Raw genomic sequence first — 56,265 nt, 5'->3', positions numbered from 1 at the left:
TACAACCCCTCCCAACTCCATCCAATCACCCAACACAGGCTTAGCACCAGAGTCTGTGCAGTACTGTATGTCCTCCCAAGCGGAAGAGGGAAGCTCCTAAGTCCCCGAACACAGCGGAAACTTACAAAGCTCAGAAAGCTACACATCTCACAAGACTTCACCCCACCATTGCACAGGCTCTGGAAGGAAGGAGACTTCTGCATGGAGCTGCCTGCAAGATGTGCGGACAACTCGAGTTACAAAGAGGAAGGGAGCCAGGCGTGGTGGTGCACGCCTTTAATCCCAGCACTCGGGAGGCAGAGGCAGGCGGATCGCTGTGAGTTCAAGGCCAGCCTGGTCTACAAAGTGAGTCCAGGATGGTCAAGGCTACACAGAGAAACCCTGTCTCGAAGAAAAACAAAAAACAAAAAAACAAAGAGGGAGGGGAAGCCAGCGTGGGATTATGTAAGGTGCCAGAAGTGGGCAGCTCGGTGACAGGTAGCAGAAACCAGGTCAAGGGCCCTATGTCATAAGACAGAGTTCAGGCTTGACTATCTCCAAGCACTGGCACTGTGACAATGACATGCAAGTCCCAGCTAGGCATCTATGACAGCTCCTTTCCTTCAAGTTCATCCTGTCTCCGTTTCACCTTCCCATAACTGCCTAAGGTCCACATTCTCATATGCATGCAGGCACAGACGCACACACAGACACACCACCCCAGGTGCAATTGGGGAACACAAGGTGCCACTATATGGAATTTATGATGGCAGAGTACCAGTACCAGTCAAATGGCCCCTGAAGCACAAAGATATCATTACCAACAAAGTGGGTTCACTTGCCCTTTGACGGTATCTTCTCAAGGCAGGTTCTGCTGAGCTGGGTGGAAATGGGGAGGTGCCCCACCTCTCTGAGTGTGGCTGCAAGCTACTCAAGGTCAGTCCGCTGTGTGTCCCCCACATCCCTGTCACCCTTTTCTTCACTGATCCTTCCTTCACTATTTCGCATAGGCTCCTTTTAAGCCTGTGCCTGTAACCCCACAGGGCCTGGTACTCAGCCTGCATGTGAGATAGATGCGTGGCGAACAGGAATCAACACGCTGGGTAGAGATGCTCAGGAGACGGAACTAGCTCTTCAGAGAGTAGAAGTGCTCCCCTTGCCAATCTAAGGCCCATTTCTCATGTTGTAACAGCCAGCCACCACACCTTAGCCTGAGATTCAGATTCACAGTTAAGGTCAGGCCTGAAGAGATGGTTCAATACTTAAGAGCACTTGCTGCTCTTCTAGAGGACCTGAGTTTGAATCCCAGCACCTAGGTCAGAGGTCTCTCGAGCACCTGTACCTCCAGCTCCAGAGAATTCAATGCCGTATTCTGTCCCGTATGAGCGCTCACACACGTGGCAGACAGCACACATATGCATAAATAAATAAAGTTAAATTAAAAATGAAGCTTAAATAAATTATAAAGCTTAAATAAAATAAAGCTTAAAGGGTCTTTTGTGAGCATTTTCCCCCATTTACAGAGCACTTCTGCATCCAAGGGTTTATTTGGTTCTCAGTGAGTACAGAGGACTCTGAGCCCATTTCACAGACAAGGAAATGGAGTCATAGAAAAGCAAAGCAATTTGCCTAGGTTGTCAGAGCAACCAGGTGAATGCACTGGGGTCTGGGCTTATGACTGCTAATATTTTCCTTCTCTATCTTCCTGTGAAAGAAAGATCACATTACGCACACAGAGGGGCGGGAGGGAGAGACAGAGAGAGACAGAGAGACACACACACAGAGAGAGACAGAGGGAGAGAGACAGAGAGAGAGACACACACAGAGAGAGACAGAGAGAGAGAGCAAGTGCCACCCAGAGCAGAGCAGCTGCCACGGATTGAAGAGAAGGTGTTGATGCCACCTCTGGATGCCATTGGCCACCACTGAGCCAAGGGCAGGTCCACCAGTGTTCCCACTGACCCACGCTACGGTTCAGAAAGAGCACTACTCTCTCTGTTGCTGTGAAAGGAGAGGCTCAGGAGGGACAGACAAAAGGCAAAACCAATATGCAAACTCACATGAGAATTAGCTTGTTTGCTGGCAACCTCAGGATAGCACAACCCCAGGTCACCACGGCAACGCCTTCACTCACCCTCTGTGATTCAAGGACCAAAACTGGGAAGAGAGCTAGGCACATCCAGTAAATGCAGATATTGCAGAGGCTGAGCTACCAAGTCGCTTGAGCTGGATTTACATGAGCATCACAGTGAGACCTCGGTTTAATGCACCAGAAAGAAGAAGACAGCAAGTAATGCTAACAGTGCACCATCCACTTGCCTGGGGGCCAAGCCTCTTAGCCCAAGGCTCTAGGGTTGGGCCACCTGAGTTCAATCTAATCCAGAAGGGCTGCTTCCTCCGAAGTTAGTACATCTCTGTGACTTGTTTTCTTTGTGTGTAGCTGATGACAAGGCCCCCGTCCTCAGAGAGCATTTACATATTAAATGGGTATCTCTGAGAATCATGCCTTAACAGGTAGTAGACACGCCCATGCTTAGTTCTTGCTTTCAGCATTCAGAAAGTTTGAGCGTTTGTTGCTTTTGTAAACGCACAAGGCATGACATTACAGGCCAGGCTGACTCTTTAAGGAGTCTGATGGATAATTAAAAAGAAATAAGTAGGCTGGCGTGGTGGCACATGCTTGTAATCTCAGCCCTTGGGAAACAGAGGTAGGTGGATCTCTGTGAGTTCGAGGCCAGCTTGGTCTACAAAGTAAGTCCAGAACAGCCAGGGCTGTTTCACAGAGAAACCCTGTCTTGAAAGACCAAGAGAGAAAGAGAGAGAGACACAGAGAGAGAGACACAAAGAGTGACAGATAGAGACAGAGCGAGGCAGAGAGAGAGAGAGAGAGAAACAAGTAGCTGGGCCTGAAGGTTCATGCTTGTAAGTATAATATTTGTAAGACCAAGGCAGGGGGATGACTGTGGGCTCTGGACTAGCCTGGGCTACATGCTAAGATCCAGGTCAATGTGGACTAAAGAGTAAGATCTTCTTAAATTTTTCAATCAAGGGCTGGTTACGGTGGCACACCCCTTTAATCCCAGCACTTGGGAAGCAGAGGCAGGCATGAGCACTCCGTGAGTTTGAGGCCAGCCTGGTCTACATGGTGGGTTTCAGGCCAGCCAAGACTATGTACTGAGACCTTGTTTAACAAAATAGTTAGAGGGGCTGGAGAGATGGCTCAGAGGTTAAGAGCACTGGCTGCTCTTTCAGAGGTCCTGAGCTCAATTCCCAGCAACCACATGGTGGCTCATAACCATCTATAATGTGATCTGATGCCCTCTTATGGAGTGTGGGCATACATGCATAATAAATAAATAAATAAATAAATAAATAAATAGGATAAATAAGTAACAAATAAACAAAATAAATCACTCCAGGAGTATGCTGTGAGTGACAGGAGTGACCTTTGGTGGCTGAGGATGCTGGGATGGTAGGGGCTGAACTAGCCTCAGAGAGAGCTAAGCTGAAATGCAGAAGGACCAGGAACTGGGGCTGAGGAAGGAAGTGAGAACCCCAGACATGGGGGTACATGTAACATCCTGAAAGAGCAAAAGGAATTGTACAGTGATGCAGAAGGGGGAGCAAAGGGCCTCTCTGCCAAGCTCAGATGCAGGATATTAGGTTCTCGTACAATCAGTGTTTGATATACGGCTACTTGGTGTCCAGCCTGTTCAATGCAGAAGACACACCAAGAGTGGTCAAGCCTTTCCACATTTATGGAGTTTACCTGTTAGCTAGAATAGTGTGCTAATAATGCACACTGTAACACATTTCTCCATCTTATCAGAAGGCAGTTGTGTTCGAGAAAAATCACTCAGAGGTAGTCCTGGGTAAAGGGACTCGGAAGTCTTCCAATGGGAAAAATAAGGAAGAGGAGGAGGAGGAGGAAGAGGAGGAAGAGGAGGAGGAGGAAGAAGAAGAAGAAGAAACTTTGGGGCGTAGCGGATGGGCAGTATTAGACATTGGTTTCTTCCCAACACCATCACACACACACACACACACACACACACACACACACACACACACACCTTCTAAAGAGGACATCCTGAGAAATACAGTTTGTGTTGCTGGGCAAGAGGAAGGAGCAGAGAGGGATGCAAATTGGAATACCCAGCTAGAGCTAAATAGCTCTGTGTATGGCCAGGCATGGTGGCGCACGCCTTTAATCCCAGCACTCGGGAGGCAGAGGCAGGCGGATCTCCGTGAGTTCAAGGCCAGCCTGGACTACAGAACGAGTTCCAGGACAGCCAGAGCTGTTATACAGAGAAACTTTGTCTCAAAAACAAACAAACAAACAAACAACAACAACAAAAACCATTAAATTGCTCTGTGTAAATCTGTGCAGAGGACGTGCACAGGTAATGAGGGTCAGGAAGCTGACAGAGGCTGCGAATGGGAGCAGGAGACAAGGTTGTCTGCTGTGAAGTGGGACTGTGAAGAACGAGATACTCAAAAGGAACTTTTGAAGTAAGTGTGTGTGTGTGTGTGTGTGTGTTGTTTATATACCCATGTTTGGAGTGAATATAGAGTGAGTATAGAGTGTGAAGGAGTTTATGAACTGTGGAGGAGTGTTTGGAAGCCATTCTCCACTTGTTATATTGAGGGAGGGTTTCATATTTGAACCCAGAGCCCAGGAAATTAGCTAGTCTAATTAGCTAACCTTCCCTGGGAATCTCTTGTCTCTGCCTCCTATATATTTTTTGATTGGTTAGTTTTGGTTTTGATATTTTGGGAGGTTGGTTGGTTGATTGAGAAGAGGGTCTCTCTTTGTGTCCTTGACTACCCAGGAATTCACTTTGTAGACAAGGGTGGCCTTGAACTCACAGATGGTCCCCTACCTCTGCCTCCAAAATGCTAGGACTAAAGGGGTGCTCCACCACCGCTGTCCTCCACATATTAAAAGAAGCGCTGACCTGGCAGCTCAAACTCTGGTCCTCCACAGTTGTATGACTCGCACTTTTACCCACTGAGCCACCTCCCCAGCTGATCACTGTGCGCTGCCCATTGTGAAAGTTTCCCAATTTGCCTGCCGTTTTTGCACAGGGGCCATGATAATTTTCTCTGTACCGTTCCAGTCCTTTAGCATCTGTGCTGCTGTCAGTGAGGACCAAAGGGAATTTTTAGAGTGCTTGTGTCTGTAACCCCCACCCACCCACCCACCGTACCCACGAAATCTCCATCCACCCCACCCCATACATATGTGACTTTCCGGTTAAGTGTGTGTGTGTGTGTGTGTGTGTGTGTGTGCTCATAGAGATGGTGAAAGTGATGGGTCAGGACCGTGCACCCTCCTCAATGCAATCACAAATGAATCCAGTGAGGGTGTTTAGATCAGAAAGCTGAATAGCAGGAGGCAGGGCAGTGGGTGGGGAAGATGCTGAGTTTTGAGGGTGTGAGCCAGCTTTGGCTGTCCTGGAATTCGCTCTGTAGTCCAAGCCAGCCTCGAACTCAGAGATCTGCCTGTCTCTGTCTCTCAAGTGCTGGGATTAAAGGCATGTGCCACCAGCACATCCAGCCTTTTTTGTTTGTTTTTCAAGACAGGGTTTCTCTGTGTAACCTTGGCTGTCCTAGATTCGATTTGTAAACCAGGCTGGCCTTGAACTCACATCAATCTGCCTGGCTCTGCCTCGGGAGTGCTGGAATGGGATTAAAGGTGTGTGCCACCACGCCCGTCTTAAACCTGAGGTCTTATTTTCACCTCTAACACTTGACCCTGTCTGGGCTTGGTACCTGGGACCGGTTTATTCTTCTTCTCAGCTTGACTGGGTCTGAAATCTCTAAGAGACAAGCTGCTTCTTGATCAGATGGCAGCCCTGATAAAGGAAATCCAAGGACAAAGCTTTGCTGTTTGCCCTCTTGCCTTCCCATCTTATTGGCAAGTTCATCTACTTGGTTGCCGCCACCACTGCTGTTGCTGCAGCAATCCTCCACTGATACCAGAACCCACTTATGTCAGCCTTCCAATGTAGACTGAAGACCAGTCACCCTCCCAGAATCCCCCAGACCTTCAGCACACCAGTCTGGAGCTGGCAAAACCTCCAGCTTCATGGACTGAACAGCTACCGAGTTTTCAGACCCTCCAGGGTGAAGAAAACAACAGTTGGATGAACTATCCAAATCACATGGGGTAGGGCAGTCTAATTAATCCTCCTTTAATGTATATTCAATCTATAGCATCTGTTCCTCTCCGACTACTACAGTTCTTTACTGGGTAGTGTCTGAGATGCCCACGGCAACAGCACGAGAGATATCAAGAAAAGCAATCCCTATTCACCCAGCAGGTGAGAGACTATGGGAAAAGGAGGGAGTGTCCAGGCAAGGTGAGGCCTGAATGGTCAGTAGAAGGAAGATAGGGAGCCAAGAGTGGTGGCGCACGTCTTTAATCCCAGAACTCGGGTGGCAGAGGCAGGCGCATCGCTGTGAGTTCGAGGCCAGCCTGGTCTACAAAGTGACTCTAGGACAGCCAAGGCTAACACAGAGAAACCCTGTCTTGAAACTCCCCACCCCCACCCTGCCCCCCCCAAAAAGAAGGAAGATAGGACTAAAAAAGAGAAAATTCATTTTGCATGTAGGCTCCCACAGAGATTTTGCTATCTGGTCCCAATGTTTATTTTAATAACTGTGTTCACTCCCTTCTGCTACTGTAATAAATTATGACAAATGTAGTGGCTTAAAATAACACATTTAATTATTTTACAGTTCCAGAGGTCAGAGGTCTAAAGTTAGTAGGCAGTGGTGTGTTTGCTTCTCCTCACAGCTGGAGAGAACTCATTTCTTCACCGGGTCCACCTTCCAGAGGCACCTCATGTTCCTTGGCACGTGGTCACACATCATCCCTAACCTGGGTTCTGTCCTCACATCTCATTCTCTGGCAAAGCAACTCCTATCTCCCGTTCATAAGAAATCTCTGGAGGCCGAGTGTGGTGGCGCACGCCTTTAATCCCAGCACTCGGGAGGCAGAGGTAGGCAGATTGTTGTGAATTGGAGGCCAGCCTGGTCTGCAAAGTGAGTCCAGGACAGCCAAGGCTACACAGAGAAACAGTGTCTTGGAAAATCATAAACCGAAACAAAACAAAACTCTCTGAGGGAATGGAGAAACGGCTCAGCATGGTTCTTTGCTTGCTTGTTTTGTTTTTCGAGACAAAGTTTTTCTGTGTGTAGCCCTGGCTGGCCTGGAACTCGCTTCATAGACCAGGCTGGCCTCGAACTCACAGAGAGCCACCTGCCTCTGCCTCCCAAGTCCAGAGATTAAAGGTGTGCACCACCACTGCCTAGTTTAAGAGCACTGGCTCTTAACCACGTTCCAGAGGACCTAGTTCAATTCCCAGCACCCACACGACATCTTACCACTGTCTGTAACTCCAGTTCCAGGGAATCCGACACCCTTTTTGGTCCTCCACAGGCACCAGGCATGCAAGTGGTACATAGAACACACACACAACAAAACACTCATCACTCATACACATGAAATGAAATAAAATAAAATAAAACTTTTTAAAAGAGAACTCTTTGCAAACTCCGGGGTGGTGACACACTTAGGTCTCAGCACTCATGAGGCAGAGATAAAAGGATCTCTGTGAGTAGGAGGCCAGTCTGGGCTACATAAGGAGTTCTAGGGCAACCAGCACTACATAGAGAGACTTTGTCAGGAAGGACGATGAGGAGGAGGTGGAGGAGGAGGAAGAGAGAAACAAATTCCTGTACTCAAGCGGATGACGCAGGAGGATCTGGAATTCAAGAGCAGCCTGGATTACTTAGTGAGATCTGTCAAAAATAAAAGAAAACAACAAAAATCTCTTTTGGTTACAAAGTCCCACTAGGAAAAAGAAAAAAATCCGGACTGGAGAGATGGCTCAGAGGTTAAGAGCATTGCCTGTTCTTCCAAAGATTCTGAGTTCAACTCCAGCAACCACATGGTGGCTCACAACCATCGATAATGAGATCTAGTGCCCTCTTCTGGCCTGCTGGCTCACATGCAGGCAGAGTATTGTATAAATAATAAATAAATTTTTAAAAAGAAAAAGGAAAAAAAAAAATCCCCATTTCAAGATCCTTTAACTTAACCCAGCTGCAGAGCTCCTTTGTGCCAGGCATGGCAGCACACTCACAAGTCTCAGGGATAAGAGGGGACATGTCTGGACCGCTGCTGAACAAATATGAAGACTTGAATTGACAGAGGGGTGAACTAAACATAGGACATAGTGGGAATATGAATGACCCACATAAAAGCCAAGAGAAGAGCAGACACCTGAGGGCTGACGCCCGAGTGAGGCATGTCTCCCGAGCTCACGTCAGAGATGCTTACAGAGGCCCACCTGCACAGAAGGCCAGCAAATGTTCTTTTTTAATTTATCTTTTGCTTTTTTGTGTTTTTTTTTTTCAAGACAGGGTTTCTCTGTGTAGCCTTGACTGTCCTGGACTCACTTTGTAGTCCCAGCTGGCCTCGAACTCGCAGCGATCCACCTGCCTCTGCCTCCCGAGTGCTGGGATTGAAAGCGTGCGCCACGACGCCCAGCTTTTTAATTTATCTTAATGTGTTATTTTGTATATGTATGGGTTTTTGTTTGCATGTATGTCTGGGTACCATGTGCATGTCTGGTATGCACAGAGACCAGAAGAGGGTCTTGGATCCCCCGGGGCCTGGAGTTACAGATGGTTGTAAGCTGCCATGTGGGTGTTGGGGGTGGGGGTGGGGAACAGATTCTCTGGAAGAGCAGACAGTGTGCTCTTGACTGCTGAGCCATCTCTCCAGTCCCCTACCCCCAAATCAAGTGTTCTTTGAGGGCATTCACCACTAATATGTGTACCAACACAGGAACATGGTGACAGTCGAAGAGCCACATCAGGCAATCAATCCATGAGGATGAGACTAGAATGCTCGCAGAAGGCTCACACGCCTGGCTTTAGACCAGCGTTTCTCGACCTGTGGGTCACAGCCCCTTTGGGAGTCACGTATCAGATATCCTGTATATCAGATACTTATTACAGTTATGAAATAAGTTTATGGTTGGGGGTCACCACAACACGAAGAACTGTATTAAAGGGCTCCAGCATTAGGAAGGTTAAGAACCACTGCTGAACCTTCTAGTAGTGAAACCAACAACCCAAATAGTCACTGGTACAGCAGTCAGGAGGCTCCTGATGGGGCGTAGGAGCCTGCCTGTGGCTGTATAAGCTGGTGCCCACACCTAGGTTAGGAGGATGGGCAGTCTCCACAAATGACACCTATAGCCAGTTTGGCCTCCTGCATTTAAATCCTACCACCAGGGGGAGCACAAGGGCCGACCTGGACCCCTGAGTTGAGCAGGGGTTTCCCAGAAATAGGATCCCGCCTCCCCCTACCCTACTCCAACCCCAACCCCCCAAGGGAAGGAAGAAAGAGGTTTTCCCGGTCCCAACTCCCTAAAAGCCTGGAGGGCCTGGCTGCCACCATGTGATGATCTCTGACTCAAGGGCTTACCCACATTTTCCTCTCCCAGTTAAAGCAAACCACATTTTTTTCCATCCCTCCCTTTTCCTGGTTGCCTGCAGCACTGAGGATCCCGTAACAAACACTCTTTGGCCCAGAACATCACTGCGCCATAGAAGAGCAGGGTCCCAGGACAAGAGGAGGCCTGTCCAAATAAACCACAGAGTCGGGAAAAGATGAGGCCTGTCCAAATAAACCACAGACTCGGGAGAAGATCATACGCCAGATCCCTCCTTCCAGTGCTCTGGTCATGTAAGACTCTTGTCACTGTTGGGGGGCCTAGAATCTCTGCAGGAGGATTTCCAGTTCAATGCCAGACTGAGACTCTTAAAACAAACAAGCAGCCGGGCTGTGGTGGCGCATGCCTTTAATTCCAGCACTCGGGAGGCAGAGGCAGGCAGATCACTGTGAGTTTATGAGTTCGAGGCCAGCCTGGTCTACAAAGCGAGTCCAGGACAGTTAAGATAACAAAGAGAAACCCTGTCTCGAAAAAAACAAAAACAAAACAAACAACAAAAGACACACACACACACACACACTTTTAAAAAAGGAATCTCCGATTATATGAAATGGGATCTTAAGCTGTTCCTTTCCAAGGATGTAAATAATACAGTGATGGCAATGAGGGGTGGGATGGGGAGCTTCTTCAGCACTCACCAGTACGCAAAGCAGTTTCTGTTCCTTGTGGATGGAAATGCTTGCTGAACCCCTCTATCCCATGGCAGGAGGATGTACAGGACATAAAACCTTTTCTTTAGAACTGCTCTCCCAAGGTGGGTGGAGTCCCACCAGAACAGTACAAGGAGACATTATTTCCATACCCTACCCATCCTCTGATGCTGCCACGCATCCTGACTCCTGATGGAGCCATTCTCCACGAGGTACTGAAGCCAAACACTGCTGGCATCTATTCCTCCTGACAAGAGACTGGGGCGAGGCCCTTCCTCTCAGTCCTCCTCCTCTGTCCTCCTCCCAGCTCCCCCCATAGCAGGGAGCTTCCCCGGGCTTCCCCAGCACAGAGAGCTGTACACTTTTGTGTTTCTGTGCCTTCACACACACACACACACAACTCCTCCTGCATGGCATCCCCTGCTCTACCTAACTGCTGCTCCTCCTGGCTTCCAAAGCCAGCTCTGGCCACGCCTCCTGATTTAGGGGTTCTCAGATTGACCTAGGGACAACCGTAGACTTGCCTGTGGGGTCACTGCACCACCTATCCATGGACAAAGGTGGCTTCATGTCGCTGCACTCAGCAAGAATAACTCATCGTAAGACACAAGAAAACTTAGAAGGGAAAAGGAAGCCCTCAGCTCAGAATCTCCCTCTGGCTCCCACCTGCTCCCCTCAGCTGACTTTTAGATCCCGTTGCCCCTCCTACCTTCCCCTTTGTCCTAAACTATTGACACTTCCTAACAGGCCTCCATCTTTCGGCCTTCATCTTACCTAACTGCACCTTGTCAAATGTTCCCAGATTTTTCTGCCCAATGCCCAAAAAGTTTTAAACCAAGGATGGAGATACAAGCAATGGTCCTTAACCTCAAAGAGCTTGCATTCTGCCCTCTTGACCTCTTGCCACACAGTCAGGGCAGCACCTAAGACTCCTGGGATCCACTCACTCCACCCCATCCCCCCCACCCCCACCCCACCCTGCAACTCTCAGAGGACAAGGTCCTCACCAGTTCTCTCCCAAAGACCATGGGAGCTCCAGCCCCAGCTTTGTCAGGCTTCCCTGGTTGTAACTCTTACTTTGGGACACTTGCCTCTTCCTAAAAACATATCTCCTTAGAACTCTCAGAAACTCCTAAGTTGACCACCCCCTCCTCCTTTAAGTCTCCTGTCTGTCTCCCTCCCCCAGCAGCTAAGCTGCCTCAGGGAAGAAGAAATAGGGCAGAAACTGCCACTTCTTCTGACTCCTGCTCCAGGGACATACCTTTCTAAAGTATCTTTCTAAAGTAGACTGTTAAAAAAAAAAAAGTTTTAAGTGGATCCATTAATAAAGCCAGTCCACTGATGAGCAAAATAAGAACTGTGCTATGCTAACAGAGGCTGGGTTTTTGCTATGTGAAAAATCTGCCTTCTTTTAGGGTTTTGTTTTGGAGACAGGGTCTCCTGTAGGCCAGATTGGTCTCCAACACAGTGTAACCCAGGTGAAATTCTTAACTGACATTCTTTTCTCTTCTCGGTATCTTCTGATGTTTCTGTAATGAGTATGGTTTACTTTTACAATAAAGAACTCTAAGGAAACATCCTGCAGGGGTGAGGAAGAGAAAACTGCAAAGGACCTCAGCCAGTTGAAAGAATCAAGAAGAATGTAAAGAACCACAGATCAGGATGTGGTGGTGGTCCATGTATGAACCGCTAGCACTAGCAAGCCTAAAGCCGGAGGGTCTGGAGTAGAGGGTAGCCTGAGCTACATAAGCAAATTCCAGGTCAGCAGAGCTACAGGGCTAGACCCTGCCTCAAAAATAATGAAATTGACGGGCATAATGGCACATGCCTATAACCCTAGTAGAGGCAGGCAGATCTCCATGACTTAGAGGCCAGCCTGGTTTATATAAAGCCAGACACGACTACATAGTAAGATTCTGTCTCAAAAATAATAATACATTTAAATAAAAAATAAAGCACAAGCCAGGCATGGTGGTGCACACCTTTAATCCACGCCTCTCGAGAGGCAGGCAGATTGCTGTCAGTTCAAGGCCAGCCTGGTCTACAAAGCGAGTCCAGGACAGCCAAGGCTACACAGAGAGACCCTGTCTCAAAAAACAGAAACCAAATCACAGACAAATAAAAATAAAATGCACAGTAGAATTTTCACAGGTAAAGGGGGCAGGGCAGGGCAGGGCAGTCAGCCACAGGTCACCTGCAGATTGAGAGACGCAGAAGGGTCGGGGTGTGGCACCAGGTGGGGCAGGGAATGCAATGTGTAAACACAGGTGAAGGATTTCAACTTAAGTCTCTGAATGTAGAAAAGTTTTGAGCAAAGGAGAAATGCTCAGATCGGCACCTGGAACATTCTAGCGGCCAACTGTTCCCAAGTATGTTCAGTCCAGATAGGTTTACAAAGAGGTGTCAGAGAGACCACAAGCCAGGCAAACAGAAGTCTGCAGACTTGCGGCTAGAATCTGAAAAGGTCCTGTAGATTACATGACCCGTGAGGGAGGGGTCTTCCAACATAAACTCTCATGTACAGCGTCTGCGTGAACCAGAAAGGCGAGGCCTACACTTAACTCCTGGTAAAAGTAGCCAGGTTTGGAGATCTGGAAAGACCCGGAGACGGTGGGAAGGAGGGAGATGGAGAGAAAGAGGATCTCAGGAACCCAGTTGGGAGAAGTAGGGTGCGGAGAGAGCTGCGCGCACAGCGGGTGGAGCCGCAGTCCTAGAACCTGAGCCTGGGAAGGGGAGAAGGCATGGGCGGGGCAGGTGGGCCGGGGGCGGGGTCGACATCCCTCAGCACATGCGCATCGCAGCTGGCCGAGCGCCGTAAGGAGTGGCACTTTTTAAAAGTGGAGCCTCAGGCCAGCCGCTAGCCGCAGCTAGTCTCAGTCGGTTGCCGAGTCCCTTCTGTCCCAGTCGTGCGTGTCTCTGGTCCCGCGCAAGTCCAGCTTGCACCATGCCGGTCAAAGGGGGTAGCAAGTGCATCAAATACCTGCTCTTCGGATTTAACTTCATCTTCTGGGTAAGTGAGAGGCGACTGTCGCGCGCTACTCTCCGAGGCCACCTGTTCTCGGGCTCCGGACGGCGTCCCGGACCTTTGGGTGTTCCGGCGGCCGGGAGCGCGGGGAGCTGCTGGTACTGTGGGCGCCAGGCGGACTCGGAGCGAGAAGAGAAAGGCGTAGCGGCTGCCAGCTGGCCCCGGGGGGACGGGCAGGTGGGCGGGAGAGGCAGATGGGCGGGAGATGCGGGCGTTCTGGTGGCCCGGACTGCGCACTCCGCTCCCGGGTCCCTCTGCCGCCAAGGATTTGAGAAGGGGTGTGAGACCGGAGGGAAGGTGGCAGGGAGGAGCGGAGCAGCCCTTTTCGAGTAACTCGAGGCCCTCCCTGGCCCCCGAGGCTCCTGGCAAGCTGGGCACTTGAGTGTTCCCATCTCGGTGGTCCCTAAAAGTGGCAAGGGGCGCCACAAGGGAGAGGAAGTGAGTGGGGCGGAGAGTCTTCCCTGCACCTGAAGGGCGGACCTTCGTGTTCACGTCTGAATTCTCAACTGAAAGCGTCCATGCCTCTGTCCAAGTTACCTGAAAGACTACATTGTCTTAATTCTTTTTCAAGAGCGATTACTATCTTGGCTGGAGAGAACTCTGAGAGAGTTAGGGAGGAGAAAGGAGGGGGGAAGATGTTTATCGGTGCCCTTAGAGGGGATAAGTCCGGTGTGTCTGCATTTCCCAGGTAGTTGGGTGCTGCGGGCTTGAAGCCTCGCCCTCCTGGAAATGTCCAGGAGGGGCCACAGCAATTATCCTTTCTCCTGGAGAGAATCCAGAAGCAGGCGCTAGTCCACTCCCTCTCTGCAGATCGACCTCTGGGAAGGGCAGCAGAGAGTGTCCACTCTCCAAGAACTGAGGGACAGAAACAAGGAAATTCAAGGAAGACTCTTTTGTCTTAGTTCTGAGAGGGCACACCCCCTACACACAAATGCGCAGCTTTGCTCCCAGGCAATCAGGGAAAGGGTTTAACTAGGCAACTCCTGGGCCACCCTCAAGAGAGATGACAGAAACAAGTTAGGTGCCGAGAGAGAATTTCAACAAACAAACAAACAAAAGTGCACTATTCCTTTGGAGCTGGCTGCCGCTGGGGAGCTTTCCACTCTCCGGTAAGGTTTAATGCTCTCTGTGCTTGGCTTGAAAGTGTTCCACACTCTACAGAGACTGGCCCTGGGTTTCTAAGAGTCGCCACACCCATACAACTTAAGAGGGTGTCAGAGGGGCATCCCTCCTCCTGTTTCCCCAGCTCAGCAGGCAGTCTGCTCCACAGCCCCACCCAACCCCTCACTGTCCTTTGGGGAGTTTTCCTCACCCTACTCCAGCCTACTTACCCCTGCCAGTCTGTTGGTTAGTCTCCAGCTGTCTGCATAGATGGTGTGAAAGTTTGGTGCTGGGGGCGGCCGAACCATATAGTACCCCAGCATGTCTGCATCCCATCTGCCTCCTCCCATCATGGCATATGCAAGGGGCTGAGGGGAGGTGCCCACGGCCACCCTATGTCTCCTCAGTCTGTTGCCTGCTGGCCTGCAATCTGTCTAGCTTGTCTTTCTGCCTGCCACTCCGCTCTTACCCAGAGCTCCCTGCCCCGGCTTAGACGCTGCTGGCTGACTACTGCCTGCTGATGCAGAACAGTCTCACTCTGGAAGGGTTTGGGCTTGGGCTTGGGAACAATGTTAAAGATGACACGCCAACTGTGGGCAGACGCCAGCCCTGCTGTCCACAGTGAGGAAACAGAAGGCCCAAGATGGCAAGCTGAGTTAATGCCATAACCCCTAGCCCCTTGCTTTCTCTCTTTCTGCTTCTATCTCTCCTACCATCAGGGAGGTGAGCAATTTCCTAAGTTAGTGACATAGCCAGGGTCAAATGACAGGATATTATCAAATGAGGTACCCAACTGGGCTTGGCTGTTGGGTGGGAGTAGAAGAAGGGTGGAACGAAACTCCCCAGAGCATCTTTTACGACAGGCGGTGACCTCAGGGGGCTGCTGGGATGATTATGTCACCTCTTCCGCACTCTGGAGACCAGTACATTTATGAACTTGACATCCGGGAACCTGATACGGGAAAAGCAGAGGCCATGTCTGTGTGCAGAGGATGCTGAGGGGAATGGGTGGCGGGAATCCAAAGAGAAACTAGCCAAGGTTGCAGTGGGACAGTGGAGGAAAAGGAGGACCCAAATGGGAGACTGTGTCTCTCTCCGAGGCTTCGGCGTGTCCCTCGTGGCTTGCCCAGCCTGCCTTTCTGACGTTGGAAGTTGTCTTGCCCACAACTGAGACAGAAATCACTGTCTTTCCGGCATCCTCAGAGCAGGACCTTCCAAGCCTATTTACTCTAATGTCTGAATGGCAGGTGACAGAAGCATTTCAGGCTGTAGTGTGGTGGGCAGCCTTGGGCCAAGCCAGGAGCGTGCCTTTTGCCATGGCTTTTTTGCTTTGAGCTTTGTTATAAAGCCGGGCCAGCCTTGATTCTATTGCCTTTATCTCATCACTCCCCACCCCACCCATCCCCCCAGGTCCTGCATAGTGAGTACTTTATTTCGTCCTTAGCCTAGGCAAAGGGCAAGAGACTGGTGTGCTCTATCAAGACAGCAGACCCTGAAGACATGGCTTTACAAAACTTCGTGGAAGCTGCTTAGAAACGTAGCTCAAGAACTGGCCCAAGGTTCAGAGTCTGGCTGTGTGCAGATCGCTTGGAGACTCACTTTTCTAAGCGGCGCTAAAGTCCCCTCATCTACCCCCACATCCATGAGTTGATGCAAATGATCTCAAAGGTCCATTCAGGTTCAGCCTGTAGAACAACCCCTCCCCCCCCCCCCCCCCACCACACACACTACATGCGGTGCCACCCCACCTCACCTCTGGTAGTTAAGACTCAGGCAGGCAACTGGAAGTCTATGATGGGCCATGAGAATTGTTCCTTTCACCTTCGCTTCCTCTGCATGGAGTCTCCTTGTCTGTTGTAAGGGCTCCATGGCCTTGGATTCAGCATCCTGGTCCCCTGGGTGTACGCAGTGTATTTTATCAGAGACCTGGCAGTAGATGCAGGTCAGCATCTTCCACCTGTAGCTATTGTACTTTGCTAGTAGAAAGTGGTTTGTGGCCACGGACGGGGAGGGAGCAGTTCCCAGGCGAGTGTGGCTGTTTAAGCCACAGGTTAGCCCACGCTCCCACGAGGTGAGACCTTAGTGTTTTCCATATCTCCCTGCTATCTGAGCCAGCCTCCTTCGCCAAAGCAAAACCCTGACTCCATTTTGTGTGTTACCACACGTCAGGGAGGAAGGGAAGCTCACTCCTGCAAGTGAGGCTGCTGCAGAGGCTAGAAGGTTCCGAGGCATCTGGGTTCGAGTCAGGACAGGCTACAGAGGAGTAGGTGGCCCGTGATGGGAGCCCTCTCCCCCCCCCCCCGCACCACCCCCACCCCACCCAACCCAGATGGCTGCTTCCCAGAAGCTGTTTGATTTGGATGTTGAGCTGAACTGTGGCATAAAATGGCTTCCCACAGAGCGCCTGGGCTGCAGTGACACTGCCCTCCTCCTACTGGAGCTGCAGGTTGTGGAGAGGGTGAGCCGAGGCCAAGTGTCTGCACAGCTTTGGAAAAACAGGGCCTGGCCCCTGCCTGGATCTTTGGTTTCCTCCCCCACCCCAGCCATAGTTACCAACAACCAAGATCAGAAGTCCCGATCTTTGGGGGTTGGTGAGAATCGAATCCATGTGCACGTGGGCGCGCGCGCACACACACACACACACACACACACACACACACACACACACACACACACTCCTCTCTCACAGACTCTGCTCCTGTTTACAAAGTGCTGGTGGCAACATTCCAGACCTTGCTATGGATCCAGAGAAGCCGTGGTTGCTGGCTGCGGGTTAGGGGTTCCTTCCCAAATTTGGACAGGCTTTATAGGAGTGGTTCTGTCTGGTTTTTAGTTCAATTCTGCTTTTTTATAAGGAGATGTGGCCTCTGAAATGGGTCACACAGTTTGGGACCTAAAAATACCTTGGACTTACAAGAAACATGTTTTCGTTGGTAGCACACCCGAGGTGTATGGCTTTTGCCTGGGTATTTCTGGCTTCAAGCCGGGAGGTTGGGATGGGGGTGGGTGGGGTCAGGGTTCTGGTGGTTTCTACAGCGCTGTTGCTGCAGCCTTGTGTGTTCTGGGTAAACCCATGTGGCCTTAAGAAAAGGGATCACCCTGTCGTTCCCGAGTTCCTTCCTGTCCTGGTTGGTTAAGAGGGCTTTAATAGGACCTGCCAAAACTTTCTTATTCTTTTGTTTTTCTGGTGCTGGGGATTGAACCCAAAGCCTCGTGCATGGGAGGCAGGCATTCTGTCCTTGGGCTGCATCCCCCAGCCATCAACGTTTTGGGGTTTGGTCTTTGCTTTCCAGCCAAAGCCTTGCAAAAATGTGTTTTACTTCTTACACACAGAAGAGCAGGTTGAAAATCTCGCCAGGCGATGGTAGCACACACCTTTAATCCCAGCACTTGGGAGGCAGAGGCAGGCAGATCACTGTGAGTTCAAGGCCAGCCTGGTCTAGGGAGTGCATCCAGGACAGCCAGAGCTGTTACACAGCAAAATCCTGTCACACCCAAAAAAAAAAAAAAAAAAAAAGAAAGGAAGAAAGAAAGAAAAGCTCCCTGACCCTGAACTATGAGAAGAAATGTATTTCAACTAAAAAAATATCTGGATTCAAAAAGAAAGGAAGAAAAAGAAAAGGCAGTCTTAGTATTTTTTTTTTTTTTTTTTTGTATGTTTTTGTGTTTTAGAGGTCTGACTACATGACACCTGGCTGCTCCTTTCTGTGGAAAAAGTCAGCCTGGTCCAGGGATAGTTTCATTTTTCCATCAAGTGGTGGCATGCAGCTGTGGAAAGCAACATCCTGTCCCCAGATGAGACAGTTTTATAAAAATTATATCCGTCCGGGTAATTTTCTACTTATCCCACCCAAGAAAAGACTTAGTCATGGATTAATGTGTGTGTAACGGTGGGGAGGGGGATATGTTTGTTTGGGGTTTTGTTGTTCTTTTATTTTGGGAGGGGATTATTTTGTTTTTTGAGGCAAGGTCTCTATTTACACCAGTCTGGCCTCAAACTTAGAGACGCATCCTTCTGCCTTGGCCTCTACCCCCCAAGTGCTGGGATTAAACGTGTGGGCCAACACCACTCTACGTTGAGGTGTGTGTGTATGCTGTTATGGTAGACTTCAAGGTCATGCCCTTTTTAGGGAATCCCATGAAATTAGTGGGATTTTCTTCCAGAGAGGAAAATGCTATGCATAGTTGTTTGTTTGTTTGATTTCCTTTTTGTCCTGGAGGCCCATGAGCCTCAGGTCATGGGTTCGTGGGTGGGCCCATATTGATCTGTTTCCCTTGGTTTCTAGGTAACCTCTGGTATGTGCTGAATCCCATGTTTCTGACATAGTGACTTCCTGAAATTGCTTGATGGAATAATAGCTTTTTAAAAAGTGCTATTAGAAGCCCCACATTTAGCTGGGTGTGGTGGTGCACGCCTTTAATCCCAGCACTAGGGAGGCAGAGGCAGATGGATCTCTGTGAGTTCAAGGGCGGCCTGGTCTACAAAGTGAGTTCCAAGGACAGACAAAGCCACTTAGTGAGACCCTGCCTCAGGAAGAAAGAGAGAAAGGAAGGAAGGAAAAAAAGAAAGAAAGAACAAAAATACTGCCACCTTTAGGCTTTGCTTAGACAGTTCTCGCCCTCTACCCCCCACCCTCACACCAGCCCCCCCCACAAACACACAGAATGGTCGCATCTGCCTTGGCAAAACATTTGAGTTTTCTCTGACCTGGACAATGGTCCAGAGGTATTAACCAAAATAACTGGCAAGTTGTGTCAGAAGTAGCCGCTGCGCCCTGCCACGAGTGAGTAGTATGTCAAGGTTGCTTTGGCCCCCGTCTAACTCTGACGTGTCTGTGCAGTTTTACCTTTAGAAATGCTGGGCCCCTGAGCCTGGGCACTAAGAGCTCAAGCCCGCTCCTGGTCTCTCCGTCAATAATAAAGACCTGGAACTTTCCATTGACTTAATCGACATAGTCGTCAACCACTGTCTCAGGTGTATCATTAGGAAAGCCAATCAGTGAAAGAGGAACCCTGAGTTGAAGATTGATGTTGTGCAGGCCAGAGACATGGCTCAGTGGTTAAGAGCGCTCACCGCTCTTGGCCGGGGACTCAAGTTTGGTTCGCAGCACCCACAAAGCGTCTCACAACCATCTATAACTCCAGTGCGCATACATTACCTGCAGGCCAGACAGTCTTACACATAAAATACATTTTTTGTTTGTTTGTTTAATCTTTTAAGGACTAGAGATATAATATGCAGGAGGCCCTGGCTTTAGTCGCTAATATCAGAAAGAGGAGAGGACCCCTGAATTCCCCACCCGTTCTGACTTTCTGCTTGATTGTTGCTGAGATAGAATGACTCGGACACTCGCTTAGTTTAACTGGTGCTCTGAATTTCTAGGCCACACAAGAAGTCCGGCTTCATAAGCTTCCAGGCAGGTCTTGCTCATTGGCGATTCCTTTTCCCACCCATTGTCCACGGGATGCCCAAGCCAGCCTTATCTCCTCTCTCCTTTAGGGGCTTTGAAAAGGGCAGAATGTCTGAGGTAGGGACTGGGTCTCCAGAGAGGAAACAGGCCACCTGGTTAAGTGACAGGAACAGCCAAAGCAGTCACACTTGGAAACGGCCCATGATAACTGGATTCCAAAGAAGGCTCCGTGGGTTTGGGAACTGTTCACTTGGAGAAGTGTCACCAGCCTGGGTGTTCAGGCCTTGATCAGTGAGCACAGAGGGCACTGTGCAGAGAGACAGAAGTGGCCTTTCACAGCAGACCCGATGCCCGTTGGGGGTCCTGTGAACACTGCTCACACCCAGCCAGGCCAGTGGCTGCCTCCCACTGATTTCCCACCTCCAAACCGCCTCTTAGCATCAGAAGGCAGCCCCTGTTCACTCACACACCCCACGGTTTGAGCTGCCAGTATGTCCAGATCAGAAACAACACAGCCCCTGTGTGGCTCACTGGAGCTGCCCTAGACTTAGGCTAAAAATACCCAAAAGTAAATTGAACCATTTTATTAAAGTCAAACAGATTTCTGCAGTATTCTAATTTTCATTTCTTTTCCACCGACAGTGAGGCTATATATTACGGGTGATGCGATGGAATTATTAAAAAACTGAATGAAAAGGTCGGCAAAGCTACAAAACGTTGAGCTCACCATTGCTTCCCCAGGGGGTAGATATTTAGGTATTGGGGTGAGCGTCACTTCTAGGTGAGCCTTAACAGAGTGCCAGTTTGCACATACACCAGGTGTTTACACCCCAACTCTGATGGGTGTTTTCAGGCTGGAGGACCTCCACTGCCTAATTAATCCTAAAGAGGAGTGTGAACCCCAGAAATGGGCCCTCCCCACTAAGGCAGCTTCCTCCTGCCCTTTTATGATGCCGCAGGTGTGTCTATTACTTTGTAGCCCAGGCTGGCCTCGAACTCACAACAATCCCACCAGCCGAGTGCTGGGATTACAGGCATCAGCCACCACCGCCCGGCCAGAAGCCAGTTTCTCAAGAGAGAAGGACACTGGGTAGAAGCAGAGAGCAGCTGCAGCTGTGGGAAAGTTAAGACGAAAAGTCGTTCAGGTCGGGTGTGGTGGCGCATGCCTTTAATCCCAGCACTCAGGGGGCAAAGGCAAGTGGAGTTCGAGGCCAATCTGGTATACAAAGTGAGTCCAGGACAGCCAAGGATAACACGGAGAGACAAAGAAAGAAAGAAAGGAAGGAAGGAAGATACGTCACTCAAGGCTCTGCTTGCATGGACAAGCTTGGAGGCCAGTAGCCAGGGGAAGGAAGCCCAGACCTTCTTGGGCTATCCACAGGCAGCTCACCTGGTTCAACAGCACCTCAAGCCGAACTTAATACTTTTGGGACCAAGAGTGTGTAGCTTCCGAGTGTCTGGAGTCAGTTCCCAGTATCCAGGTGGAAGAGATTACGGCTTGACAAAATGACTTCAAGTTTGCACTTTGCAATCAGAATCAAGTTCAATACTTTATTTTTGTGGTATTATCTCAGAGAAGCAATTTAACTTCTATGCCCCCGTTTTCTCATATAAAAAGATGGAAGTTAGAGTCTAGGGATATGGGTCATTTGCTAATGCCTAGCGTATATGAAACCCTAGCTTCGGTCCCCAAGCCCATAAAAGCGAATCAGTGGCACCAGCCTGTGATCTTAGGAGGTGAAGGCAGGAGGATCAGTAGTTCAGTCTTCCTCAGCTACAGAGCGAGGCTAGCTTGGGCGCTAGGAAACCCTGCTTCTTAGGCACACGTAAAAAGGAAGTTACTGTTGGTTATCTATCAGAAGGCCATTGTGAAGTTCAAGGGAATTGACTGCTTAGGGGAAAGTAGAAGTTGGAAGACAGACGTGGGATGAAGGAAGAGATTGTGCAAACGGTCAGGACATGTGACAGGTTAAAACACAAATTTGGAAACCTTGTCTGCTGTAGCACTTCAAATGTGCCGTGATGGAGTGGGGCGTGGTGGCACATGCTTTTAATCCCAGCACTCAGGAGGCAGAGGCAGGCAGATTGCTGTGATTTTAAGGACAGCTTGGTCTATAAAGTGAGTCCAGGACAGCCAAGGCTACACAGAGAAACCCTGTCTCAAAACAAAACAAAACAATATGCCATGATGGAGTAGGGCGTGGTGGCGCACACCTGTAATCCCAGCACTCAGGAGGCAGAGGCAGGCAGATCTCTGAATTGAAGGCCAGCCTGGTGTACAAAGAGAGTTCCAGGACAGGCCAAGCTACACCTAGAAACCCTGTCTCGAAAACAAACAAGCAAAAACATGTATGTCGTGATGGAAGAGGCGATCCAGCACTACTGTGCTGTGAGTGCCGTTGGCCAATCCTGCGAGGGCACATCCTACACAGCACTATTGAAGGCTGTAAAAGAAGGGTCACATCCTCCCACCTCTGGGACCGTCCATGCTGGTCCAGTTTCACTTCTACAGATGAGGTGAGAGCTGTCACAGTAAATGTGAGGCGACAGGAGTGTGTACATCCAACCACCAGGCACCTTGGTGAGGTGTGTCCTGTGGAGGAAAAACAACTGTGTGGCGTTCTGGAATGGTTCTGATGTTCTGCAGCAAAGCAGCCCCCCTCGTCACATGATTTTTTGGTTAGGATCAGAATGCCTGCCTTCAGCAGAAAGAGGATTACATTATGGGCTGGCGGGGGCGGGGGGGGCGTGGCAGGGGGAGGTTTGCTGGGTGTCTGACAAGCAGGCAGTGGAAACCCCAGCTGAGCTGTCTCCTTTCGAAAGGTTAGCCTGGGCCTCAAGGATGCTAGGTCTCTCTGCTGAGAGGCAACCCCAGCCAAAGGGCTCTGGGTTCTAAGTGATGCTGGCTCCGTCTATAGAAGGGAGCATTTCTTAATTCCTGAACTTGTCCACAGAGTGGGGCTTGCTGCCCTGTTACTAGGGTGATACCCTGAGGAAAAGTTACTATGGCCCCTAGATCAGTAGCTCTCAACCTTCCTAACGCTGCGACCCTTTAAAACACCCTATGTTGTGGTGACGCCCCCGATCATAAAATTATTATTTTTTTTTTTTAAAGATTTTTATTTGTTATATATACAGTGTTCTGCCTGCATGGCAGAAGAGGGCACCAGATCTCATAGATGGTTGTGAGCCACCATGTGGTTGCTGGGAATTGAACTCAGGACCTCTGGAAGAGCAGTCAGTGCTCTTAACCTCTGAGCCATCTCTCCAGCCCCCATAAAATTATTTTGTTGCGACTTCATAACTGTAATTCTCCTACTGTGATCATAATGTAAATATCCCAGACGTAGGATATCTGCTGCGCAGCCCCTGTGAAAGGGCTGTTTGACCCCAAAGGCGTTTCAATCCATGGGTTGAGAAGCACTGCCCTGAATCATCTTCCATGCAGGTGACAAAGCCCACAGCTGAGTCACCCTGAACATATGACGTGAGCAAGCTTGTTCAGTGGTAGGATGGGCCAGCTTTAGTGTCACAGCACCATTAGCATAGAGCTGGTCCCAACTGGTCTCCCCATCCACTTCTCCCTTCTCCAGCTCTGGGGAATCACAACTGGCCCCCATCCTCCCTTCCAGCGGTGGGGCACAGAGCTTACCTCTCCATCCACAGAACGCTTGGCCGGCTCCTCAGTTTGGGAAGGGTGGCAAAGTTAGCCCCATGATCAAGGGTCACCTCATGAAGCTTGTCTTGGATGTTAATTCCCAGTGGTTCACGAGCTCGGGATGGAGGCACACACTCACAGTCCCAGCACTTGAGGCAGAAAGAGTATAAATTCCAGGTCATCCTCAGCTATGTAGCAGCTTAGGGACCACCCTAGTCTCCAGGAGACTGCCTCAAAACAAGAGTGAAAGGAAGGAGGGGCAGGTGGGGGGGAGGCAGGGAGGGGCAATCTTACTTTGCCCTAAACCAGGAGTTAGACTTCAGCTCCTCTCCCTCCTATATTTCCCAAAAAAGGGTTGAATCTTTTATCTAGAATCTTCTGGACAACAAGGACCCCCTCCTCCCCAGAAGCCAGATCCTAGAGGGTATAAAGCCAGATCCAGACATCAGGGTTAGGGGCACCTGGATGGGGCTCCCTGAAGCACTGTTTCCAGGGACCACACACGGCCAGTTCTGCCTCACAAGGAACCCAAGGGAAGAGCCAGCCTCTGCCCTCCCTCTCCAGGCGGCTGACAAGAAGGGGAAACCTTTGTTACTAAATTAAAGTTTAAACTGGAGTATTTTTCCACGTCGAACCTGTCCAGGCTGCCCGTCCCTGACTTGGGGATTCCCAGGCCTCCCTGGGCAGTTCTCTGAAGTAGAGTTTTAATCTCTGTGATCCTGGTTCAGTTTGAGCCCTTCCTGTCCTGGCTGTGATCCATGAGAGTTGCTTAACCTCACTGAGGATCCCTAGTCATGTATAAAAGAAAGGTGCTAACATGCTAAACCACACCCCACCACACGCTGGTCCTCATAGATAATGAGCGCCTCTGTTATTGTTAGTCCCCTCACCTGCCCTGGCAGGAAACCCTGCCAGAGACTGTTGGTGCTAGACACCTAAAACCTGACAAGAGTTTCTCTGTTTTTCTTGTTTAAAAATAGAAAGGGAAAAATCGCTTTAAGAGTCTGGGGTAGTGTGAAGAGGGAGTCTGTGTTCAAGCATAGTAGCAGCTTGGCCCAGGAAAAGCGGGGTGTAGTTTTCACCAAAGTTCAGCCCTGGCTGGCCGTGGGAGCCTCTTACAACTTCTCTGAGTCACTGGAGAATAACTAGGGTAAAGCTGCAAATGCACCTCTGGGTGCCAAATGCAGGTTCCAGCTTGAGCCTTTTGCCCTAGCTTCCTAGCCTTGATCATTCAGTGTGGAGCTGCCCAGCCAGGGTGCCTGCCTCTCAGTCTTCGTGTCCCTAACCCGGCTTCCACTGGCACCAGCTAGCCGTCCAAGTGGACTTCCTGTGGCTTCGTGGTTGAGTTGGTTAGAGTACGGGAGCCCACTCTTAGTGTCTGTGCCCAGTGGGGAAGCAGCCTTGCTCCTTTCAGCTGAGGCCACAAGCTCACCTCCCACAGACACAGAACGTCAGCCCAGGAAATCACACCCCTCCCTCCCTTGGTGTTTGAGAGAGGGTGTGGGGAAAAGCTCTCCTCAGGGCTCACAAGTCCAGAGAAAGCCTTCCTTCGTGTGCAGTATTTAAACAAAAGCCCAGGGTAGTGATTGTGAGCGTGAAAGTGTCAGAGTTACCCAGGGCATGTGACCAAACACAGGCTCCCCGGTAACCCCCACCCCTACCAAGTTTTCATCAGGTCTAGGAGGGAGCAGCCAGGTGCGCAGCGTCTGACAGGTTCTGGGGACCACCCTTTGAGAACTGTGGGGCTGGTGACAGGGTCCCCAGGGGTTTGCTGTAGATGTGAATGCTGCCCACTTGGTAGAAGCTGAGAGACCGACCAGAAGTCCCGAGACTTGGCCCGAACCCCCTCCCTCTACCACCACCACCTCCAGTCCTTCTGTTAAACTCCAGTTCCTCCTGTGCTCTTTAAACTTTGCCAAAAGCCAATAGTTTGTGATCCTCAAGGAAAGGCAGCCATGAAGTATGGACCCAAGTTTTTGTTCATAATTGAGGGGTGGGGCCTGGGTGTGGGAAGGCCCCTCCCTCTGGCACTGCCTACCTGCTTGCCCTCCCACAGCCAATAGTTCCAGCCTGGGGGGAGGGGGGCTGGATGGGACAAGGTGAGGGTTAGAAGAGGCTGCAACTGGGGATCCTGGGTGTTCTTGCTGGCATTGCCTGACCCAGCCTCCTCACTAGCAACTCGGCCCATCTCGGGCTTGGCATTTGCTGGCAGGGAGGTTGCCATGGGGATGGGTGAGGCCCAGAGCCCACGGGTCCATCCGGGTGGCCTGACTCGCTTTTGAATGTTGAAGCCTGTGGTCACAGAGCGTCTTATCTTCGCCTCGGTGGCTCTCTTCAAGCTTAACTGATATTCTAGGGCCTGGGAAACAGCTGATGACAGAAGTTGCTCTCTGGTCTGCTCCTGACTTCCTGCACAGTGCAAGCAACTGTGCGGACAGGTTCAAACAAAAGCATAAAGCAGAGCTTATGAGCAGCTGCTGAGGGAAAGAGTAAAGAGCTGGTGCCCTTTGCCGTGCCAGCCAGGGAGAGCCCTCCCTCCCTGCTCTTGCCCATTTCTGGAGGCCAGGAGAGGCCATACATAGCCTAGGGTCTGAGCATACCTCCCCAGCCTCCCCTCCCACCTCACTTCTGCCATTCCAGTCCTGGGCCCTGGCAAGCATTTTGTGGGTATGGGAAAGGTAAATGTATCCGTCTGTCTCCACCACCCAAGACACACAGTCTCAGAAAACAGAAGCCTGATGTTCCAAATTATCCGGCTCCTGCCAGCCGCCTTCTCAGATCACGGGAGGGCATGTGAGGCCCACGAGTGCCTCTGAATCGCCCCACTTGTCTTTCTCAAGGTGTATTAGTGTTGTTGTTACTACCATTTTTTTCCCCACTACAGAAACTGGGTGGCTGCCACAACCTACAGTTTCCAGAGTGATTTTTGTTTGTGTGTGTGTGTGTGTGTGTGTGTGTACTTCTTTAACCTTCATCATCTTTAACCTATGCTGAAAGTGAAACAATAATGTGTGCGCACATACGTGCATGCATGTTTAAACAAATGAACCAGTTGTGTGGTGCATGCCTGCAAGCCCAGCACCACACAGGAGGCTGAGGTGGGAAGCCCACCACAAGTTGGAGGCCAACCTACATCTGTTTTCCCTGAGCCACAGCAAGCCTGTCTTACCGGAAGGGTCAAAGGTTAAGTGGAAATGAGGACTCTTAAACGCTGAGGAAAGTGCTTGATGCAGGAGCTCCTGGAGGCAGTGGCAGAAGCACATGGAGTCCTTCTCAACGGAGGTGTGCAGTCACGTCACCTGGAATCCTTGGTGGGGCCAGGACAAACGCATGCTTAGAATTCCCCAGGTGATTCTGTCATACACTCCCCCACCCCCGCGTATAGCCAGAAACTAGTGGCTCGGTCATGCAGGTGACAGATGGCGGCTATAGGGCTTCCTGCTTCTTGTTTGCTACTCTTTATATTGTTGCCATCATCCTCCGATGAAACATGAGTTGGTTTTCCAGAAGGACAACAGGAAGTAGGAAAGAAAACCCTCCCCTCACCCCATCACTCCCCACCACCCACCTCAGTCCCTCCCAATATGGCAGATGAGGCGTAAGTCCACGCAGAGTGGGCTGGACGTGTAGCCGAGTTGGCTGGTAGAAGGCTTTCCTGATGTGCACAAGGCCATAAGTTCAATCCCCAGTACCGTATAAACCAGTACTGGGACACACCTGCAGTCTCAGTACTTGGGAGGTAGAAACAGCCAGCTCTGAAGTTCAAGGTCATCCATAGCTACAGAAAGAAGTCTATGAGTAGGCCACATGAAATCCTCTTTCAACCCCCACCCCACCCTGGCCGCCCTTATCCCTGCCCCGCCTCTGCCAAATACAAAGAAAGCCCAACAGTCTGTGAGCTCCCTGGGCTCCCTATTTTCTGGACTCTCTAACCCCGACTGGACAGAGCATGAGAAGCATTTTGTCCTTTAGGAAAAAAAAGAAAAAGTAAGTCAGGCGTGATGGCGCACGCCTTTAGTCCCAGCACTGGGGAGGCAGAGGCAGGCGGATCATTGTGAGTTCGAGGCCAGCCTGGTCTACAAAGTTAGTCACAGAGAAACCCTGTCTCAAAAAAGAAAAGAAAAGAAAAGAAAAGAAAAAAGTTAATGGCCAGTCAAGCCACAGTATAAGAGATGGCCCTGCCCAGAACATGCAGTGTGTTTTGATTGGGATCTGTCCCATGGGGTCACATGCCACCTCCCACATGAGGGACCAGATGCAGTTGCTAGCCTCCTTGTCCATCTGCCCACCCACTTGAAAAGTTTCTGTCGCTTCCCCTTCCCCCATTGGGTGCATACCTCCACAGGTTCCGGCTCGATCCAGTTTTGCAAGCTTGGCCGAGAACAACTGAGCAGCCAGGTACCTCTGAGCTCTATTAAAACTCTTAAGATTTTTTTTTTTAAGTCGTCCTTTGGAATTGGAGGCATTTCCAGTGGCTGCAGGTCATGTTTCAGGGTGAGACTGCCCCCCCCCCCCATAGTGAGATTTCGATGTGACTCACTGAAACCCTAGCTGCTGCCCTTGTTGTGGATCATAGAAAACAGGAGTGAGCTGGAATGCGGTACAGTGATGGCGGGCTCGCCTCACAAGTCCAAGGCCTCAGTCCCAGCCTTAACACCAGAAAGGGAAAGGGAAAGGGGGCAATGTGTGACTCTGAAATTGGCTTACGCCTTACATGGCCAGGTTACCTGTGTGTTCACCTGGAGTGTATGACTGGCCGTCGTGAAGGGCAGGGCTACAGAGAAGAGAGGCAGAGCGAGCGCTTTGCAGAAACTTGGCTTCTCAAAAGGCTTTAGAAGAGCCGGGCGTGGTGGTACATGCCTGTAACCCTAGCCCTTGGGAAACACGGGAGGACTGAAAATGAGAGAAGAACCCAGCTCTGTGTAGAGAGATCCTGTTGAAGGGGGAAAAGACATCTTAAGGATCGGCCCCACATCTCATCCAGGCCCTTACACACAGATGGGAGGCAAGTGCCCTAGCACAGGAGATACTGTGTTTTGGCTTTAGGTCAGGATTTTACACTACACTGCCATCCAGGGTGGCCTCAAAGATCATCTTGCTTCAGCCTCCTAAATGCTAGAATTATAGATGTGATCCACCGAACCTTTTTTTTTTTTAAATAGGAAGTGGGGGGGAGAGACAGTTACTCACTATATATCCCAGATTGGCCTAGAATTCACTATATAGACCAGGCTGGCCTTAAACTCAAAGAGCTCTGCCTGCCTCTGCCTTCTAGGTGCTGGGATTAAAGTCCACATCACCACCCCAACTGGGTCCCAGGCCCCTTAATGCTAGGGTCACAGGCCGGAGCCGCTGGGCCCAGCTTCATCTGTTGTGAAATATCAGGAAAGAGCTTCCCAGTGTCTCATTGGACGATGTGTCCAAGGCATGGCTGGGTGGGGAATGGTGTGATATGAAAAAGGACTAAAGATGGCAGTCTGGCCTCAAGGAGCATGCGCCCAGGTGTGTGTGTGTGGTAAGTGTGCTGGAGTGAAAGCAGTCTAAGTGGCCAGGGCTGCATTTCAGGAGAGACTTGGGTGCACAGAGGCAGGAATTCCCCAGGGCTGAGTGGAGGAAACTGAGACTCCATTAAAGGAAGAGGAGCCTGGATTCCTTGGCATCTGCAGCAGGTAGGGACAATTGCCAGGTCGGGACAATTGCCTGTCTGTGAAGACTCAGGACTGAAGGGACAGTGTCGAGGAGCGAAGTTAAAAAGAGTTTAGCTTTCCATTTTTGCTCTTTCTTGTGTGTGTGTGTGTGTGTGTGTGTGTGTGTGTTTTTAAGGGTTGAGAGACCTGCCAGGGTGGTGTTGCCAGAGACAGAATCACAGAGGCAGTAAAGAAACTAATTAGCCTAGCAGTCCTGGAAGGGGCTGGAAGCTTTGTGGGGGAGAGACAGGCAGGCGGCAGCGGTAGCGGCTTCTTAGACCTACAGAGGCAATTGCCAAGATTGGGAGAGCAGCCTTCACTGGCTTCTGTTGTGTCATACAGGTCCATGTTTCGGCTATCACAGCATTAATAGCTTCTTGTTTAGGATTTATTTGAGATTGCGGGAGGGTTTTTTGGTTTTGTTTTTAGTTTTGGGTTTTTTGTTTGTTTGTTTAGGTTTGGTTGGTTTGGTTTTTTTTGTTGTTTTCTTTTTTGTTTGTTTGTTTTAGTTTTTGTTTTGTTGTTGTTTTGGTTTTTTTGAGAGAGGGTTTCTCTGTATCCTTGGCTGTCCTGGAACTCGTTCTGTAGACCAGGCTGGCCTCAAACTCACAGCGATCTGCCTGCCTCTGCCTCCTGAGTGCTGGGATTGAAGGCATGTGCCACCACCACCCGGCTGGTTTTTGGTTTTTCGAGACAGGGTTTCCCTGTGTAGCCTTGGCCATCCTGGACTCACTTTGTACATCAGACTGGCTTTGAAGTCACAGAGATCCACCTGCCTCTGCCTCCCAGAGTGCTGGTATTAAAGGCGTGCACCACAGTGCCCGGCTAGAAAGGGGGAGTTTTTGTGAAGTAAGGGTTCACAACAGAACACAGGCTAACCTGGAACTCACTATGGAGCCTGAAACTTGCCTTCCTATCCCAGCCTCCCAAGCTCTTGAGAGTACAGGTTTGCATCACCGCACCTAGCTTTGCCACATTACTGTTGCCAGTTCAATGCTTGCTTCCACTAGTGTCCTTTCTGGTCCAGGGTCTCACCCATGATCACCTTGCACCGAGGAGGCTGAAGGAGGACAGAGGAGAGTTCCAGGCTAGGCTGGACCACATAATGGAACTTTGTCTGGAAAACCAGGACAGAAAACATAGGACGGGGGACATGCTCTGTGGTTTAAGTGCTTTGCCAATAAGCCTGATGACCTGAATTCGGTCCCCAGAAGCACGGAAAGCCAGGTGTGACAGCACTGGGAGATGGGAGGTAGAGAAGCGAAGCCACAGAAGCTCCCGGAAGCTGTGGTTCCATAGCAGTAAGTAAGAGAGCCTGACAGAAGATGGAATGCAGGTTGTCCTCTGACCGCCACATGTGTGCCATAGCATACAGGAAAGTGTACACACACACACACACACACACACACACACACACAAGTTTAAAAACAAAAACAAGAGTGAGAAGAAAATTTCGAGTTTTAAGTTCTTTCTACATTGTATATAGCTTAGGTTTTTCTTGTCCATCTTATAATACTATTTTTAAAAAAATTATGTGAGTGACAAAAACAAAGCAAGCCCCAGTGAAACAATGGAAGAAACTCCTTTTTTCCTTCACTGTCACATGGATGGAACCATTTGGAGCCAGATGGCAAAGGAGCTTTTCGCAGCAAAACCAGCCTGTTTCCATTTGGCTTTTGTTGGAAACAAAAAGGTAATGAGGCCAACTGTAGGCAGGGCCTCTGGCTGGGAGTGCAGCCGCCTGCCTCTGGACTGCCACCCCCTCCAGCTGGTGATGGGCCTGTCAGAGTATCTGCATCAAACCTGCCCAGGTCATGTGCTGATGGACACTACAGCAGTGGCCTGGGCCGTTTTGTGACTGACCTGACTGCTAACATGTCAGATAGTTGGCCTGGAAGGAAACTTAAGTTAGTTTGGGTTTTGTTTTTGTTTTCTTGTGATAAAATGCCAACAAAAAAAAAAAAAGCTCGAGAGAAAGGGTTCGTTTTGGCCCCAGTTGGAGGATACACAGACCATGGGGGAAGGGAAGTCCTGGGGCAGGAGCTTGGGGAGTCAAACTCTTTGCCACACAGATGATGCGTAGTCAGCCCATTCCCTGCTGTCTCCAGGGTAGACATTGCAGGAACTCCTGCTCCAACCCTTACCCAGGAGCTCTTGCCCCCACCCCTACCTCTGCAGACGCCGGATCCAAGGATGCCGTAAATACATATTCCATGACCATGAACCTGCACGTATCCCCTAACCAGTGCAAGCGCTGTATGGCATTGCTGAGGGAATCGTGTCCAGCAAAAAGCCTGCACACCTTCAGCAGCACAGACACCTGCGGCACAGGAAACTGCGGAGGCCACTCCTTCTTGACCTTGGTGATTGACTGACATAATGCTTCCTTCCCTAAAGCTTAAAGCTGCCTGGTTCTTCATTTAGCTTTTCCCATAATTCAGAGCCAGAAATGGGCAAAGGAGGTACCCCAACCATTGCCACCAGAAGCAAGCTCCCCCGGGAAAGAATTCTGAGCTCCTTAAGCAATGTTTCCTGAGGTTCCACAGCCCCACCACCCGCAGCTGACCTAGCCAACTGGAGCTTGTTCTTTTTACAAAGAACAAGACAGCTAATGACTTACACCACATCCCCTTCCGGCCACTCAGCACCAGAGATCAACAAAAATGGCAGCAAATAAATAACCTGGAACCCCAGCTCTTAGAAGGCAGGAGTAGGTTCAAAACCAAGCCTGGTCCACACAGCAAGGTCCTCACAAGCCAGGCTGCACAGTGGGAAACCTGTCTCCCAACCGAACAAGAGCTGGGCCTGGGAGTGCACGCCCTGTGTGCCCTTAGTCCCAGCCCCCGGGGCAGGGGCCAGCCTGGCCTACCAAGTGAGTTCCAAAACAGCCAGAGCTAAAAAAGTGAGGCCGCGTTTCAAAACAAAACAAGAAGACTAAACAGACAAGGGCGGCAACTGGCTCATACCCCTGATCAAGTGTTCACATACCATCCCATCGTCCCTCAGTCAGCCTGTTGTCTGCTCTTCTTGAGCCTTCTTCCTCCCTGGTGACTCAACAAAAAAGTCTGGGGTTTGGTGACATTTTCTAAGTCTCTGCAGCCATCCGCACTTGCTTCTTCCTTCTTAGGTAGCATTGTGGTGTGGACAGCCCAGCAGGGTGACATTAGGCCCGTGCAACACTGGTGAGACTGAAGCACTGTGGTGTGGACAGACCAGCAGGGTGACACTAGGCTGGGTGTGGGGTGAAGCCCACAGCTAGGAGCTGAGGTTTTTTTCCTTTCTTGTCAAGTTCCCGTTTTCTAAACCGGATTTGTTGGTTTTTCCACCCCTTTTTACCATTGAAAAAAAAATTGTGGCCCAAGGTAGATAAGTATTATCAGTTATGTGTGCAAATCATTTCCTGATAGTGAACTAGAGCCTAGCCTGGGGCCGGCTGAGCCCTGGCTCCCTCAGCCCTGGTCAGGAGCACTCCATTAGAGGAGATCAGCTAGCCTGGCCCAGCATGAGAGCACTCACCCTCCTGCCCCTGGAACTCCTGATACTTAGCGGGAAGATGCTAGGTGACCACCCACAGAACAGAGGGTGCTGGGTCATGTGACCTTGTGCTGAGAAAGTCGGGCTGCCTCCTCCTAATGTAGTTCTAATGTAAGCTCCTTTATTCTCTGGGCAAAACAGCAAAGCACAGGCAGGCCACATCCACCATTCCTGTGTGCACATGGGAAGGCTGAAGCGGCAGGACTGTAAGCCAGGAAACACAGCCCACATTGTGGGAACTCTGTGTATGCGATGGGATCGAACCAGCGTATACCTCTGTGGGTACAGGCCAGGTGCTTTCTATAGGCTGACATCCCGGTGGCCCGGCCGGTTGTCACCATGTGCACTTGGCACTCAATACACCCAATCCAATTGCCACATCATTGGTAAAGTAGGTAAGAAAGGACAGAAGGGTGGGGGGCAGGCGGCACTGTCCACACCAGAGATGCTCACAGCTCCTAGGGCAAAGGACCAAGATCCCCCAAAAAAGCAAGGTGGTGACATAAGTGTCTCTGGTAGGATGGGCAGACCAGCAAACCCAGGTCTGTTTCCCACAATCAGCCGGCCACTACCCTGGAGGGCTGGGTCACTCCCCAGCAAGTCCTGGTACTGGTGATGACAGATCAGCTGATGCTGGGGTGGGGGAGGTGGGGGGAGGGGGAAGAGGCCTGGCAGAGGCTCCCAACAGCATCTGTTTCCACAGTGCCAGGGCAGGGGTTGGTAAGAGAGAGGTAGTTCTGATACGTTGCGTTCTGAGCCCTTGTGCATGTGTTTATCATTGCTCAAGGTTTGTTTTTTTTTTTTGTTTTTTGTTTTTTGTTTTTCTTTTTTTGAATTTTTAAATATCACAAATTTGTGACGTATACCTGATCTTTCAGGAGACTGAGGCAATGGAATAGCTAGAGCCCAGCAGTTCAAGACCCACCTGGGCAACACAGCATGACAAAAAAAAAAATGTGTGTGTGTGTATATATATATATAAATGTATGTGTGTGTGTGTGTGTGTGTGTGTGTGTGTGTGTGTGTATATATATATATATATATATATATATATATATATATATATATATATATATATCTATATCTATTTAATATCTTGTTAAGCACTTTAAACACTTACTCACCCTGCACACCAGTTCTTCCCCCTACCTGGAGATCACCACTCATTTTATGATCATTTTTTTAGTTTTTTTATTTTTTGGTTTTTCGAGATAGGGTTTCTCTGTGTTAGCCTTGGCGGTCCTGGACTCGCTTTGTAGACCAGGCTGGCCTCGAACTCACAGTGATCCACCTGTCACTGCCTCCTGAGCACTGGGATTAAAGGTGTGCGCCACCACGGCCACCTTGTTTTGTTTTGTGTATCACTTCTGTGACTTGCATGCATCCTACACCGCATACTGGTATTTAACTACATGGAGTCCTGGTGTGTGGGTTCAGTGGCTTCCTGATTTTGTTGGACATTGTAAGACATACTTGTAGCGCCTTGTAGCCATCACGGTTCATCTTCACTGCTGTATAGTATTCCGTGCCCAGTTACTGCAGTGCTGCTAGGGAGTCGTTAGTCCTGGCTTACGGACAATTTTGTCACATGGGTTTGACCACACGCTTCCCACTGCTCCCTGCTACTGCCAGACGAACTTGGGGAGCGCAGAGGGAGAGAATGGTGCCAAAGTCCTTTGCGAGTCTCTTCAGCATTTGTTAAGTGTGTTATCCCAGGCAGCCAGAACGAGTGCCAACTGATGTGTTGTATCTTGCAGCTTGCCGGCATTGCTGTGCTTGCCATTGGACTATGGCTCCGATTCGACTCTCAGACCAAGAGCATCTTCGAGCAAGAAAGTAACCATTCCAGTTTCTACACAGGTGAGAGGGGGACTTGGCACTCCAGCTCTGGAGAGTGCTGTCCTGGGACTTGGGCCTGGGAGGGGGAGGGGGAGGGTGTTCACATGAGCCAGCCCTGTCCCCTTTCAAGTTAGGTGGCTTTGTGAGTCTGTGTAGCTGTGTCCGTGTGTTCCATCTGACTGCTGTGGTTTCTTTTCTTGCCATCTTGACCGCTCTCTGGTGTGGTGTTAGGCTTGGCGAGGCTGCCATCACTCCTGAGGGCTTGGGAGCCTCAGTTCACGTGCTATGCTTCTCCAGAATCAGAACCTTCTAAGTCAGAACCCCTTGTCCTTCGCGCCTCTGCAGAGGCCGGCAGAGAAGGGATTTCCCTCCTATTGCTCTCCAGACCAGCTTCCTGGTTATATGGTCAAAGTTAAGATTCTCAGAGGTTGGGAGTAGAGGACCTCTGTTGGAGGAGTTGCAGGAGGCCCTGAGAGGGAGGTCAAAAGAGAGGCTGAGCTAAAGCAGGCAAGTCACAGAAAGAAAACAGAGAGGTGAGAGGGAAGGAGATAGAGAGAATGTGGAAGGGAGAGAAAACAAATGGTGCCCTTTGGAAAAACTGTTTTTTTGCCTTAGGGAAGGGTATCTACTTTCAGTGTGTTTGGGATCTCCCCGTCGTCCCCCCCCCCCCCCCCCCCCCCAGGTTCCTTGGTCCTTCCTGGCTCCATTCAGTCCCTTTTTCTGCCTCTATGAGAGGAGATGCCACCGACGACCATCCCACCCAGCGGCCAGCTTGAGTAACCTCAGCCTTCAGTTCCACTCTGCCTGGTTTGGGAAGCCCCACCTCTATTTTTAGGGTGATCCTGTCACGCCTTCAGACCCAGCATGAGTTGTCACTTCCTTTCCACCCACCAAAGTTATTTTTACAGAAGACAAGAAAGCATTGTGACAGGGTTATCATCTTGCAGGCTGCAGGGACCTGGGGCCGGGGTTCCAGTCAGCCTTCCCTTGCCCTCTTCCCTGGGGCCAGACTTCATCAGGTAGAAGAAGGAGGAGCCTCTGAGTGGCCAAGCACCTGGCTCTCTAGTCTAGTTCTCCTCCGGTTCCTGCCTTTTATTATTATTCATTGGCAGTCAGTGGAGAAGGGCTGGGTGTGCTGCCCTATTGTTAAAAAGAAAGTGGGAACAGAACACTTGATCGTTTATGGTCTGGCCTTTTGGGTTTGCTTTCTTTCCTTTTAACTACAAGCTGAGTTTTTAGGGAGCAGGTTTCCATAGTGCCCTGACTTGTTTTAGCAACAGAGCTTTGGTTCTGAACAGGAACGCCATGGCAGAGAGTAGGAGAGGGAGGGAGGGGTGTGGAGAGCCATACTGCACAGTGTAGCAAGCAGGGAGCTGAAGGGACACACCTCGCCCCTTCACACTCCTTGGCCCAGCACATGAGGGAGTGTGTGAACTCACTCCCTGAGGATGGTGATGGGTCCATAGACGGGAAATGGGTACCTCCTCAGGCTGGTCTCCTGGGCAAGGGTGCCACTGTTCCCCCTGTGTCCTCAGGCCTTCTGTCCTTTTGACTGTCCCTGGTCACCTGGTAGGTCTTTTCATACTCCAGGACTTGGGCTATTTTTAGATGTGGGAAGAAAGATTCTCACTGTTGACCTAGGAGGAAACCACTCCCAAGTCTGCACCCTTCCTGTAGTAGTTCGTTCCATCCCTGAAACTCTACAAGGAACAGTGAGTGGCTCCCTCCTCCCTCCCTCCTCACAGCCTAGAAAGCCCAGACACTTGCCCATGCCATGCGTCTGTCCCTAGGACATAAACCCCACCTCCTGTGCTGGGTTGCGAGGGGAGTCCCCCCTTGTAAGAAGTGACCATTGCTCCCCTTTGCCAGGAGCGAGGCAAGGCTCTCTGAGCCTTTTGAGGTCACACAAATTGAGGCTGAGAAGCCCCTCTGCACCTGTGACCCTAGTCAGCTGATGTAAGAAAACCATACAAAGAGGCAGGAGAGCCTGGCATGGTGGCGCACGCCTTTACTCCCAGCAGTCAGGAGGCAGAGGCAGGCGGATCACTGTGAGTTCGAGGCCAGCCTGGTCTACAAAGTGAGTCCAGGATGGCCAAGGCTACAACGAGAAACCCTGTCCTGAAAGACCAAAAACAAACAAAAAAACAAAAACAAAACAAAGAGGCATGAGAGCAGTGACCACAAGGGAGTGGAGGAGTCTGAGCTCAGCTCTGGGAACCTTGGCATTCTAGTCCTGCCAGTTATAACAGTGTCTGAGTGGTCGTCAGTGGTCCTTCCTGAAGAGACCGGAGGCTGATTGAAAGCAGAGTCACAGAAGACAGTAGTAGTCCCTCACTGGGGGGCTGGCATCCATCGCCTCCTCAGCTTTGTCAGGACTCAGCCCCTTTTGCACTGGACCATGCTAGCGTTTTGGGGTGGTTTTTGTTATTCAGGGGGAGGGGGCGCCTGGAGATTGAACCTAGGGCCTGCAGCATGCTAGGTACCTCTCTCACCATTGAGCTGTATCCCTAGCCCTCTTCTCCCTCAGAACTTTGAAACTGGGTCTCACGAAGTTGTTCAGGCTGCCCTTGAACTTACTTAGGCTGGATTTGAACTTGCAATCTCCTGCCTCAGCCTCTTGAGTAGCTGTTATTAAAGGCCTGTGACACCAAGCCTTCTAAGAGTTCCGTTTTGAAGATATCCATTCTGTTTCCAGGGACAAGGGGCTACTGCCAAAGACATAAAGAACATCAGGGAACCAGTGGTATGTAGGTCTGGGTCCTGCCTGGGCGACCATCACATTTTGAGAAACTGAAATTGTTGTCCCTGAGCCACGGGCCAAGGAAGCTTTGTCCTCTGGGTCCCCCTTTTCACTGGAGTATGAGACTAGCTCTGTGTGTGAACCACTGCCCTCCCAACACATGGGCTAAGAGTGCTATACCTATGCTGATTGCCCTGGCATTATGGTGTTGGCTAACCTTGCACATGGCCACCCGAGGACCAACCAGCCTGAGTGTGCAGCTGACTTTTCAGGTTTCCCGGGGTGAGGACCACAGCTTGCATAGTCAAGAAAGGAGTGTGAGGAGGCAGAGAAGCAAGACTTCAGAACAGCTGATAGCCTTATGAGCCTTCTCTCCTGTTCAGACCCTGGCAGATGCATCCTGTCAGCAGGACACAGTCCCAGGCTTACAAACATGTCAAGCATGTCACAGAACCACATTTTCCTGGTCCCAGGCCCACAGCTCTTCTTCTGGATGTCCTCCTAGTAGAACCAAGACGGCCAGGGTGGAGGAATTTAGATCTGGCCAGAGGCCATGAGTGTCCATCCCTCCTTGGGACCTTCTGGGATGTAAACTGTCCTCCGTGAGGTGGCCTCCCCACTGGCTGCCTCATTTTCCCCGCCTGAATCTGGCGTGCTGTACGTACCTACACCCACCCCACACCCACGCTCAGCACACGGAATGCTTAGGAGGCTCTTCTGAATGAGAGTAGCCAGCTCCGAGGAGGGTCAGAAAACAAGAATGAGCTGGGGGGCGGGGGAGGGGAGGGAGTAAGAGGGATGGCTATTTGGGGATAATTAACTTAAACAAGTGAAGATGAGCCTAGAAGATGGGGCTCTCTGCCACACAAATGGGAGAAGGAAAATGCTGAGGAGATAGACTTGGGGCCTTGCGGGGAGGCTGCGGTGTCCTCGCCAGCACCAGCACACAGGTGGGCAGGACACCCTGATTCCTGTGCATAGGACACCCTGACATATGCTACTGCCATTGCCACTCCTTCCTCCACCCCCTTTAAACAGACCTATAATGTCAGCCCAAGGGGTGGGGGTTGGGGAGGGGAAGTACAATAAACAGCCCTTAAGCAATTTAGCACGGAGATCCTGAAGGCCCTCTGACGAGTAAATTTTTCCATGAGTCACACAGAAAGCTAACATTCAGTTGTTTTATAAAAGGGAGCAGTTTGTCATTTATCACTGCCAGCCCTCACTAACAAGTGTGGGGGGTGGGGCCATGAGCATCTTTCCCAAAAGCAAGCAGGGGACAGTTCTTATAGTGCACCCCCCACCCCCCACCCCCACCCCACCCCCACCCCCTGCCACCGTGCCTTCAGGAAGCCCCTGGTTTGAGCTCTGACCCTGCAGCGCCTCTGTATAGCTTAAAGGCTGCTTCCAGGTTTGCTCTTTCTCCTGACTAAGGCTAACAGAGCCACAGCTGTCTGAGGGAGACTTAAAGCCAACAGACACCTCACTTTAAACTCTTCCTGAAGTGGGTCTGTCACATGAGCTAATTCTCTTCTTCCGCCCACGACAACCCCAGCCACTCGGGCCAAAGCCAGGGCGCCCAAAGTCCTGGGCTGCAGTGTGAACTCAGGGAGAGGAAACAAAACAAAACAAAACAAACCCCACACCTGTTTGCTTGTACTCGATTCTATTTCATGTGCTTATAAATCCTTTTGATCTCTTAATACCACCTCCCCATTTATTCAGCCCTGCTCAAAGCAGTGACCTCATCCTTCACCGTCTTGCCCTGATGCAACAGTGAGGAACCCTGACTGTACAACTGCCCCACTCAGGGGTGTCCCCGTGGCAGCTGGCACTCCTCCTCAGGGGCCATCCATGCACGGGACTGCACTGCCTCCCAAACTCAGGCCCTGCTACGTTTGACTGGCTAGGAAGATGACTTGAGGACAGGCTGCATTTGTCCCCTTGCCCAGTCTGGGCCAGGCATGCACAGAAACAATACCCATATTCATACACCATGGGGTTTGCCAGTCACTTCACGTGACTTCGCATCACAGCAGATGGGAGGAGGTGAGAGAGGCACAAATGCCCACTGTGTGTTCTCGGCTCTGTGCTGCCCATGAGCATCAGCTGCAGGCCAGGCCCACGGTCTCCTGCCTGCAAAGCCCAGCCCTATGCTGGGTGCTGCAGATGGAGGACAGTGATGTCACTGTGGTACCTGCCAAAAGTTCTTGTCATGTAGTGTGCTCTGTATTGTGAGAAGGCATCATAGGTCACCCCGCCCCCATTTTTCAGCCCCTATTTGAAGAAGTCTCTCTGGCCCCAGTGGGAGAATAAGGGAGAGAGTATCATGGACATTAAAATCACCACATGCTTTTTGCAATGGTTGCCGAGCCCTCATGTTATCAAGATTGACAGCAGCCGGCACTGGCTGTGCGTGTGTGGACTGCATCATTGCACACGTCACAGTAGTTGCAGGAGACGGCACGGTTGCCATCTCCCAGGCAGTAAGTATACACCCACCCCAAGTCCCAAATCATCTCATTTCTTTTAAATGTATGTGTTCACATGTGGAAGCAAAAAGAATGCTGGGTGTTTCTCTGTGTGTTCTCCAAATCACTGAAACAGGGCCTCTCACCAAACCTGAAGCTCTCCCTTCAGCTCAGCTGGCCAGCTAGCCAGCCGGCTCCCAGGACCTGACTGGCTCCGCTTCCCATCGCTGGCACACATCCATACCTGGCTTTTTATGTGGGTGCTGGGCACTCAAACTCAGATCTTCATGGGTTCATAGCATACGTTCTTACTGAGCCATTTCCCAGCCCCAACAACCGTAATTAAAACAAAAACACAGAAACAAAAGAAACCTTGCCCCTCCCTCTTTCTTTTCTTTCTTTCTTTCTTTCTTTCTTTCTCTACATAGCTGTCGCTGTCTTGGAACGCACCATGTAGACTAGGCCGACCAGGAATGCACAGAGATCTGCCTGCTTCTGCCTCCATGGACTGGAATTAGTGGTGTGTTAGCTAGGCATAGTGGCACACACCTTTATAATTTAACTCAGCACTCCAGAGGAGATATATTTATTTATTTATATATATATATATAGATAGATAGATAGATAGATAGATATATGCACTACAACTTCTCTTGGTTTTCCTAGGGACTTAGGACAGAAGGGAGCTTCACAAGGGTAGTTAGTCCCTGTGGCTTCTCAAGAGTGCCACTGTACAATGGACGCCCTGGGCATAGCCATGGTGAGCTGGGATAAATGTTGCCAGGGCTGCTCCATTGTGGTTCCAGGTCCAGGGATTTGCATTGTCTTGGTGTAGGCAGCACCTAAAGACTCTTTGCCCCCTCCACCTCCTCGCCATTAACCCCCTCACATTGAAGACTTGGCATGGCGGCACTCAATCTCCCCTTAGCATGGTGAAGCCTTCCAGCCTTAATTTTGAGTAACTTCATTCCAACCATAAGATTTCTTCAGTGGGCTGAAGGGATTACTTGGCATTTAAGGAGTGTGTGTGTGTGTGTGTGTGTGTGTGTGAGAGAGAGAGAGAGAGAGAGAGAGAGAGAGAGAGAGAGAGAGAGAGAGAGAGAGAGAGAGAGAGAGAGAGAGAGAGAGAGAGAGAGAGATCTGGTCCTCGTGAACAAGCAACAAGTGTTCTTAACCACCGAGCCATCTCTCCGGCCCCAGAAACAGACCCTAATAAAGGGCACCCAGCAGTTAGCAGCAGTAGTGTTGGGGCTAAGACGAGGATCTTCTGATTCGATAGCCACACATGTATCCTTTGCACTAGAACAAGAGTCTCTTGCCAGCACCGGCCCTTGGTTGTTATGTGCCTGGCAGCGTGCAGAAAGGATTTCTAAGGGAATCATGTTCTCAAACCCTAGGCAGTTAGCTCTAGTTTGAGAGGTCAGTAAATTAGTCCAAGTGCAATGTCCTGCTGGGGAGAAGCCTAACAGACTGCACCATGGGTTGTCTCCTCAGTAGAAATCTGAGGGTTCCTGCCCTCTGACCCTTTGTAGGAGAGCCAAGGCTAAGATAGAATGTGGACATGATGGAGCAGGGGTTGGGGTGGGGGGAGAGGGGCCCAGAGCAGAGATGGAGAACGCTGTTTTGTTAAGAGAGTGGGCCCTTTCCCTGGGGTGGAGGCAGGAGGGGAAGAGGCCTGCGCCTCCAAACTGATGTTTCCAAACGTGTGTCCACTTCCTCCCTCCTCCCCTCAGGAGTGTACATTCTGATTGGAGCTGGGGCCCTCATGATGCTTGTGGGTTTCCTGGGCTGCTGTGGCGCTGTGCAAGAGTCCCAGTGCATGCTGGGATTGGTGAGTATTCCTTCTATAATCCACTAGCGAGCCAGTCTTATCTTTCCCAGAAAGTCTCCAGGCCCATTGCACAAGACAGGCAGAATGGGCAGAGTGAGGAGAGCACCCAGGATGCTAGACTTTTCTCAGCTTCCCCAGTACCCTCACCTCAGGCCCAGCTCCAGCTGCCTGGCTTCCATCACCATCTTGCCCATGGCCCTAGGAGCTCCAGGAGGCAGGCATTAACCAGCCCCTGAGTTTCTGGGGGCCTTATCACTTCTTTTAGGCAGCTAAATGCCAGGACTTTGTTTCTCCCATTCTCAAAGACCGCATTTGCTTCCCCCTCCAATCCACAGATACTTTTGCCTTCTCTCCTTGTTTCAAAACGTGTTTCCCTTTCGCCCTAAACTGCACAAAGTAAATGCACTGCCTTTGTTTTCCTGGTTCTCCGTGGGGGGTCGTATGTGGGCGGTGGTGTTTTCCTGTTGCCCAACTCCAAACTAACACCCACCAGATACTAGTTTAGGCGGGGAGAGCTGAGGCCGGCATTTCCCTCCAGAATGCCATGGGCTTTCTGCTTTTTTTGTCACCCTCTTCCTGCCTGTTCATTTGTGCCACCCCCATGCTGTCTGTTCTACATCTCTTGGGTGTTGCTGACTGACTTGCCGAAGCCCCTCTCACCGCGGCCCCTATGTTTTCTAGTTCTTCGGATTCCTCTTGGTGATATTCGCCATTGAGATAGCTGCAGCTGTCTGGGGCTATACCCACAAGGATGAGGTAGGTGCTTCCCAGAAGACTCTTGGGTCTGCAGTGATTTGATTTCCTGAGCTGGAAAGAGTGTTGAAGGAGATTTAAAACAGGCCCAGGCTAGTCACTTGCTTGGCTTTTCACTGAATACACCCCTTTATTCAGTATGTTTCCATGTGGGAATACGATATTCATTCCTTGGGGTTGGGCATGAGGGACTTAGCCTGCACTGTGGCCAACACATAGTAAACATTCAAGAACTATTATTCATTTTTGGAAGCCGTTTGTGTGTGTGCCCATCTGGTGCCTGTCACTCACAGCTAGGTAGCCCTTCCCCCAACTCCTAGAAAGGTTGCTCTGAACAACATGGCTTTCTGTGATCAGAAAAGAGTCCTTCCTTTTCCTCTAACCTATAAATTAGTATACCGGATCTGTCAAGGTCCCCAAGTATCCAAGTTCCCGGTCCCCACTTTCAGGAACTTTGCCATCTAGTGTGGGAGAAAGATGTCTAACAAATGTCACCCAGGTCATATATAACCAAAAGTGCCTTGAGATTTAAAAGGTGAGGTTGGACTGGGTGGGAGTGTGGACCTACACCTTGAGTCAGGCAGTTCAGTGAGGAATGGGAGGAGTGGGGAACAGCTGGGCAAAGGAAAGGGTGAACTCTAAGGAGTTGTAGGCCAGGCTGGGACACACCGGAGCTGTGGGGGGTTTTGTTTTGTTTTGTTTTGTTTTGTTCCCCCAAGACAGGATTTCTCTGTGTAGCCTTGACCATCCTTGACTTGTTTTGTAGACCAGGCTGGCCTTGAACTCACAACGATATGCCTGCCTCTGCCTGTGTGTTAGGATTAAAAGGCGTGCACCACCACCACCACCCAGCTGAGGTTCCTGTTTTTCAAAAAACTATACAACTGATTTAAAAAGATTTAAGAAGAGATAGGGGCTAGGGATCCCTAGTACCTCAAAAATACCTACCACCTCAAAAGAAACTTAGGTAGGTAAGACAGCAAACTCCTGTAATCTGGGTGCTTTAAAGCAGGGATGGTGCCAAGAAAAGCAGTTAGCCAAGTGCTTGAAAAAGTATCTGTGAGGAAGCTTTCGAGGGCTGCTGACTCGTCTGTCGCTCACAGGTGATTAAGGAACTCCAGGAATTTTACAAGGACACGTACCATAAGTTAAAGGCCAACGATGAACTCCAGCGGGAAACACTCAAAGCCATCCACATGGCGGTAGGTCCTCTCTAGTAGAAACCAGTGACCCCATCTTCCCCATCCCCACAGCATGTCCATACTCTGGGATTCCTGTACCAGAATGGCATGCCTCTTAACCCACCCCCTACCCCCAATCTCTGCCTTCTCTCTTCAGTTGAACTGCTGTGGCCTAGTAGGTGGTGCGGCGGAACAGTTTATCTCGAACACCTGCCCCAAAAAGAACATTCTGGAAAACTTGCAGTATAAGGTAAAACTTAGAAGCAAACCTCTGGCACCCTGCCTGACTGCTTAGGCAGCACTCTTCCCAGAAGCCTTTCCTCAAGGGGCAGCAAAACAAAGGCCAGATCCGGATACGTTGTAAATCCTCCCCCCCCCCCCAGCCCCCACAGCTACAGGCCCCTGGGACCACACACAGCTGCCCACTGAGTCCCACACTTTGAAGAACAAGCATGTCCCGTGGGGTTACATATGCCTGCTCCTGAGACTTTGGAAACTGTTCCTGCTTAGTCAGTTTTCCCTAATCCAGAAGCAGAATAATAAAAGTGACTCTAAAGCCCCAAGGAAGTAGACCCCAAGGGGTCCTATGCCTGGTGAGAGAGGCTCCAGGTTCCTGCCTCATTACTTCTAAAAGAGAAAAAGTGGGGAAGGGGGTGGGGGGTGGGGTAAGAGCACTTGTTGCTCTTCCAGATGACCCAGGTTCGATTCCCAGCATTGCTTCTCAGAACCAGGGATCCCATGCCCTCTTTCTTCTGAGCTCCACAGACAGCAGGCACAAACATGCTGTGCACACATGTATGGAGACACATAAAAGTAAACAGAAAGAAGGAAAAAGGCCTCGAACCTCCCCCTTCTCGGAAGTCTGTCTTCTCAAGTTTCAAGTACCCACCTCCCATAGCTTGCATTTCCCCCTTCTGGCCAGCAGCCAGGACAGCTTTGATACCCAAATGCAACTATCCCAGTTGGCCCGCTGGCCACCAGGCCTCCCTGCCTGATACGGAAGTGAGCAAACCAGCAGAGAAGAGGTACACACCCAAAGTGAGAGTGTTTCTGACCCCGTCTTGCTTGCCTCCCACAGTCCTGCCCGGACGCCATCAGTGATGTCTTCAACAACAAGTTCCACGTCATTGGAGCAGTGGGCATTGGCATCGCTGTGGTGATGGTAAGTGATGGGTGGTCCAGAGAAGCAGAGGACTTGTCAGTCGGCTGTGCCCGGGCAGTTACAAGTGCCATTGGCTCAACGGCTAATGCAACCCTGGCTGACCTGGCCACGTGGGTGCCATCAGTATTTTCTTTTCACTACCTGGACGTAGGAGCACTGGGACTGAGGTAGGGCACTTGGCTGGAGTGGGCAAAGGCCTTCATTCCCAGCACCACAAAAAGGAAAGAGGGTGAGAGAGTCCTAACCTGCATGTTGTGTTGGAAACACTAATGCTGCATTCTCAGGGCCTCGCCCAGAATGTTCTCTGAGAAAATGGTCCGTGCTGCGTATCTCAGCAGCTGGCTAACTACCGGAATCCAAGTGCGGCCGTCCTTGCTGTATTCTGGTCTTTGTCTCGGAATGAATGATGCCCGCTTTCCCTTTCACTCAGGCGAACGCGCGCCCCCCCCCCTTAAACCGCCCCCCCCCCCCCTTGTCTTTGCAGATCTTCGGCATGATTTTCAGCATGATCCTGTGCTGCGCCATCCGCAGGAGCAGAGAAATGGTCTAGAGTCTGCCCCAACCCCGAGCAGGACCGATGGCCCTGAAGACTGCCAGGCCGTTTGGTTTTTTGCCACTAATATTAGTATTCATTATGCATTTCTAAACAAAGTCATTCTGTGTTTGTCTTTTTAATGCTTTGTTCATTACTGGCATTTGTAGTTGAGGGAATCTGGGGGTTCACTTTGCTTTGATTATTTGGGGGGGTTGTTTATCTTTGTTTGTTATGTTAAGCAAAAATCCTGCAATGAAAGGTACTATATTTGCCAGACTCTAGACAGAAGATATTGTACATAAAAAGAATTTTTTTTTTGCCTTTAAATAGATGAAAGTATCTATCAGATTTAATCAGGTTGTAAGTTATATTGAAGACAATTTGATACATAATAAAAGATTATAACAATGTCTAAGACTGGTTGGGGGTATTGATTTCTTTAAATTAGTTTTATTGTTGTTGTTTGGCTGGTTGGTTGGTTGGTTTTTTTGTTTTTGCAAGACAGAGTTTCATTGTGCAACCCTGACTGTCCGGGAGTTTTCTCTGTATGTAGATCAGGCTGGCCTCACGGTCCAGGAAGCCCTCAAACCTCCCAAGAGCTGAGATTACCTGGCGAGTCGCCACACCCGGGTCCCTCAGCTGCTTTGTGTTCTTAGGGCAGTAAATGAGACGCAGATTGGAAGGTGGGTGTCCCCACAGCTAGTAAGGAAATTGAGGTGTGATAGATTGGGGGATTTTTGACGTGACGGTCCTACAGCTTTGCTATAAGGGTCCACACAAGAATGAGTCCTTACATCAACAGCATCCCGTGAGTCCTGGTACTCAGTTTGTGCCTCTAGCACCAAGACCTTGGTATCTGGGCACAGTCAGGGCTCAATGTCCTTACCCATGAAGACTTGTTGGTTGAATGGCTAAATGAGTATGTGTCCATCAGGGCTTAATCAAAGAAACAGAACCGGATAGCAGGCTATCAAGAAGAGACTTGATACCCTATGAGCATATACAGGGGGAGGAGGTCCCCCCTCAGTCACAGTCATAGGGGAGGGGAGTAAGAGGAAAATGGGAGGGAGGGAGGAATGGGAGGATACAAGGGATGGGATAACAATTGTAATGTAATATGAATAAATTAATTATATATATAAGAAACATTTGAACAAAAAAAAAAAAAAAGGAAAGAAAGAAACAGAACCACTCTAAGATACATACCCGCGGGGCTTCAGCACAGGAATCTGTCCCTCCACAGGCCCCGGGACTAGTCGAGAAGACTGATAAGAGAGAGCAAGAACCAGCTGGCAGCACCAGGCAACGCTGTGGCCATTCTTGTCTCTGACACTGGGGCGAGTTGCTGGGCTGGACCCTCAGCACAGAGCTGAGCAAGTTGGGCAGAAACACAGGAAACATCTTCCTTCCCCATCCTTGATTCAGTTTAGATTCTTATTAACCTTAAAAAAAAAAAAAAAAAAAAAAAGGTGTGACTGCAGCGATGGCTCAGTGTGATCAAGAGCACGGGCCAAAACAAGAGAGACCCGAAATGTTCCTGAACGCTATGACGTGCCCATAGCAACAGGTGACCGGAGTAGAAACATTGTCTGGCCTTAAGGGCTGAGAACGCCGATACTCTTCTTTGATCCCAGTACTTGGGAGGCAGAGAGACAAGTGGTTCGCTGTGAGTTTGAGGCCAGCCAGGGCTACATAGGGAGACCGTATCTCAAAAGAAGCAGAGCTAGGTATACAGCCCAGTTAGGCTCTCCAGTACTTTTTTAAAAAGGGCGGGGGGAGGGGGGCGCTTCAGCTGCCAATGAATTTGAGGCTAACTTGGGATGCATGAGATCATGTCTCAAAAAAAAAAAAAAAAAAGAGAAAGAATGCAAGGATGACACAGCAATGTGGATGAGACTTAGACAAGACACTGTGGTAAGTGAAATAAGCCAGACACCAAAGGCAAGAATCCACAATTACATGAAGGGCCCGGAACAGGTAAAGTCAGAGGCGGAAAATAGAACAGCTGAAACTCGGGGCTAGGGAGAGGGAAACAGAAGATTACTAGAGTTTTGTTTGGTTTCTTAGTTACTTTTTTATTGGGAATTTCTATTTAGCCAAGGAGGGAGGTTCGTACCTCAGCTCATATGTGGAGGACAAAGGCCAACTTGTCAAAGTTTGCTCTCTTCAGCCATGTGGCTTTTAGATATTGAAGTCAAGTCCTCGGGCTTGGTAGGTAGCACGCGCCTTTGCCCACTGAGCCATCATCCCATTGGTTCAGGAGTTACTGTTCAGTGAGAGCCCAAAGATTCCAGTGTCTGGGGAACGTGGAAAGATGCAGAGGGCTACATTAAAATGGTGAAAATGCCCAGATGTGGTGGCACACGCCTTTAATCCTGGCACTCGGGAGGCAGAGGCAGGCAGGCCAGCTTGGTCTAGAACAGCCAAGGCTACACAGACAAACACTGTCTCAGGAAAGAAAAAAAAAAAAATGGTGAAAATGGCATGTTGTAAGTTGAGTATATTTTGCCAGATAAGCAAAAAAAGGAGGATGAGCCAGGTTAGATTTCTAAGTCCCACCGTTCCTCTGGGGCCCTGGGGCTCCTCATTCAAGCATCTGAAGACTGTTGCTATGGCTCTGGTTGTGTGGAGACAAGTCAGCCTTTAGTTTCACGTAAGCTACAGAGCAGGTCTGAGGAAAAGAAATGAAACGGCCGGGAACTTTTCTCTTCTTCCCCTCAATCTGTCCAGGCCTGAGTGACCCAGGGGTGTTCTCTACCTACCCACCCACCCCCAGCCTTCATCCTGGCTCAGTGAGTCCTAAAAAGATAATGCAATTGCCCCCACTCCAGTCTTGGCCATTAGATCCCTGGAGGACTAATTGGATTTCTTTCCTTTTTAAATTGGATTTTCCCAAACCATCTGCTTCCCTTATGGAAGTACAGGCAGGTTGAGACCTGCTGACATATAACCCCGCTCTGCAAACTCCAAAGCCAGACCTGCTTCTCTGGCTGGGCAAGACCTTAAGGGCTCCTCCCCCTTCTGGGCCTGTTCTAACCACCCCTACCAGGACAGCCACTAGCACCCATAGGTCTCAGCCAGACTTGCGCTGCCTAGCTGACCCACAAATAATGCTTGGAGTCGGGGAGACCTTTGAACTCTCCATTGTTGACACATAGAGGAAACAGGACCACAGCACTCAGGCAAGCCTGGAAAAGCATTGTTCGAGTGGCAGGAACAGAAGCTCTCTGGACGTTGACCCATGATCAGTTCATTATCGACTGACATCTTGCCTGCCAGGAGACATCAGGACAGCTACAACAAGCATTTTGGGGGCTGAGATGTACCTGGGGGTAGAGGGTTTCAATAGCATGAGTGAGGCCATGGACTTGATCCCTAGCCTTGAAGAAAAAAAAATCATAAAAGCATGTCTGTGTATACCGTAGTTGTGGTTATGAGCTGGGTGTGACAGGTGGCAACATGTCAGCTTCAACACACCAAGGCCCAAAGACTGTGATGTTCCAGGACTCATTTGCTGGCCAGGTTACACAGCCCTTGAGGTATCCTGGGAGTATGGGGAATCAGTAGTTTATATGAATCTCCTTAAGGATGAACATTTAGGACGAAGCCAGAGTCATGTGTCTGACATGTGTGATGGCAGAGCTTGTTCTGTTGTTTGCTGTGTGTGTGTGTGTGTGTGTGTGTGTGTGTGTGTGTGTTGGGGGTTCAAGACAGGGTTGCTCTGTGTAACCTTGGCTGTCTTGGAACTCACTCTGTAGACCAGGCTGGCCTGAAACTCAAGAGATCTGCCTGCCTCTGCAGTGGTGGTGCGTGCCTTTAATCCTAGCACTTGGAAGACAAAGGTAGGTGGACAATGTCTGAGTCTGAGGGCCAGCTGGCCTACCAGAGTTCCAGAACAACAAGAGCTACCCTGTCTCAGCAAAACTAAGTAAATCAAGTAGTAAGCTGAAGCCATTTCAAAGGAAGAAGAAAGAAAAGGCATCCAGCTGCACAGTGACCGTGTGGGTGCAGCTCTTGTGTGGCTCTTGCTTACGAGAAGCCAGAGAAGGGATGAGATACACGAGCGATATTCAAAAGAGTAGGAGTCCCTGGTGTGTCTGGGAAACATACAATCTCCATGGCATCAAAGGGGAATGGAGGAGGCTGGGCAACTGACTCGGCTTAAGAGCACTTGCTTTTTAAACCGGGCATGGTGGCACACACCTTTAACCCCAGCACTCTGGAGGTAGAGACAGATGGATCGCTGTGAGTATGAGGCCAGCCTGGTCTACAAAGTGAGTCCAGGACAGCCAAGTCTACACAGAGAAACCCTGTCTCTAAAAAAGCAAACAAAAAGACTTGCTGTTCCTGCAGAGGTTCCTTTAGTGGGGCAAGGAGAGGCTAATTCGCAAATGTTGCATTCCTTGTGTTCTATTACCCATCCCACCACACACTCTCTGAATCCTGGCTGATGATTTCGGTTTCCAGACTCCCAGCTACCGTAAGTGTAACTTCAGCTCCCTCACACAGAGAGCGCACACACACACATAAATATGAATATTTTTTGCGGGGGGCGGGGGAGACATTTTGAGACAGGGTTTATCTGTGTAGCCTTGGCTGTCCTAGACTTGCTCTGTAGACCAGGATGGCCTCCGACTCACAGCAATCGGCCTGCCTCTGCCTCCTGAGTGCTGGGATTAAAGGCATGTGCCACCATGCCCGGCTAATAAATTTTTTTTTTTTTTAAATGTTTTTAAGGCAGGAGAACTTTCAGCTCTTCCCCAAAGGCCCAGCCCAGTTAGAGCTAGAAAAACCCAGCCCATAGCCGGGCATGGTGGCGCACGCCTTTAATCCCAGCACTCGGGAGGCAGAGGCAGGCGGATCGCTGTGAGTTTGAGGCCAGCCTGGTCTACAAAGTGAGTCCTGAACAGCCAAAGGCTACACAGAGAAAGCCTGTCTCGAAAAACCAAAAAGAAAAAAAAAAAAAGAAAAACCCAGCCCATGGTCAGTGACGGCATTAGGCTGCCATCTTTTTTCCTTCCAGGCCAGCCTGGAGTTCCCACCAACTGCTGCACTGGCAATGTCCGTGCATCAGAAGGCAGAGTAATGGCTTAGATTAGGAATGATTCGGGCCACCTGCTGAGTCTAAGGCAAAAGTAAAGTAAGTGCTGAGTGAAAGCCACCTCTTCTAGGGGCCTCTGGCTGACGAGAGCAACGGTTTATCATTTTCTCCTTAAGTAGTTCAGCCATTGTGCAGAGTATAATTTATATCTCCTTTCAATTGCAGTTGATTGGAAATTGTTAAATAGCCAGCAGAGAATCATGGTCTAGCCGGGAAAACAACATGTAAAATAGGTCATTCATCAGAGGAAATTTAATCTAGGAAATTGGTTCAGTCCTGGTGGACAGAGGGATCTCTCAGAGAACAAGGCAGTAATGTGGATGAGGACACAGCTGGCAGCCCTGTGGCCGGGGCCCTGCAGGGCTGCCTGGAGGAAGGGCATGTCCCTGCTGCTGTAGGTTCCTTTAGTGGGGGCAAGGAGAGGCTAATTCTCAGAATGTTGGATTTCATGCATTATATTGCCCACCACACCACACACTCCTCTGAACCCTGGCTGGTGAATTTCTAGAACCTTCCCTGAGTGCTCAAATAACCAAACAGGCATCTGGGGGAAATGTTCGATACCATTAGCCATGGGGAAATACAAATGAAAACTACAATGAAGTGCCGTTTCATTCCCTTAGAATGGCTAGGCTTCGGGGAATGCTTACACACTGCTAGTTAGAGTGTAAGCTGGTCCAGCACACGGAAATCAGCACCTCCCTCAAAACAACTGAAAATAGAACTACCATGTGATCCAGCCATACCACTCCTGGATATACACCTGAAGAGATGTAGTCTGCTTTTTACCCGTCTGTGGTTATCACACCGCTCTTCAAAGCAGTCAGCAAACACATTCGGCCTAGGTGTCCATCAACCCGTGAGGAGATAAAGAAATTGCAGTATGCATACACACGGAAGTATTATTTGGCCATAAAGAAGGCATACAACAGAACTGGAGAGCACAATGTTAAGTGAAAAGAGCCAGGTCCATCCAGAAAAACCAGTCTCACGTGCGCCCTATCACGTATAGAAACTAAAGATTATCCTGAGGGCAGAACTGTGATCACAAGGAATAGGGAAAGGTTGGGAATGGAGTACGAGCGAAGTCTGATTTTTATCAGTGCATGTTGTGTGCACATACAGATACACCACACTGAACCACATTATATGTTCAGTTAATGCATGTATAAGTGTATGTTAACAACAGCAACAACAAAAAATGCAGTTAGGTGAGCAGAAATGAGCAAGCATGAAAGAGAAAACTTCCCAACTTCCTGCCCTGCCTAGGGACAGCAGCTATTGTCTTAACTATAATTAGAGGCTTTGATGACAACCTGTGACAAAGGTAATTTTGAGCAAGGAAATTCTGGACCTCGTGCAACCCAAAATTGCCACAAGACTTCACCCCGGAAGTGACTGGGGAAATCTGAGACCATCACTTGTGGATGGTAGGCAGGTGACCTGGGGCCAGCTGGTATGGCCCTACAGTATACAAATGAAAAGTGCCTGGCACAGACACACAATAATGAGACTGTGATTGAAGCCTGGGTTCGTTGGCTCGCTATTGTTGTTTTGGGAGTGTTTGGATTTGAGGGTTGTTTTGAAAATTGTGTTTGCGTGTGTGTGTGTGTGTGTGTGTGTGTGTGTGTGTGTGTGTGTGTGTGTGTGTATACATGTACATGTGTTAGAGTCAGGTGCACATAGGCAGGGGATCCCCCTGGAGCTGAAGCTACAGGCAGTTTCTTTGAAAGAAACATGAGTGTTCGTATCCGCTAAGCCAGCATTCCAACCCTTTGTGTTTTGTTTTCCAGTTCTTGCCATGCAACCCTGGCTAGGCTGGAATTCCATATGTTAAGACCAAGCTGGCTCCAAACATGTAATGACCCCCCCTGCAATGCCTCACTGCTGTAATATAAATGGATTGCTCAGCATGTATGAGACCCTAGATTCAGCCCCCAGAACTGGAAAAAAAAATGTTAGACACCCCCACACACACACCCACTTCCCTGAAGATTACTAAGTCCTTGTGTTCTTAAGAGCTAAAGGCAGGGCTGTCCACAGGACTCCCCAAGCTCTGCCTAATACTTGGCTGTGAGTCTCAGCATCTGACTCAGTCAGCATCTGGATGGGTTAAGTTAGCGTCTGTCTGTAAGCATAGCAGAGTATCATTAATGGTGTCAGGCGTTGGCTCTCTCTCCCATGGGGTGGGTCTCAGGTTTGGCCAGGCACTGGTTGGTCATTCCTTCAGTCTTTATCTCTGTACATCTCATAGGCATGGTAAATTTGGCATCAAAGGTTTTGTCGGTGGTTTGATGTTCCCTTCCCACCACTGTAAGTCCTGCCTGGCTAGAAGGTGGCTTCCTCAGGCTCCCTGTCCTCTGCTGCTAGGAGGCTCCACTAGAAACAACACCATATCCACCCTGTAGTCTATCCTGTGGCAGGTCTCCAGCTTGTCTCCATGATGCCCCTGCCCTCGGTTTCCCTTTTCTCTCCAAGCCTTCTAACTTCCCCCTCCCCACTCTCCCAATATCCGGTCTTCCCCCTCCCCATTTCCCTCCCCACATCCTCTCCTATCCATGTAGCTGTCTACTTCCTCTTCCACTGTCTATTCTATTTCCCCATCTGAGTGAGATTCAAGCGTCCTCCCTTGGGCCCTATTTGTTACTTAGCTTCTTTCTTTGTTTGTTTTGTTTTTGTTTTTTGAGACAGGGTTTCTCTGTGTAGCCTTGGCCATTCTGGACTCACTTTGTAGACCAGGCTGGCCTCGAACTCACAGCGATCCGCCTGCCTCTGCCTCCCGAGTGCTGGGATTAAAGGCGTACGCCACCACGCCCGGCTTACTTAGCTTCTTTGGATCTGTGGGTTGTCGCATGGTTGTCCTGTACCTTATGGCTAATATCCACTTATAAGTGAGTACATACCAGGTGTGTCTTTCTGGATCTGGGTTAGCTCAGGATGGTCTTCTAGTTGCATCCATCTGCCTGCAAGTTTCATGATTTCCTTATTTTTAATAGCTAAGTAGTATATTCCATGGTATAAATGTACCATATTTTCTTTATTCATTCTTCGATTGAGGGACATCTAGGTTGTTTCCAGTTTCTGGCTATTATTAGGTAGGGTGGGGTAGGGGATAGAAGGACCTGGAGGGGACAAGAATGCTGCAAGAAGGCCAACAGAGTCAACTCACCTAGACCCATGGGGCTTACAGAGACAAAAGCACCAACCAAAGAGCATGCATGGACTGGACTAGGCCCCCCTACACATACGTAGCCCATGGGCAGTTTGATCTTCATATGGGTCCCCTAGTTAGTTGAGTGTGTGCTGTCTATGACATGGGCTCTGTTGCCTGTTTTCGATCACTTTGCCCTAACCAGGCTGCCTGGCCTGGCCTCCGTGGATGAGGAGGAGCTCAGTCCTGATGCAACTTAATGTGCTGGGGTTAGTTGATGGGAGATGTGGGGGATCCCCTTTTCTGGGGACAGGGGAAGAGGGGAGAGGGAGAAAAGGATGGGTGGGAGGGACTGGGAGAAGAGGGAGGGGCTATGATTAAGATATAAAGTGAATATATAAATTAATAAATTTTTAAAAATTTAAAGCAAGATTGTCTGAAAGTCACTGGGAGCACATTGTGGGTTACACTGACAAAGCACAGTTAGGGCCTGGAATTCCCTGCTCTGTGGGCAGGGCTCTCCTCAGCTCAGCTTCCCACTAGCAGAGATTTGCAGATGCTGGGCCAATTGCCACAGCTGTCCTTAGCTAGTTGAGCTAGTTTACCCACACCCAGAGGCTGAAAGCTAAGGGTCCTTCTATTAATAAGATAATTTTGACATTTCCTGGAATGCACCAACATTGTCTTGCTGATTGAGTTTCTGAATCTTCTGTCCCCAAATCTCCACTCCCAAAGGAATACCGTATTTTCCGGTGTATAAGACAACTTTTTACCCACCCACCTCCAACAATCTGTGCCAAAGTGGGAGCAGGGGCACATCTAGGTTGTTTCCAGTTTCTGTCTATTACTAATAAAGCTGTTATGAAGTGTCCTTTTTGTATCATGGAGCTTCCTTTGGGTATGTTGGGAATGTTATAGCTGGGTCTTGAGGTAGAGCTATTCCCAATTTTCTGAGAAAGCACCAGATTTCCAAAGTGGTTGTCCAAGTTTACACTCCCACCAGCAATGGAGGAGTGTTCCGCTTGCTCCATATCATCGCCAGTATGTGCTGTTGCTTGAGTTTTTTGATCTTAGCCATTCTGGAGGATGTAAGACGGACTCTCAGATGACTTCAAATCGTTAGCACCTACATAAAAATCCAGGCACAGCAGTGCCCATCAGCAACCCTGTGCTGGGGGGGGGGGGGGGGGGTGAAGATAGGCAGATCCCTAGAGCTCATTGGTCAGTTAGCCTAGCCAATTAGTGAGCTCCAGGTTCAGTAAGGGATCATGTTCCAAAAGGCAAGATGGAGAATGACAAAGGAAGTAAGGAAAGCAATGAAGTCAGCTGATGCCCCTATCCAAATGTGTATACACCTCTCTCTCTCTCTCTCTCTCTCTCACACACACACACACACACACACACACACACACACACACACACACGTCCCTCCTTCCCTTCAAGGTCATCATTGCCTTAAACACCAGCTTAGTCCCTCATAACCCACCACAGAGCAGATGACAGAAACACCCCCAACAGTTGCTTCCAGGTCCCTGCCCTCTCTTGGGTGGACACCCACCATACAAGAAGTGGCTTCATGTGTGAGGCACCAAGTAACTGTCTCTGGCCAGTGGAATAAAAGTGGAAGTAATGAGTAAAATTAGCAGCACAGAAGACTGCGGAAGTTTCGTGCTGTCCCTATCCACCAGCTCAACAGAGACAAGTCATGAACGCAGAAGATGTCCCTGGATGACCACACAAATTACCATGCCGGCAAGACTGTGTAGACAGTGATGCAGCAAGGAATAGTTTACTTTGTATTCTCATGCACTGACTAAGCTTTCTGTGTCTCTCTCTTCCTGGAGCCAACCTGTGCCTCTGGCTCTATTCCTTTTTCTTTGTCCACCTCCCCATCTTGCACTTACTAGCAGAGAAAGCTCAAAGTTAGAGGTGTGTGTGTGTGTGTGTGTGTGTGTGTGTGTGTGTGTGTGTGTGTGTGTGCATGTGTGTGCATGCTGGTCTACAGGTGTGTGTGCATGTATGCACATATCATAAATCAACCTTGCATACTATTCCTCAGAAGCCATCCTCGCTGGGTATGGTGGTGCACACCTTTAATCCCAGCACTTGAGAGGCAGAGGCAGGCGGATCGCTGTGAGTTCGAGGCCAGCCTGGTCTACAAAGTGAGCCCAGGGCAGCCAAGGCTAACACAGAGAGACCCTGTCTCAAAGAAAGAAAGAAAGAAAGAAAGAAAGAAAGAAAGAAAGAAAGAAAGAAAGAAAGAAAAAAAAAAAAGAAGAAGAAGAAGAAGAAGAAGAAGAAGAAGAAGAAGAAGAAGAAGAAGAAGAAGAAGCCATCCCTCTAAGTGGACCAGACTGGCTTTGCAGCAAGACCTAGGGTCCTGCCTGTCCCTGCCTTGCCAGCTCTGGAGTTACAAGCACCCACCACCAAGCCAAGCTTTTAAACTTGGCTTCCAAGAGTCAAATTCAGGTCCTCAGACTCTCACATCCAGCCAACAATTTTTATGCAATGAGGAAACTGTATCACAGACAGGAAGTTCAAGTCAGGGTGTCCCATGGCTGAGTGTTACTACGTTTTGCCCTTGAATTTGTTCCCTTGTGGTCATACAGTAGCTGCAGCAACTCAAGGCTTCATCTTGTCCCGCAATGTCTGCATTTAAAGACCGGAAAAGAAAACTCTCCCCCCCCCCCCCCCCGTGTGTGTGTGTGTGTGTGTGTGTGTGTGTGTGTGTGTGTGTGTGTGTATGTGTGTTGTTTGAATGTTTTGTTTTGTGCGTTTGTTTGTCTGTCTGGGGTGGGGGTTGAGACACAGCCTCACTATGTAGTCCAAGCTGAGTTCAACCTTATAATTCTATTGCCTTGCCCTCGCCAAGTGCTGGTATGACAGGTATAGCTCACCATGTGCAGCTCTTTAAGATATGTAAATT

At 49.8% G+C, this 56,265-nt stretch overlaps 1 protein-coding gene across 1 annotated transcript; it reads left to right on the top strand.

Moving 5' to 3' along the window:
• Nucleotides 1–12,977: 12,977 nt before the first annotated feature.
• Nucleotides 12,978–45,502, top strand: Cd9 (CD9 molecule). Its single transcript, XM_051155404.1, has 8 exons — nucleotides 12,978–13,169; nucleotides 34,333–34,435; nucleotides 41,359–41,456; nucleotides 42,138–42,212; nucleotides 43,313–43,411; nucleotides 43,548–43,640; nucleotides 44,469–44,552; nucleotides 45,037–45,502. The coding sequence occupies exons 1-8, from the start codon at nucleotides 13,104–13,106 to the stop codon at nucleotides 45,100–45,102; spliced, it is 684 nt and encodes a 227-aa protein (XP_051011361.1). The 5' UTR covers nucleotides 12,978–13,103; the 3' UTR covers nucleotides 45,103–45,502.
• The last annotated feature ends 10,763 nt before the right edge of the window (nucleotides 45,503–56,265 follow it).

This window comes from Acomys russatus, chromosome 13, assembly GCF_903995435.1.
Source record: "Acomys russatus chromosome 13, mAcoRus1.1, whole genome shotgun sequence".
NCBI classification, from domain to species: domain Eukaryota; kingdom Metazoa; phylum Chordata; class Mammalia; order Rodentia; family Muridae; genus Acomys; species Acomys russatus.
This window is presented reverse-complemented; position numbering and strand designations above follow the sequence as displayed.

Excerpts from the sequence above, each read along its gene's own strand:
- Cd9 (XM_051155404.1), top strand. The coding sequence starts at position 13,104 with ATGCCGGTCAAAGGGGGTAGCAAGTGCATCAAATACCTGCTCTTCGGA. Across the intron at positions 43,412-43,547 it reads TCAAAGCCATCCACATGGCG|TTGAACTGCTGTGGCCTAGT; the intron begins GTAGGTCCTCTC and ends TTCTCTCTTCAG. Across the intron at positions 44,553-45,036 it reads TTGGCATCGCTGTGGTGATG|ATCTTCGGCATGATTTTCAG; the intron begins GTAAGTGATGGG and ends TTGTCTTTGCAG.